Below are 72089 nucleotides of genomic sequence, written 5' to 3'. Positions count from 1 at the left end.
ACGCATTGATGATCTTGAGGTGCACCTGTCAGCCTTGATATGACCGTCAGCTTTACAGAGTCATCAGCTCTATCAGCTTTACTTAGACCACAAGGATTATCCTTCTCACTGGAGATCTCATCTTTTGTCCCTTCTCCTTGAGAGGATTTGGGTAGTTTTGATATTTTCATACCTAATTGAGAATAATTTAGACTTTATACAATACAATATTTTAAAGAATTAAAAGATTTAGTTAATTGTACCTGTGGAAGGGGATAGTGGACAGTGGGACAATGATTGAGAATAATTTAGATTTTATACCATACAATATTTTAAAGAATTAAAAGATTGAGTTAACTGTACTTGTGGAAGGGGATAGTGGACAGTGGGACAATGTAGGCACGTATGATTTCAGTTTTTAAATGTATGAGCCACGTGATTAATTGCCTGTGCAGCACTGCAAAAAGTGTGATTGGTACCTTGGAGTTCTTTTTGAGCAAGCACGAGCTATGGAATAAGTCTACGGCCACACATTGTGACACAACAAACGCAACAATTTATCCATGTGGCGAGTTGTAGTTAAAGAAGGGGTGATGGTAGGTTCATGTAGAGACACCCTTCCATCAACCACAACTTACCATATGATTAAGTTGTGATATTTATTATGCCACAATGTATGGTACTAGACTTATTCAGTACCTAGTGCTTGCTTAATGAGAATTCCAAAATACCAATAGCACAGGTAATTAATCACGTGGCTCAATGTGAATGGATACATTTTTTTTTTTTTAATATCCTTTCCCCGATAAATTGTCATCAAATCTTCTATTACCTCAATGTGACGTACGTTAATGTGACGTGAGTCAAAAATGGTATCCTTTTCCCCTACGAGTTAACAGGATCTTGTTATAATATTTCATGAAAAAAAAAAAAAAAAAAAATCTTATTATAATATCATAGGGCCAGAGGCGGCATCCTTTGTCTTGTTCGGCAATCAATTGCCTTTCATCTAGCCAATCTTCTATGGGCTTAACAATGAAAGCACCCTTCCTCCAACTAATTTCAAGCATCTTTATATTTGGGATAATGTATTGTATCAAGTAGTTTTATCACTTGTACTCAGTGTTATATATCAAAGTGATATCCTCGTATCAATATATTGAAAAGTAGACATGGTAAAAAAATTGGTAACCTTTTCCCCTACGACATAACAGGAATCTTGTTATAATATTTTCATGAAAAAAAAAAAAAAAAAAAAAAATCTTATTATAATATCATAGGGCCAGAGGCGGCATCCTTTGTCTTGTTCGGCAATCAATTGCCTTTCATCTAGCCAATCTTCTATGGGCTTAACAATGAAAGCATCCTTCCTCCAACTAATTTCAAGCATCTTTATATTTGGGATAATATATTGTATCAAGTAGTTTATATCACTTGTACTCAGTGTTATATATCAAAGTGATATCCTCGTATCAATATATTGAAAAGTAGACATGGTAAAACAAGTTAGAATTTTCTGACTTGAAGCAAAATAGGTTGACTTGTGACTCGACCCAATTTTTTTGCAGGTCAACCTGGCCCGACTCGCGACCCGATTCGTGACTAGAACCATATTTTAAAACTATTTTTTTTGGTAAAAAAAAAAAAAAATTAGACAATATTGGTTTAATTGTTTGTTGTGAGCTTTTTGGAAACAATTGAGACTTTTACATAACTGTATGCAAATGAATTGAAAGATGAATAGTTGAGGCATTTGGTAATGAGTAAAGATTTTTAGATATCAAATAACAAAGTACATGCCAAGATAATCCGGTTACAATAAAGTTAAAAACATATATTTAAAATTATAGACATATATAAGAAACATTCATAAGTGTGAAAATACTGAAACCAAAGTGTCAATGAAATTAGCATAATTTATGAATGCTTAAGCTTATTTTTAAACATTTCATGTCTAAAATAAATGGTTTTTCAAAATAAATTATGATATTTCTTAGAGTGTGTGTTGCTTAACAATGACATGATATTAATAAAAGAGACCATGTATACATAAGTAAACAATCAAATTTTAATGTATATTCTCAAATTGAAAGAGAGTGCCAACCACAATTGATAATAGATTATCAAATTAGTTTTCAAGATTATAAATTTCTTATATGCTTTTATTCTTTGTCAAGTTAGTTATTCAATAAGGCTTTTGTAATTTTGTTTTATGTTTTGGGATGTTGATATTATGTAGAAATGAAATTTATGTATTTGTTTTACTTATCATTTGTACTATTTTGTTTTAGTTAGTAATGTTGGAATTTGTATAATATTAAAATTGTTGAACAAGTATTAATTTGTTTAGTTGAGCTCATTCTTGATATAAATGGAGAATTCAAAATAATGCATTTTATATCAAGTAATTTGTTGCATGACTTTCCAAATGGCAAATACATATTGTTTTCTTTATTAAAAAAAAAAAAAAAATCATGTGAGCAATACGGGTCAACCTGACCCGACTTGTTTTCTAATCCGCTTAAAATGACTTGTTTTGACTCACAACCCATTTGACACCCGACCCTACCCAAACCCGACTTGACCCACCCGTATGCCATGTCTATTAAAAAGTGTGGATGATCACTCAGAAATTTATATACTTTTTGTTCTTAAGTCGAGAAGTTCATATTCATGTCATCATATTTCCTTGTCTCACTAACTATTTATTCTAATTCACAACACGATATTAAGACAAAACTCTGTCCAAATTCAAGCTCTGTCCAATTTATATAAGGTAGTTGTTCTCATTGTTTCTTTCAAAGCCAAAGGTTATTTGTGTGACATATAACACACTATAAGCTTTCTCTAAGAATTAGCAATTGTACTATCCAGCTTATCTATTATCACTTTGATTCTTTCTAAAATTATAGAATTTATTTAATAGATTAAAAATCCTATGGTTTCATGCTAAACATATTATATTTGGTAATATTTCTAAATATAGTCAATATTATTATATTTATATGCGGCATATGTCTATTAACGTTATATACACCACCACGTACTTTTGACATGATAGTTACTCTACAAGTATAAGTTTTTGTGAGATGGAGGAACAAGGGTTGGAGTTTAAGTCTTCATGAGTGAACTTTATACACATATACACCTAGATTATGTTAGAATAAAATTTCTATCTCAGATTAAAAAAAAAAAAAAAACATTATATACATATAATTTAATAAAAGAAAATATATTCATGTTTCTAATGTCATGCTTTATATTAATTGTTTTATTCTTAGCCCTCGTTTGGGAGGAGGGAATGAAAAGGATTGAAAAGAATAATTTTAGAATATTCTTCCATTCCCTTGTTTGGGAGTTTTAATAAAGGGAATGAAAAGTCCATTCCCTTATTTGAGAGTTTAGGTGGGAGGAAATAAAATGGGTAGGAGAGAACACTTATTCCTCTTTATTCTCTTAAAACCTCAAATTTTCATTCCCCCCAAAATTGGGAGGGAATGAAATTAGATTTAATAAATATTTTACTAAAATTTCGAAACTACCCCTATATATATTCAACTATTTATTTTAAAATAAGAGTCTAATAGTAATTTTTTCATAAAATGATTCCATTCCATTCCCTCAATGTTACTCCCAAATAAGATTACTTATATTCCATTTTTTTTCCATTCCATCTCCTCAATATTACTCCTAAACATCCAATCAAGGTTACTTAATTCCATTCCATTTCTTTCTTTTCCATTTCTTTTCCTTGCTTAAATACATTCCATTACTTTCCATTCCTTTATGATCATTCAATTTCCTTAACTCCCAAATGAAGCCTTATAGTAAGTTCATATTTCAATAGCTTATATTGAATATCACAATACTTAATTAAATTTTGCATTATATAAATGTTTATTTATTTATTTTTATTATATATTTGGAATAAATCTGGATCCTTGGTGAGTTTCATGACCTAATGGATTCTTGGTGAGTTTCATGACCTAATGGAGCCTTGATGAGTTCCACAATTGGATTATGGATGGTAACCAAGCAACTCATTAGGATTGCAAAAAAGCAATATTTTTTATTCACTATCATTTCCATTAAGATTTTATAACTATATGCCATACAATAAAATATTTCCATAATTTAATGAATATATATGAGTTCCAGGAGAACTTAATCCTATATGCTCATGCACCTGAAGCTGCAAGAGTTTAAAGTTCTAGAAGAACTTAATCACCCCAAAAGCTCAGTATGATTATGTACATGAAGTTGCAAGATTTTGATAGTGCACTTGAAGTTACATGATTTTAATAGTGCACCTAAAATTGCAAGAATTTAATAGTGAGACTTAAATTGCAATAATTTTAAATTATAAGTGTGAGTACAGTTCTACATTTTTAAAAATCAACCCACAAATTATAATTATGTGGAGAAGACCTGTTAAAACATACTCCCCCCGTCCCACTTTGTTTGTCCTGTTTGAAAAGTCAAATTTTTTAAGGGAACATCATTTATTATCTTGTCTACCTTTTAAAAATGTATAAGTTTCCAAAACTACCCTTAAATAAATTTATCAAAATATTGAGTTAGTAAATTAATAGGGATATAATAGGAATATTAGTAAATTAATGAATTTTATTTTTAAAAACAGGACAAAATTTTGGGACATCCTAAAATAGAATAGAGGACAAACAAAGTGGGACGGAGGGAGTATATGATGCCTCCTAGAGTAGCAATATTGAAAGCTTAAGTTCAACAAGTATTCAGAACTAATTTATTGTCTTCTAGTTGCTAAACAAAATAATATGCGTTTAATAAAATCCCAACAATATTCTCACCCGGCCCGACCAATTTACACCACTCCCTTAAGCGAATGGATCATCATTTGATAATTATGAAGGAAATTGTAGTCGTGGACATGGACGTGATTGGAACAATTGATAGCAAGGGATGTTTTCATAATTCTTCAAAAAGGAATTGAAATGAATTTTATTGATCACAACGATCATAAAGTTCATTAACCAAAGCCAATGTCAGTACCATGTCTAGTGTGAGGTGCTCTCACATGCTACTTGTTATGCCTCAATTTGATTGATTGTGTGTGTTTTGTGGGTGTGTGATGAGTCATACATTAGGTATTTATTAGATAGATTTGAGCTTTATTAAAAACTACAAGGAGTTTCAATTATAACTAGTTTTTTTGAGATATAGAACAAATGTGATTAACACTTTTCCTTAAGTCGTTACACTGCCCCACTTCATTGATTAATGGTCTGACTAGGGGCAAGGGGCTAAACATGCACCTCTTGTGAAGATTTTAGGCCATAACTTGATGAGAAGAGTTTTTTTTTTTTTTTGCCCCAATAAAGGGAAGAGGTTATTATATTATATGTGTTAAACTTTAATATTAAACTAGAACTTACCCAAAATGCATGTCAGTCTTATTAAAATAAAGATTAAGTGTTGCTACAACACTTATTAAAAAAAATTAACTTAGACTATATATTTTGAAAATCTAAGTGTTGAATTGCATATTTTTTATGTTCTTAGCACATATGTAAAATTTTATATCAATCGGATGTTAATTACTATTTGATTCATAAATTTATTTTTTATGCATAATTTTATACTACGAAAACTTAAAACTTAAATATTTGATTGATGATATAACTATTAATCTTTGAATTTCTTGAAATTTTGCAAGCACAAAGGATATTGGAAGAAAATGTAATCCAATAGTGGATTTGTCAAAAATTAAATAAAAAGATATTGAGTGACGTTATAGCCAAACTTTTTTTTTTTATTTAAATAAATCAATCTAACATTGAAGATTCCCAATTCTCATGCAATTAACCATTTCCCATGTCTGTTATGGGTTTTTATTTAATTATTTTTTTATTGTATAATTCGATAGTTGGGAGAGGAAGAATGTGAATCTTGGATGTCTTGTTGAAAACAATATAAGCTATTAACTAATTAAACTACAAGATTTTTGGCGTTACTGATATAGTATTATTATTTAAAAGAGAAACAACTTTGAAGTTTTAATGTGCATTTGAACGCATAGAAAATGTGTGTTCCTATATTTTGTTGAAAAATAGTGAGTCTCGTGCACTACTCATGGGACCTGCAAGTAATTTTTTCAGCAAAAAAAAAAAAAAAAACTTTAAAACTGGGTCCCACGGCACTATTTACACATTTAAAAATTATTTTGCTACAATTTTTTCAGTTTTTAGTTTTCAGTAATAAACGGTATCTAAACAAACCCTTAGTCAATATTGAGGTAGGTACAATGTTAAACCAGTGGCAATTATGGTGCCCATTTTTATCCCTTTTTTTTTTTAATTTCTTAATTTTGTAATGATACTCTCCATGTAAAACTACTGACACATGGCTTGTATAATACCTCTTTTTTTTGGGATAATTCAACAGGAAAATGATTTGAACTTTGAATGACTAAAAAACACTAAGAAATACCAATTAAGTTATGAAGTTTCTTAGCTATAACACCACATCTGATTACGTAATTTAATACCAATTTCTCTCTCTCTCTCTCTCACTTTAATACACTCATGACTCAAGTTAGCATTCTCAGTTCTCACTTTGTCTCTCATTAGATCATTTTTTTCATTTTAATTTTTTTAGTTAAAGGAAATTATAAAATTTCATGTATTTTTGTTTGTGTGTTTTTTGGATGTCAATATATTACAGTTCTCTTTTGATTACATTTTGTATAATTTAAGTGTTTTAATGACTACCCTATAGAAATTTCCTATAGCCCCCACTATCCAATAGCTTAGCTAAAGCCAAAATTATCTCTATTTTAAAAAGTAAACCATTAGAGCATTCACATCAATCTTCTTAAAATTTTATCTAAACCGATCCAAAAAACTTTACTTTTTTTATTTTAACTATCTATTTTTTTCAAACACATACATTAACCTCAATACTATATAGGAATTAAATATTATTTCCTCCCTTTCACAATTTTTAATCCCAAATTCTACAACCACTGAGCACAATCATAACATAGCATAGGCAGCCCACCCACAAAAGCCAAAAGCCACTCAATTTCCACAAAGAACCCAAATCACAAAACCACTAAAATCAAAATAAAAATATCTAGCTGCCACTAGAACAACCAGATTATACCACTATAACAATACCAGAGCAACCAAATCACACCACCACTAGAAACTCCAAAGCACCAGATCTCAGAGAGAGAGAGAAGGTCACACCACCATTGCACCACCATCGACCCACCACCGCACCACCACCAAACTAGATCACACCACCTTTGATCCACTGTCTTGCCCACCATATATATATATATATATATATAGAGAGAGAGAGAGAGAGAGAGAGAGAGAGAGAGAGAGAGAGAGAGAGAGAGAGAGAGAGAGTCTAAAATTGAATAAAAAATATTTATTTTTAACATTGTGATCGATGGTTATTGCCTCATTACAAATAGCGAGAATATTGTGCATCGTTAAACTTTTGTTAACTTAGCAAGATTGATGCACACTTGTTTTGGTTGTGTTTAGACAAATTATTGCTGTAATCTTAAATTTGTAAGGCTGATGTAAATGCTCTTAAAATACAACTCTAACCATCTCTCTAAAATGCAAAATTTTTTGTTCATGTATAGTCACTCTCTTAGTTTGTAGGGTTATTGTTCTTTAACAAAAGGAATTTTCAAGATAACAAATTGCTGAAGTGGAAAAAAAAAGTTTTTATTTCCTCTCTTCTTACGAGAATGGAGAAAGATTATAAAAAAGAATTAAGGAAGATTAAAGTAGGATAAAAGTAAGAATAAAGAAATAATGAAAAAATAATATTTAAATGCGATAGAGAGAATAGGGATTCAATTGAAAAGTATTTTTGAGAGGAGCGGTTCGAGTGATAGTCCAGCAAGACCTGTGTGGTACACGTGGTATTATCCATTACTGTCAAATGGCATGGGGTTGATGATCCCACATCGAAGATCCCTTTTTTTTTTTAACCAAAAAAAGAAAAAAGAAAAAATAAGAAAGCAAATTGAAGATGTAACTTTTGCCCTGAAAATTGAATACATGCCCTTGACGCAAGTTGCTATATGTATCATTTATATCAATCCCACCCTCCACAACACAATTACAAATAATATCTTTTTCAGAATTCAAAACATTTGATTTAACACAGCGCTCTTTTGGGAGTAAAAACAAACAGAGTTAATTCGGCTCGTTGGTAACATTGTTATAGTAATATTGTTTAAGTGTTGTGGAAATACGTGTGGGTGAACAAGTATTGTAGAAATACGTATTGTATTGTTCAAACAACAAAAAATGTTACTCAAACAATGTTACCAAACAAGTTCATCTCAAAAAAAAAAAAAAAAAAAAAAAGACCACAAACAAACAGTGTTGCAGGTCATCACCTTTTTTTTTTTTTTTTTTTTTTTTTTTTTTTTTAAATTATTATTATTATAACTAATTGGACTCACTTTGCAAAAAGGTGTTAGGTGGGTCTGTTTAATATTTTTTACCTATGCTCATGGTCTTTAGTGGGCTTTGAGTGCTTGATTTAGGTGTGGTCCTTCTGACCAACTCCTATTTCATAGACTATATCTTTAAAAATAGCTTAAAGGATTTAAAAAAAAAAAAATGAACTCCCATTTTTTTTTTTTGGCAAAATTAGTATAATTTTTATAAGTTAGGTTCAAGTTAGACCTGCTGTAACTTTAAGTAATATTATATAACTCAATATTTTTTTAATTGAATGTGAATTTTGACAAATCCATCATTAAATTTCATTATCTTCGTATATACTCCATGCTTGCAAAATTTCAAGGTGATAAAAAATTAATAATTATCTTATTAATCAATTGTTTAAATTCAAGTTTTTGTAGTTTAAAATAATGCATAAAAGATGAGTTTATGGATCAAATGGTAAATAACATCCAGTTGACATGAACGTTAAGAACATACAGAATATGTAATTCAACGGTGAGATTTTTAAAATATGAATTTTGTAACAAGTTCTTGGATAGTGTAACATTATTTAGAGTCACACTAGTTGTAACTTGACCCAAGATTTTAGTGGAGGCTAAAATTTCAAGATTTAACTGATTTTGGTGGAGTAGTTGCACATAATAAATTACATTTCAACATTTTACATTGAAATTATGTTTCTAAAACATGATTTTAAATGAAATTGTATACGATTTTACCATGAGACTATTCTTCTAAATAATTCACCCAAATAAATTGTGATGGTCGAGAGAAGTAGGGGAAATCAGACATGCTAATTAGATTTATTGCTCATGCATAGCCATTGTAGATTCATTGTTATGATTAACTGTATGAGTGAATTAATTGACTTATATCTCTGTTATTAGAGACTCTGCCTAAGGTAGTTAAGCCAGATGAAAACAGTAACAACGAAGATAAACAAGAGGCTTATGATCTTTATATGTGTTAGAAATTCTGAAATCTGTAGTATTGTATTTCATGAATGAAAGAATATAAATGAGTGCTTTTATATAAGAAGCATATGAGTGCAGTACAAGTAAGAGTGTAATACAAGAATGTGTCCTATACAAGTAATCTAGTTGGGTCTAAAGCCCACAACACTATACATGTTAACAGCCCCCCTCAAACTTAAGATGGATGTGGGACTAACTTGAGGTTGTCAACCAAAGTACGAAGGCATCCTTTAGGATGTGACTTAGTGAAGATATCTGCAAGTTGATCTTTAGAGGAGACTAAGATCAGCTTGAGAGCACAATGGACAAGATGATAACGGATAAAGTGACAATTGATCCCGATGTGTTTAGTCCGTTCATGGAAGACATCATTGTGAGCAATATAAATGGCACTTTGGTTGTCATAATAAAGAGGAGTAGCAGAGGATGTAGACACACCTAAGTCTTTGAGAAGCCATCGTAGCTAAAGGAGCTCAGATGTGGTATCAACAAGGGCACGATATTCTACTTTAGTACTGGAGCGGGCCACATGAGTTTGTTTCTTACTTCGCCAAGAAATCAAAGAAGAATCAAGAAGAAAGTAATAATCAGTGGTGGACCTGCGATCAGTGGGATCTCTTGTCCAATTAGCATCAGAAAATGCATAGAGAATAAGAAGAAACTGAGCAGAGTAGAAAAGACCATGGAAGAGAATGCCCTTTAGGTATCGAAGAATGCGCAAAATAGCAGCATAGTGAATCGATCATGGAGAAGACAAATACTGGCTCACCTGGTGAACAGCATAGGAAATGTTTGGATGAGTGACAATGAGTTAAACTAGGTTGCCAACTAAGCATTTGTAAAGAGAGGGATTAGATAATGGTTTCCCCCCTGAGGGAGTCAGATGCGCATTAAGCTCAACTGGAGTGTCAACAATCTTGCTATCAGTGAGTCCAGCTCGAGACAAAAGTTTAGAGGCATACTTGGCTTGAGTAATATAAAGTCCATTTGTAGAATGAGTGATTTCAAGACCCAAGAAGTAGTTGAGATGTCCAAGATCTTTTATCTCAAATTGCTGACTGAGAAAATCCTTGAGTTCTTGAATGTCATTGAGGTCATCACCAGTTATGATCATATCATCCACATACAGAAGAAGTAAAATAGTGCCTTTGTTAGTGCGACGAATAAATAAGGCAGAATCATAATGACTGACCATGTAACCCAAGCGAGAGATGCTAGAGTTGAATTTGGAAAACCAAGCTCGTGGGGCTTGTTTAAGGCCATAAAGTGCACGTCGAAGGTGACAAACCTTGTTGGAGTCAACAGAGAGACCAGGAAGAGGTTGCATATAAACTTCTTCACTTAAATCCCCATTAAGGAATGCATTTTTGACATCCATCTGAAAAAGGTCCCATTTACTGGTAGTAGTAACAACTAAGAGGGCACGAACAAATAAGATATGAGCAACCGGAGCAAAGGTCTCTTCATAATCAATCCCATACTCCTGTGTAAAACCTTTTGCAACGAGACAAGCTTTATAGTGCTCAATGGACCCATCAAAGCGAGTCTTAATCTTGTAGTATTGTATTTCATGAATGAAAGAATATAGCACACATTCTTTTACTACATTCTTACTTGTTCTACACTCATATGCCTTCTATATAAAGACACTCATTTATATTCTTTCATTCATGAAATACAATACTACAGATTTCAGTATTTCTAACATGGTATCAGAGTCATTTTCTTGTGGCCATGGTTTTCTGTTCTTGCGGTATATTTAAGAGTAATCTTTGTCTTCCTTGGTGTTTTTTTGCTGCGTTCATCTTCTTTGGCTTCCTACTGCTGCTGTCAAAACTCTTCGGTATAGTCAAGCCACCGTTAGAAGTCGCATCAACACTGCAAGACCATTGTCTTCCTCAAATTACCGCTACAAAGCCAAACTTCATTTAAGGGATCTTCTCGACCTTATCAAATCTCAAGATTTCATCAAACTTCTATCTTGAGTTTGAGAGGGGTTGTTAGAGATATATTAGCTCATTAGCATAGGCCTAAGTCTAATTTTACTTTGTGTGTAAGTCAAGTCTCCTACTTGTACTAGAAGTCTATTGGTCTAGGGTTTAGTCTACTATATATACACATGTTATGATTCATTATAATATAGAATTTGTACTACACTCTAATATATTATTGATGTAGTCCTTTAGAGTTTCTTCCGTGGATGTAGGCCGTTAGGCTGAACCACGTAAGTCTCGTGTGTTACAGTGTTCTATATTTTATGCTTTCGTTTCCGCATTCATACTAGTATATTTAGCATGGTGTATCAATGCTAATATTTAACAATATGAAGGCATTTTGAACAGTTTTGAAAGAAATTTCTTTCCCATTATGGAAGTTCCTGAATAATTTATAATTTATACAGCGGAATTCGGGCCTGGCCTTACGGACTCATTCCTGAAATTGAATGATGTGGGCGGACTTGAGACTTGCAAAGAGGTTTTGATAGAAGCTGCCATATGGCCTAAAAAGTATCCACAATTTTACTGTAAGTTCCTCCTCCATCAACCATCATTGTATTTAACTTTTGGGTTTTCTAATCTCTGCTTTTAGATAGTTTATCTGTATATTCTTAGTTAGTTTCAATGCTAATAAGAATGGCTGGACGGATGGTGACCGCTAACGTGGAAATTATATAGTTGTTTTGGAAAAAATAATCATTTGTTCTAGGGAATTGAAAACCATGGACGGCTGTATTACTATATGGTCCACCTGCAACAGGGAAGAACCTCGTAGCAAAGGCAATTGCGGCAGAAGCAGAGTAATCTTTCTTTAGGTAAAATATATGCAAATATTTTTACCAAAGCCTATACCAATACATAGCAAGCAATTGGATTACAATAATTGATGATGAAAGAATTATACATGGCAAGAGATTAGGGACACACCCATAATTTTAAGCTAGTGGATGCCGGAGTATAAAGAAAAAAAAAACTCTAAATAGGCATTCATATAGTATTAACAAATTATAAATACACAAAGTCGTTGTTTCTAAATATATTAAGATGCAATTATCTACCAATAAAAAACAGAACAAAATAATTTTTTTAAAAAAATACTAGGCTTGCTAGGATTTTATTATTATTATTATTATTATTTTTTGAAGTTAGAGCATTCATAGTAGTAGTGCTAAAAATTTTAGCTTTTAACACCTCAAAAAGTTATTTTATCTATTTTATCACATCACTTTATAATACACCCAATATTAAATGTTCTATTTTTGTATTACTTCATTTAAAATAATATAAACAATTCATTAAAATAATAAAAGAAGAGAGAGAATTTGAGTTTTTTAATTGAACGAAAAGATATAATTTTAATAAAATATTATATTTTATTTTTAACAACTTGCTACAATCAACTAGTGTTTATACTAGTTTACTGTAGTTGTAAAAAATTTAACTTTAACTTCTCTAATAACACATGATTTTTTAGTTCTTTATTGGTAAAATAGTTTTTTTGCTAAAATATACTATTATCATTGTGAATTTTTTATTGTTTTTCTTAAGTTTTTAAGTTGGATAGTTGCTATTTGGGTTAGATTAACTAGGCTGATTGAAGAGAAGGGGATCTAAAGTTTTGAAAGGGGCCCAACTACAAAAAAAAAAAAAAAATATATATATATATATATATAAAATAACAAAAATAAAAATAAAAATTTTGAACCTAGGAGGAGACCGGGCCCCTTGGGCCCCACCTGGTCCGCCCCTGCAAGTGATATAAAAGAATTATGCGCATTTATATATATTTATATATATATATATATATATATATATATTTGTATGTTGTAAACGTGAAGGGATTATAGAATGGTTAAACCTTTTCTTTAATTAATTGACTTTTCGTGGTTGCCTTACTTGAAATAATTTTAACACTGCAAATTCTATAGTTGGTAGTCGCATGATTTTGTAAACGGATGATGATGAAAATTGCTTTCAGCATATAAAAACAGAAAAAAAGAATGGGTTACGGTTTGTTTTGGTGGTCCTAGCCAGTTGTTTATGTTTTATTTCTGATTAATTATATACCATCATGGTATTTTCTCCCATCAGGAACTTGGGAATATAGCTTACAGGTAACATGAAAAAGATCCTGAGTGGAAAATTAAGAAGAAATACTATTTCTAGTTTTCTAAGGCCTGCATTTTAGGGATTCGTTACCTGTCATTTTGACACTGAATATATGGATATAGGTGGTATTGAGATATATGGAATCTGTTTTTTTCCTCTCTTTTTCTCAATGGTGTTGCCTTACGTTATATATTTTGAGTCATCAAAAAAGTTTCCATCCTAAATTCCTAAATACCTTTCATATTTGTTAGTTATTGTTTCTCTAACATTTTCTGGAACAGTCCCATGGCATCACATGACATGGAAGATTGATGTGCACGAAAAATATATAAAAAAGACTCTTATATTTGCATTTTGGCCTCACTTTTATGCTATTTTGTAACTGACTATAAGTTGTCTTTGTTTATAAATAATAAAGGATTTACATACAAAATGAAGCTAGGCCAATGTTCAAGCTAATTAAGTTGAGACCCTAGTGTGAAGCATGAAGATGAAGTAGAGATTCTGCCCAAAGTAAACATCCAGCCCAGGCGTGAATTCAAGAGAAGACCAAAAGCAAAAAAAAAGAATGAAAAATAAGAAGCAGCCCAAGATTCAATTCAACGAGGATGAAGTTTGCAAGGAAAGAAACTCCTAATAAAATCAAGCAATGGGACCTGTCAAAAAATAAATAAAAGTCAGCGTTTAAAGCAAGGAATCCCTTGCATGTGCGTGGCTTGGAATTAAATATGAATTCCTTGTTCTACTTGTATTAGGATTATTGCATAGTGTGTCAGACGGCTCTTTTCTTATATAAGTCCCTAAGTCAGTTTGTACATACGTGACCCAGGAAAAAAGAAAAAAAAAGAAAAAAAGAGAAGGACTAGGGCTATATTGTGACTATTTCCTTCTCTAATTTATTTGTCTAGTTTAATTTTTAATATTTAATTTTTGTGTTTTATTTAAATGAACATGAGTAGTTAAATTTTCAATGAGAGTTAGTATTATTTATGTAATTTAATTTTTTCCACAATAGTTGTTCTTTAATGATTTAAATTGTTCCTATTTCATACCAATTGGCTAGGATAAGATTCTTAATATAAGTTCAATATATTAACCAAAAGAAGGGAGGGAAGATGGGTAATATGGCTGTGAAATTGGATATGAGCAAGGCCTATGATAGGGTGGAATGGCTTTGGTTGGATAAAATTATGAATAGGTTGGGGTTTCATGAGAACTGGAGGAAGTTGGTCATTCAGTGTGTCACAACAGTTACTTATTCAGTGAGGATAAATGGGAAACCAAAAGGGCATATTATCCCAACTAGGGGTATACGGCAGGGTGATCCTTTATCACCATACCTGTTTCATTTATGTGTTGAAGGTCTTTCTTCTCTTATTAAGAAGGTGGTGGATGATGGTGTGATGGAGGGGTTAGTATTATGCCAAGGGGGCCCTAAACTTTCTCATTTGTTTTTTGCTGATGATAGTCTCGTTTTTTGTAAAGCTTCAATTGCATAGTGTAACTCCTTGCAGAGAATTCTCACTGTATATGAAGAAGCTTCTGGATAGCAACTGAACCGTACAAAAACCTCTTTATTTTTTAGTAGCAATACACCATATGATATTCAACAAGAGATAAAGAGCAAATTTGGAGCACAAGTGATCAGACAGCATGAGAAGTATTTAGGCCTTCCATCTTTAGTTGGCAAAAATAAGAGGAATTCTTTTAATGCCATAAAGGAGAAGCTTAGCAAGAAACTAGTAGGGTGGAAAGAGAAAATGTTATCTAAAGCTGGAAAGGAAGTGCTAATAAAAGTTGTTGCTCAAGCCATTCCCACGTACACAATGGGGTGTTTTAAAATCCTAGATTCTCTTTGTGATGACATGACTAGTATGATTCGGAATTTCTGGTGGGGTCAGAAAAGGGATGAAAGGAAGATGGCATGGATTAGTTGGGATAAGCTATGTGACTCAAAGGAAAAGGGTGGTTTGGGTTTCCGTCAACTAAAGCAGTTTAATTTGGCTCTTCTTGCCAAACAGGGGTGGAGACTTCAAACTCAACATGAGTCACTAGTATATCGTGTGTATAAGGCGAAGTATTTCCCAAACACTGGCTTTATTCATGCCTCACTTGGTACTCATCCATCATACACATGGAGAAGCTTAATGGCTGCTCAACATTTGGTGAAAAAAGGGGTTAGGTGGAATGTGGGTAATGGTGACTCAATTTGGGTGTGGAGTGATAAGTGGCTCCCATCTCCATCAACGTTCAAAATCACCTCTCCGAGGTAATTTCTACATGCTGAAACAAGGGTAAGTGAGCTTATATCCCATGATGCGGCTGCTTGGAAGACTCAGATCATTGATGCCATTTTCCTTCCCCATGAAGTAGAGTTGATCAAAAGTATTCCCCTGAGTTCACGCTTACCAGAAGATACAACTGTGTGGGCTGCCACCCCGAATGGTTTATTTACTATTCGGAGTGCGTACAGGTTGGCAATGGAGGACGTTCGATCAAGCAATAGAGGTTCTAGCTCGGACCCTAGCAAAACCCGTAGATTCTGGAAGAGGTTATGGAGATTGCAGGTTCCCCATAAGGTGTGTCACTTCGCGTGGAGAGCCTGTAGAGACATATTACCAATAAAGGAGAATCTTTTCCTGAGGGGAATCCAGTTGGACGTTTGCTGTGAGGAGTGCAAGGAGGACGTTCAGTCCATGGGGCACTTACTTTGGTCTTGTAGCCAAGCGAAGGATGTGTGGCAATGCACAAAACTGAAGTTTTAGTTTGATCTGAACCGTGTTACCTCATTCCATGACTTGTTATGGTAGATGTTGATGATGGACTCACATGAGGAAAAGGACGCTAAACTGGTGGTGACTATAGCATGGATGTTGTGGTTTAACCGTAACGAGGTACGGCACGGAGGAAGAAAGAAGAGCGCTGTGGATCTGTTTCAGTGGTCTCGTCAATACTTGCAAGAGTTTCAGGAAGTAAATCAGGTGGTTCCCAGCACAGGAATGCCTTGGGTTGTTGGGTGGTCTCCTCCTCCACTTACGAGATATAAAGTTAACGTTGACGACACGGTATTCACAGCCCAAAAATGTGCTGGTGTGGGAGTGCTGATCAGAGACTCATATGGGCAAGTTATCGCTGCTCTAAGCAGGAAGTTGAACGCTCCTTTGGGTGCTCTAGAAGTGGAGGCTAAGGCGTTTGAAGTGGGGCTGGAGTTTGCACGTGATGTGGGTGTTCATGACTTTGTTCTTGAAGGGGATTCACTGGTGGTTTACAACGCTCTCTGCGGTTCCTCTATACCACCATCTATGATAGCTCCTGTGATTCGGGGTATTTTGATGTCTTGTGGGCCTTTAGATAGAATTGATTTTTCCCATGTGAAAAGGCAAGGTAATAAACCTGCACACTTTTTAGCAAAGCATGCTTTAGGCAGTGCGGACTTTTTGACTTGGATGGAAGAGACCCCTTGCTTCTTAGAGAAAGCTCTTCTCCATGATGTACAATTTATTTGATTTTATTAATGAAAGTTGCAGTATTCCCATCAAAAAAAAAAAAAAAAAGTTTTTCTCATGATTTTGGATTTATCCTAATTAATTGAATGCTTGGTTTATAATCGTTTGATTTTAAAATTGGATATCTTTAACTTATATAATTGATGATTTGATTTTATATTTGGGAAATGAAGAAGAACATGTTTTAGATTTTTTAAAATAGGGGTTTTAATGATAATATTTTCCATGATGGTAAGATTGACTTCTAGATTATCATGCAGTGGGCTCGAAAAAATTAATGATCATGAATATATACTGATATGAATTAACAAAGCAGATTTCAAAACCTTAATTCCTTTATCTTGTTTGTTTACATCTTTTACTACTTTAATAACATATTTGTTAGGTTCTAAAAGTTTAAAACAATTGGCAAACCGTGAGTACAAACTTGTCTAGGTATAAATCTTAGAGTCTATAGAGTTTATTAGACAATGCTTAAGGTATTATAAGTCAAAATACAAGAACATTCAAGCTGCAAAAAAAGAGAGTTCAAATTTTGTGAAACTCGGCCGATTGAAAATCGTAGAAAATCAGATTCTATAGAATTTTAATTAAGCCCAACAGCCCATTGGCCCATTAAGTGATTAGAGTTTCAAATCTATTTCACATAGTTTTTAAAGGAAACCCTAAGGCACGTTTTGAAGAGACTTTGGAGGTGCTCTTGTGAGATGTAAAAGGTATTTTGCCTTTCTCTTTCAAAGTCATTACTGGAAATCATTCTCATATCATTAGATCTGGTAGATGTTGTTGCAACAAGATCATTATTGATGGTGATTTGAAACCTTTGAGTGGGATCTCAAAGTCACAAGTAAGGGTGCTTGTGTTGTTGTAAATCCAAGGAGAGAAGGAGTCTGTAGATTCGGAGCTTGCACGTGGTCGTGTTAGTAAGTTACTATATGAGATAGCAATAGATTTAGAGTTAAATCTGATTGTAAAAACTTCAATTCTCTTATAGTAGATTTATTTTACCTTGGGAATAGTTAGGTCAAATCTTCCCCAAGTTTTTACCTTGAAATGGTTCGTTTCATCGGTTTTCCTAGGTCGTCATATTGTGGTGTTATTTATTTTCCGTTACTTTACATAACATGATTTATTATTGTTTAACCTAGATCTGAATAATTAATATAAGTAATTGCCTGGTTAATATATTATGTTAAACAATCTGGTTTAAGGGATCTAAGCGAACAAACAATATTTGATTGGATTAATTATTTTTTCAGTTTATTTGATTTCAAAACAACCAATTTTTATTAAACTAGATTATGATTTATTTGATTAAAGTTTAATTAATTTTCCTACGCTCATACAAGTTCCTCTAAATTCGATTTCGTTATTGCCAAACTATTCTTTGGTATGGTTCATGTTCTTACGAGTACTTATAAATTTCACAACACAGATCATATATATTCACAAAACTCAACTATGGCTTTTCATAGTTTCTTATTTGTCAAAAGTGAGTCAAAATTAAAAAAAGATAAAAAGTTTACATTTTTTTTGTTGTTGGAAAAAACCTAGTTTTATTGCTTTTTTATTAAAATAAAAAGTTAGGCAAAAAGCAAAAGGGCTGGAGAGCTTCTAACCAAACTAACACATGTCTAACCAGATACATTGATAACACTGTTAGCATATGGATAACAAATACTTTTAACCAAAAAAAAAAAAAAAAAAAAACTATAATTAGAAACACAATAGGGAGAAATTAACTAAAGAAATAATAATACGCGCCTCTACATTTTTAGACCTTAACCGTAAAGCCCATACTCATTGGTGAATTTCTCATACGCTTTTAGGTAGCTGGATCTGCAAGTCATCAAATCAATGCCCAGAGACATGAACATGAAAATTCAAAGTAAGACAAAGGGGTCTAAAAAATACTACTACAAACGAACTTGAAAAAAAGAAAAAAAAGAATCCGCCAATGTTAAGGGAAGAGAAAATCAACACCAAACATGAATCAATGCAATTGAATGAGACACGCCTCTTTTTTTTTTTTTTTAGGTACACTAACCCTCCCGTCTTTTGCGTATTTCTTCAATCCTATTTTCCATAAATTAACTAACGCTAAACTCTATTTGTTTCAATGGAAAACATTGTGTAAAAATAATTTTTCATGTTTTTCAGTGTTTGGTAGTATCAGAAAAAATGAGTTAAAGGAAAATTATCTTTGACTAACCCTCCCCCTCTTTTGTGTTTTTCTTCAATCCTATTTTCTATAAATTAACTAATGCTACGCTCTGTTTAATTGTTTTGATAGAAAACCTTATGTAAAGATAATTTTTCGTGTTATTCAGTGTTTGGTAATATCAGAAAAAATAAGTTAAAGGAAAACTATCTTTTGTTAACAAAAAAAAAGTACGGCTTATTTTTAGAAATTTTTTTCCATTAAATTAGGTGATTTTTTTTTTTTTAAACTTATTTAAGTTTGCTACCTAACATAGGAAAATTAAATAGTTTTATAAAAAACTAGTATTTAACCCACGCAATGCACAAGAAAATCTATATATCTATATAATAACTAATAGCCGAAACATTTGACCTTTTGTTGACCGCTTCTCATTCTGCCACATGGTTCCGCTCCTCATTCCGCCACGTGGTTATATAAATTAATGCCACATCTACCATTGAAAACATAGAACAATGTATTGTTTTGGTTGTTTGCTTATTTGCTTTCAGTGGGTAACTACCTTTTGTTTGCTTTTTGTTTTCTTCTCTACATTTTTCTGTTTTCCGTTTTTTTTTTCCCGCTGTGAGAACAAACCTAGCGAAGTTTCTTCACAAACATTAGATTAGTTGCTCTTGCTTATTCTTGCATTAGTTGGTCTAACTCTTTCAAACCCACACTGTTGACTTTTCGTTTTCTGTTTTCTTTTTTCCCTCTATGAGAAGAAACCCAGCAAAGGTTGTGGAGAAAAAAACAGAGTAACCTAGCAAAATCATTACGGTAACCTTCCATTAATTTGATAGAAATATTGTTATTGTGCGATTTATATTCATATTTGCGTTAATATTACTTTCGGTGGTCATATTGATTTTGATGTTGGATTACATAGTAACGTAACTGGTTTATTCTTTTCTAATATTATTCTTTTTTCAAACAACAACTTTAGACAACCTTACAATGCAACAGTAAAACGAATACATTAAATAGAATATGTTTGCTTTGGCGATATAAAAACAAATGTTAGACATGTTGATGAGAAATATAAAAGCCATGGAAGAGTTGGGTTTCTAGCATTACAGGAATTGTTCAATTTGTCAACAGGTTGTGTATTTCTGTTTTAATTTTTAATTTTTTTTAATAATAACAAATGTTAATAACTAAGACATTGAAATTTTGTGCATACCATGTGTCTGACAAAATGCCTTACTTACTCTTGCATTACTTTGTAGCCACTTTATAGTTATTGAACTTACAATTTATGTCCTACTATTTCTACAAGGTACCTGAAGAGTTTGACCTGCCTATGCAAATAGCAAACCTTATTGGGAAAACATTTGTCTTCCAATTGGAACTCAGTGATTATAATCTCAAACAAGGATGGGAGATCTACACAGTAAAGAAAGATTTTGATCCTGTTATGCAGACTGACAATTCAGTTAAACTTGATCAAATAACTAATGTGAGTACTTTTATATTAAATTTAAATAAAAAAATTAGATATTTTTAATGTTACTTATTCATATCATAATACAATTTACACCATATTCTTTTAATAGTATTATATGAGCAATGCTACAAATGATTTTGACAACAACTTACCAAGTGAAAAAGATGCTAATCCTACAAATGATGTAAGTGATGTACAATGCACACCTATTGCAGATCGACAAAAGAGGAAGAGGAAACAAAGACTCCTTTAATCTGTTGAAGCTTATGTTACAAATTATTTCAACTTTTCTTACAAGAATTCAATCACCATTGGAAGGTGTTCTGTTATCTGTTGGGAATAGATAAATGACCTTACAAAATAGGTAACGAAGGAATAGGTGGTGTTAAATATTCTGAGAATTTGATGTTAATGGTTTTGTCTACGTGTGTATTGGTTTTATTTGATGGATGCATGTTGTCCACCTGTTGTATTGGTTTTATTTGATGGATGTGTGATAGTCCACTTGTTGTTTTCTCATGTTTTTGACAGTTTATTGGTTTTGCATGATTGTCCACCTGTTGTATTGGTTTTATTTGATGGATGCATGATAGTCCACCTGTTGATTTCTCATGATAGTCTACGTGTTGTATTGATTTTACTTGTGGAAGCTTTCATGGTCTGCTTTACTGAAACATTCAACCTTTCTCACAAAAAAGAAAAGAAAAAAAAAAAAAAAACCTTTTACTATGGGCTTGTATTGCTTTAGCCATTGGTCTGTTAACCTTGCCCAAAATTTATCTTTGGGATTGAATTTGTATTCATGAATATATAGGATCAAATGGCCCATATTTAATATAGGATTCATTTATGACAGTGCCTATCTGTAATGATGATATAGGATTCAATAGAATTAAAAAAAAAAAAAAAAATCAAAACTTAATGCATACGAATTCTTGATGCATATAAAAGCATGACACGGCACTTGATGCAAAGAAACATAATCATGGCCTACTACAATTAACGTGAATCAATATATATCTCATATATTAAACGTAGCATAGCATATAGGTTCAAAAATCAAAAGAGATTTACAAAAACAATCACGGCAGAAAACTAGAACACCAAGAAATCAGTTTTTCTTTAATTCTAAAACTCAATCACATGTTATATATTTTCTAAATTTTCTTCATTTATAATGAGCAATGATATATTCATCATGTTTGTATGTGTTGAGACAATGTTGTCACCTTTAGATGGTTCTTGGACTTAAAAATTCATTATTTTTCATTTCACCTATTGGTTTTTCTTTGTGGGTGTTAATAAATGTCTGAAACTTATAGCTGTTAGCAAATATTTTAGCTACATGATTTTATTTTACAAATTCAATTTTGGTGTTGTAGTAAAATAAACCTAGATTAAATTTTATATTATACTCAATAACTTTCCCGTGCATCGCACAGGGTAGCGACTAGTTTTACATATATTAAATCCAATTAACTTCACATAACAATACATTAAAATTCATCCCGTAATCTTACACATCCATTCATTCGTTTGCTTTTATTGTAATCAATTTTTTATGCTTTTTATTATTAATGCATTTTTCCAATAAAATAGTGACGCATAATTAGTGCCTTTGGTGTCATTGCAATATAATTTATATATAAATTCGCATTATTTTGAGCATCAAATAAATTATAAATTATTTAAAATTGCATGTACAAATATTTATGCAAGATATTACGAAGAAGTTGATAGATCATAGATCAATGTAACAACTCTTGAAATTTTTACATTAAAAATTGTATAAAAATTCACTACAATAGAAACATTGTAAAAAATCATTTACAATTTATTGAGGCAATAGTTGAGAAGTTAATGGAGCAATGCCTTTCAATTCTGTTTTTCAACAACATTTAACATTAACCTATTTTCAAAATATAAAACAAAAAAAACACATTAACCATCAATTTATTAAAACAAATAAAACCTTACATGTAGAAATAAATCCTAAATCCAAATTTAAATGTCCAAATCATGTCATTTAAGCACATCATAAGAGTATTGATTTAAAAAATAATTTTAAAAAAAGTGATAATAAAAACTTTTTAAAAATAATTTATTAATAATTTTTCTAAAAGGACACATTAACCGTGCTTATAATAAGATATAATAGTATTATAATATATTATAATATACAAAGGTACGTAAAAGTTAATGGATGCCATATCAGTCTAGGAACTATTCTTAGAAATTTTTTATTGGAAAAAAAGTAACTAATTTTCTTGATAATTTTTTTTTTTTTTCATTAAAATAGTATTAAAACTTCCTTAAATTCACACATTAACAAATATCTTAAGCACTAGTTAACAAGAACCATAAACAAATACATAAAATATATCCCTTCGCTTGACCCATGTTTTTTATTACCTGTGCTGCCCTACAAAAAGTGATTGCTATCTAGGAATTCTCGTTCAGCAAGAACTACTGTTATCTTCAATTCAGCCAAAATACTAGCTGTGCCATCCAGATAGCTGTGCATGAGGAAGTGGATGGTGGGACATTGTAGGTGTTTTATAATTTGGGGACGATGGAAAGAGGCTTATAATGAAACATTAATACAGATTTCCTGTCTCTGCTTCAGGAGAATTCTTATTTTATTTATATTTTAGTTGCTTTTTGGGAAAAGTTATATTTAAAATGATTTTTAAAAATTATTTTAAAAACTAATATACCAGATTTAAAAAATTAGTTTTAAAATTTTTTATGCAAAATAAAAATAATTATTTTTTTTAATTATCTTTTAAAGATAATATATGGAAGTTTTAAGGACATTCATTTAGAATATATTTTTATAAACTTTTTATGAAAAAAAATAAAAGTAATATTTTTTTAATAACTATTTATATTTCTTAAAAAATAGTATTAAAACTTTTTAAAAATATTTATCATTCATGCGTTAACATGATTTATAATTTATTAATAAGGATTCAGTTAATGTGTGTCTTTAAGGCTGAAATTAATTATTTATTTTTAAAAAATTTTATGAAAAATTGAAAAAATATCAAAAAAGTTAATCTTTTTTTTTTTTTTTTCCATAAAATTTTTTCTTAAAATGGTTAAGTAACATATATCCTATATAAAATATGAAACTCTATTAACAATTGGAAAATGTTTTAGTGTTAGTTAAGAATGATTTATTGTGATGTCCATCAAATAAAAAACTTGTATAAATTGATGAGGTGATTAAAAATAGTACTAAAATGATAAATAAAACTCAAAAATTTAACTTTATTCACTCTATATTCCCTAAAATTTGCTTAAGTGGCACCTTACAGTTAACATATCCTTAACGATTATCTTAAAAGTACTACTTTTTCTTTTCTTTTTTTTCCATTTTCTTTATTCAATGTCTTTCCTCAATATATAATTGCATAGATCTGATAGGACAAGAATGTATTGACCTTTTATGATAAATTAACCAATTAATTAGCCAAGTGAATTAATTAAGTTAATTAACATGCAATACGCGTGGTAGCACAAAAAAATCACCAACTAAGTTAAATGCAGCGGAAAATAAAGTTGACACGGTAATTTGTTTACGAATGAAGAAAACCTCCAAGGCAAAAACCTCATCGGGTGATTTTAAGGTCATCACACCCGAGAATCCACTATTATCACAACAAGCGGTTACAAGTAAAGGAATCCTAGCACCTTATACCAACCTACAGTTAAACCTTTACCCCAATACACAATTGGACTTGTTCTATAGTAACAATCTCTTCTTTTCAATGCACGACTCCCGATACGTGACTAACCAATCGATGCACAGATTTAAGTACGTGACTAACACACCAACTTGAGAAGGATGTTGGTTGCAAAGTTTTTTAGTTCATCCACATGATGAAGATCAAGAAGCTCCTTGGTTACAAAACCCTACGGCGTACAAACGCAGCAGCTTCTTTAAGAGAAAGATAAATTAGGGCATATATCTCTGGTCACAATATGCTTGCAACAACAAGTGCAACCACCTTCTGACGGCCCTTAAAATAATCCTTATATATGTTTAGGGTTGTGAGAAAAAGGAAGCCTAAACACATACAGATGGATATGCATGAAATCAGATCTGAAAAACTGATTTTCGTAAATCTCGATAGATAGGGTATCTGTCGAGCAGCTGTTGAGCATCGGGCTAGATTTGCATTTTAAATCTCGATAGATACAATTTGTTGAGCTAGCTGTTGAGTTTTAAAATACAATACTTCTTCACCTGTTTCTTGGACAGATTTGCATGGTTATAACTCTCGACTTGAACAACATGTTTCTTGACGACTTAAACCATCCTAGATTTACCCAATTACAAGTAAAGTGCATTTTGTCAAAGGATTAACCAACTCTAAATAATATATGTTCTTAACATGATTCACATATGTCCTAACAAGATCAAATCACAGTTTTTATTACCCAATGTGACGTATGATTGAGAGAAGAGAGAGACGCAACCGTCGTAGGCCAATATATAATTGGTAACCTTTTTTAATAATGTTTTCATGCAAAAAGTAAAAAGAAAGCAGAAAAAATCTTATTACAATATCATGGGTGCCATCATTTGTCTTGTTCGGCAATCAATTGCCTCTCATCTAGCCAATCTTCTATTGGCTTAACAATGAAAGCACCCTTCTTCCAATCAACTTCAAGCACCTTTATATTTGGGATAACATATTGTATCAAGCAGTTTATATCAATTGTACTTGATTCTCAAAAAAATATGTCACTTGAACTCGTGTTATATATTAAACATATATCCTCGCATCAATTGAAAAGTGTGGATGCCCACTTTTTTTTTTTTTTATTAAAAAAAAATGTTGATGACCATTTGAGATAAATTTATATACTTTTTTGTTCTTTAGTTGAGAAGTTCATATTCATCTTCATATTTCCGTGTCTTACTAATGATTTCTTTTATTTCATACTATCGTTATCAACATAAAACTTTGTCCAAATTCAAGCTCTGTCCAATTTATAAAAGGCAGTTATTTTCATTGTGTCTTTCAAAGCCAAAGGTTATTTGTGTGACATATAACACAATGTAAGTTTTCTCTAAGAATTAGTAATTGTACTATCTAATTTATCTATTATCGCATTGATTCTATCTAAAATTATAGAATTTATTTAATGGATTAAAAATCTTATGGTTTCATGCTAAATATTATATAGGGCGATATTGCTAAACATAGTCAATATTATTATATTTATATGTGGCACATGTCTATTAACATGATATACATCACCGCGTACCCTTAGCAAGATAGTCTTTCTACAAGTGTAAGTTCTTGTAAGGGAAGGGACGAGAGTCGAAGTTCAAGTTTTCACAAGAGAATTTCATATACATATACATTTAGATTAAACTAGAATGAGATTTCTATCTCAGATTAAAAAAAAAAAATTATATACAATTTAATAAAAGAAAATATATACATGTGCCTCATGTCATGCTTTATATTGATTGTCTGACGATGAGAGAGGGTAAGAGAGACAAGCCAAATCCCACCACCATCAATCCTTCGCCGCACCCACCAAAGTGTGATCATTAGGAATAATCAAAGTATGGTCATAACATCTCTATCTTAATAGGTTCCTCAAGCTTTTCAAGCTATGGAAATTGAGGCTTTGGCACCTGCTCTGGCTCTTGAGTTTGCTTAAGAAGTTGGGATTTCTTAGTCCATTTTGGAAGGGGATTTGAAAGTGATAATGAAGGCTTTAGTTGAGGAGGGTAGATCTTTGGCTCCCTATGATCTTTTGGTTCAAGATGCAAGGATTTTTCTAGGTTTTTTACTCAATTGCTTTACTTTCATACTAAGGAAGAATGTAATAAGGTTGCTCATAGTCTAACTAGGTATGTTATAACTAGTTTGAAATGTGTTGTGTGGACGGAAGATGTTCCTTCACAACTTTCTTCTGTAATTTAGGTTGATATAGCTGGTTTTTCTTAGTAAAATTTTAGTTTTGTTCCTAAAATATAATATCAATCTCACCCCCACATCACAATTACAAACGAACAAAATTTAGGCACAATACCTTAAACACTATTTCTTAGGAATCCTTATTAAAATTCAGCTATGAGGCTTTTTTGTTTTTGGGATGAAAGTATATTTTAAGTTAAGTAACCACATAGCTGAATTTTAAGAGATGAATTTATGAAACAGCATCTAAGTACTGTACATAAATTTTGCCTTTACAAACAATATCTTTGTCAAAAACCTTTGATTTAGCAAGACCCTTTTTTGGAAGTAAAAAAAAATATTGTTATGGAGGTCATCACCTTTTTAAAAAAAAATTAATTCTTATTATTATAACTAATTTGGACTCACTTTGCAAAAAGCTGGTAGGTGGGTCTATTTAATATTTTTGAGCTATGTTCATGGTCTTTAGTGGGCTTTGAGTGCTTGATTTAGGTTTGATCCTGATCATAATTTTTTTATTATCTAATTTATCTCCTCTTAGACCATTAGTTCCATAATTTTATTCTAAGACCATAAACACACCAAATATGATCATTACCAATGTCACAGGGCGTAACTAAGGAATTTTTTATTTTCATAGACTATATCTTTAAAAATAATATAAAGGATTAAAAAAAAAAAAAATCCCCGAACCTTTTTTTGCAAAAAAATGGTATTATTTTTACTATTTATTATTAAAAATAGCGCTTTGGCCTTCGGGAGAACAATTTAAGAGTAATAGTTTCATTGCAAACTGCCTAAGTCAGTTATGGCAGATTAAAACAGTAACGACGAAGAGAAACAAGAGTCTTATGAACTTTATTTGAAGGCATTTTGAGCAGTTTTGAGAAGAAATTTCTTTCCCATTATAAAAGTTCCTGAATCCTCTATAACTCGTACAGCAGAATTCGGGCTTCGCCTTACGGACTCGTTCCTGAAGTTGAATGATGTGGGCGGACTTGAGACTTTCAAAGAGGTTTTGATAGAAGCTACCACATAGCCTAAAAAGTGTCCTCAATTTTTTACTAGTAAGTTCCTCCTCCATCAACCATCATTGTATTTAACTTTTGAGTTTTCTAATCTCTGCTTTTAGATAGTTTATCTGTATATTCTTAGTTTCAATGCTAATAAGAATGGCTGGACTTATGCTGACCACTAATGTGGATATTATATAGTTGTTTTGGAAAAAAATAATCATTTGTTCGCTTGTTTAGGGAATCGAAAACCATGGAGGGCAGTATTACTATATGGTCCACCTGCAACAAGGAAGAACCTTCTAGCAAAGGCAATTGCAGCAGATGCAAAATCAACTTTCTCTAGGTAATATATATGTATATATTTTTACCAAAACCAATTCCAACACATAAACACATAGCAAGCAATTGGATTACAATAATTGATGATGAAAGAATTATACATGGCAAGAGATATAAGAATTATATATATATATATATATATATATATTTGTATGTTGTAAACGTTAAGGGATTAGAATGGCTAAACCTTTTCTTATATTGACTTTTCGTTGTTGCCTTATCTGAAATAATTTTACCAGTGGCGCAAATTCTATAGTTGGTAGTCACATGATTTTGTAAACGGATGATGATAAAAATTTCTTTCAGCATATAAAATAGAAAAAAAGAAAAGAAAAAAATGAGTTACGGTTAGTTTTGGTGGTCCTATCCAGTTGTTTATGTTTTATTTCTGATTAATTATATTCCATCATGGTGTTTTCTCCCGTCATGAACTTGGAAATATAGCTTACAAGTAACATGAAAAAGATCGTCAGTGGAAAATTAGGAACAACTACTATTTCTAGTATTTTAAGGCCTGCATTTTAGGGATTCGTTACCTGTCATTTTGACACTGAATACATGGATATAGGTGGTATTGAGATATATGGAATCTGTTTTTTTCCTCTCTTTTTCGCAATGGTGTTGCCTTACGTTATTCATTTTGAGTCACCAAAAATGTTTCCATCCTAAATTCTTAAGTACCTTTTCATATCTGTACGTATTTATAGACTTCCTATAATCCAACGATTCATATATGTTAGTTATTGTTTCTCTTAACATTTTCTGGAACTCCCATGGCATCACATGACATGGCAGATTGCTGTGCACAAAAAAAGACAAATAAAAAAACAAAAAAATACTCTCATATTTGCATTCTAACATGTTATTTTGTGACCGATTATAGGTTGCCTTTGTTTATAGGTAATGGAGGATTTACATACAAAGTGAGGCTAGGTCAATTTTGAAGCTAAGTTAAGACCCAGGTGTGAAGCATGAAGTAAAGATTCAGCCCAAAGTAAACATCCAGCCCAGGCGTAAATTCAAGAGAAGACCAAAAGCAAAATAAGAAGAAGCCCAGGATTCAATTCAACGAGGATGAAGTTTGCAAGGAAAGAAACTCCTAAAATCAAGCAATGGGACCTATAAAAAAATTGATAAAAGTCAGCATTTAAAACAAGGAATCCCTTGAATGTGCGTGGTTGGAAATATGAATTCCTTGTTCTACTTGTATTAGGATTATAATATAGCAAGCGGCTCTTTTCTTATATAAGTCCCTAGATCAGTTTGTGTACCAGGAAAAAAAAAAAAAAAAAGAAAAAAAAGAAAGAAGAACAAGGGCTAGGGCTGTATTGTGATTATTTCTTTTTTTATTTTATTTGTCTAGTTTAATGCTTAATATTTTATTTTTGTGTTTTATTTCAATAAACATGAGTAGCTAAATTTTCAATTAGGGTTAAAAATGAAACCTTGTCAAGGATTATCAGTAGTATTTATGTGATTTAATTTTTTTCCACAATATTTGTTCTTTAATGATTTAGATTGTTCTTGCTTTATATCAATTGGCTAGGATAAGATTCTTAATATGAGTTCAATATAATCATGTTTTTCCCATGATTTTATATTTATCTTAATTAATTGAATGCTTGGTTTATAATTGTTTGATTTTAAAATTGAATATCTCTTGTGATTTGTTTGTCAACTTATAGAATTGAGATTTGATTTTATATTTAGGAAGTGAAGAAGAACATGCTTTGATTTTTAAAAATAGGGGTTTTAATAATAATATTTTCCATGATAGCAAAATTGACTTCTAGATTATTATACAGTGGGTTGGGAAAAATTAATGATCATGAATATATATTGATATGAATTAACAAGATGGATTTTGAAAACTTAATTCCTTTCTCTTGTTTGTTTACATCTTTTACTGCTTTAATAATATCTATGATAGAATTAATTATTTGCTTAGTTTATTTGATTAAAGTTTAATTAATTTTCCTACTTTCATACAAGTCTTTTTGGGTTTGACCTCATTTTTGCTAAACTATACTTCAATACGGTTCATGCAATTGCGAGTACTTATAAATTTCACAACACAAATCATATCCACAAAACTCAACTATGGCTTTCCAGAGTTTCTTGTTTGTCAAAAGTGAGTCAATTAAAAAAGGATAAAAAGTTTACTCTTTTTTTTTTTTTTGGAAAAAAAAGTTAATTTTATTGCTTTTTTTATTAAAATAAAAAGTTAGACAAAAAGCAAAACGGCTGGAGAGCTTCTAACCAAACTGACACATGTCTAACCCAGATACATTGATAACACTAGCACATTCATGGATAACAAATACTTTTAACCCCTCAAAAAAAAAAAAAAAAAACCATAATTAGAAACACAATAGGGAGAAACTATAGAAATAATAATATGTGCCTCAGTGTCTCTACATTTTTAGCCCTTAACCGTAAAGCCCATACTCCCTAGTGAATTTCTCACACACTTTTAGGTCAGCTTCACTTACAGTAGGCTTTTGTGTAGCAAGCACATTATCAAAATCTGCTTTTGTGTTGGATGGTAGCTGGATCTAGGATATATGAAAATTCAAAGTAAGACATAGGGGTCTAAAAAATACTACTACAAACGAACTTGAAAAAAATAAAAAATCCGCCAATGTTAATGGAAGAGAAAATCAACACCAAACATGAATCAATGCAATTGAAAGAGAAATGCTGTTTTTATTTTTATTTTTCAGTACACTAAGCCCTACCCTCTTTTGCGTTTTTCTTCAATCCTATTTTCCATAAATTAACTAACTACTAAAGCAAAGACAATATCTGAACCAGAGAAACCACTTGTGTCGCGAGCTAATTCCTTAAAATCGCTTGTACTAGGGTTATGAGGAGTGTTCCCAATATGCACCTGCTCAAATAAAAAAAACTAGAGGATATTAAACAAGACATAGATAAACAACAAAAGCATTAATCACAATGGGTTTATAACTACATTGCTTTGATTTTCCATATGCATTGCATTACGAAACTGAAGTACCTTAATATTTGTTCCCTTGTCTTCGAATTTGGGAGAGGGATATAGATTCGCTTATCAAAACGCCTCCTCATGGCCTACGTTAATTAACTTTGCATTAGCCTCAAACGTAAAGCAATGTAGATCATAAAATCTTTCCAATACAACGCCGTAGGTTATTAGATGGATGGTATTTTTTTTCTCACCATATCCGCAGCAAAAGGAGTATTTGTGGCTGCAAGAACCAGAACATTTTTTTGCATCGTTGGATACAACCTGAAATGTATTAAAGAAAATTTCCGTTTCAAGATTACAAGTAGATAAGTGGAAGGAAACAATGTAAGATGATGCTATGTATTAACTATCTAATAAAACATAAAAGTTATTATGAACTGCATTGCCAACTAGCCAGCCATCTTAATTTTTAAGGCCAACAAGGAAATGGTCAGTCATTTTCTCCTCTATTAATTGTATGTTCATGACTCCTCTTTTTTAAAATTTTTATTTAAATTAATTTATAAATTTAATTAAAATCACAAATAATAGAACATAGTGCATGGGATGTATACAAGAGTTAAAATAGTGAAAAATAAATTTTTTTGGGGTTGACTCACTACAAGAAATTTAACTATTTCAACGGTTGAAACCGTCGAAAAAAGTACTAAAAACCATTGAAAAAAGTATTTTCGATAGTTGAGAGACCATAGAGAACCGTTATTAAAAAACGTGTCGAGAACAGTTTACTACAACCTACACAACTGTTGAAAAAAGTGTTACACATTTATCAATGGTTAATAAACGTCGAAATAAGTATTTTCTTTTACAAAAAATTTGGATGCACTCTTTCACTTTAATCAAAATTTAATAATATGATTCAAAATATAAATGTAAACACAATTGTGCAATTCCAAATTGAATTTTAACAACCTATCAACTACATTTATAACACAATGAAACAAATTGTACAAATTACTCCCAATAGATCCTAGGCCTAAAGCCAAAATTACTCCCCAACCAAACTAGCAGAACAAGAGCTAAGACACCACACAACAGCCACATGTACATTCATTTAATTACCTTATCCATTATATTTGATAAGGAATTCTCTCCTCTCCATTACCGCACAATGTACATGCAGAAGCCATGGCCTTTTTTCGTACTTTTTTATAGCTTTTCCCTAGCACGTGTCATTACTTCTCTGGTTGCAATCTTGAGCCTCTCATCTTCCTTCTTTAGTGCTTCATTTAAAGCTGTATGAAAACAGTCACAAAGTGCATTGCCACTTAGTAACTTCTCTTGCTATTTTATATAGAACAGGTAACACTGAATAATAGATGGCTAGAAGACAAGGACATGCCCATTAATTATTATTTTATTTTTTATTTTTTATTTTTTAAGTTCTAATAAGAAAAATTTGGAAGCAAAATTGTTTTGAAAGTTAGTACCTTTTGTTTAATTTGATGGCCATAAAATTAATATTGGAAAAATTATTTTCCACTTTTCTTTGTGTCCGATCTTAGCTATCTTAGAGCATAACATAAGTTATGACTTCTGATTCCATGAAAGAGAGAAATAGTTCACTATTGTATTTCCATTCTTATAGTTTTGCATCAAGGATTGGGTTCACTTGGTCACAGAAACATGGATGGTTTAAAGAGTCTGAACCCCCTCCCCCTTCCCAATGTGATCTATTTAAAGAGAACACTAATAGATAGAAGCTAGCATCCAAAGAATAATGTTTGATCACCACAAGGTCCCACCCAAGCAAGCCAAAATCATAGATTGTACATAACTCCATCAGTGGAATAATCTTTCCCTATTTGGCACTCTCTTCCAATAAACATATCTTTGATCTGCCCTAGGACAGAGTCCACCAAATGAGATTGAACTCTATATGTGAAATTCAGGTACTTAGTCTAATGTGTAATTGGTTTCAAATTATGAAGTTAAGAAACAAAATAAAACAATTCACGTCATTGGGAATGAAATTAGGATAGACACCGTTCCATAAGGGAGAGCACTCTAACGTCATTACTAGTCCTTTGAAAGGTGAATTAGAACTAGAACCCCTTCCATTTTGCACATTGTATGAGTTAGAGTGGAACTGAAGGCATCCCTCATTCTCCTTGGAACCATTGCCAAGTGAAAGTGGAGACATCCCCTAATTCAGATCGAGGTTGTGGTTGCCACCTGCACGTACCAAGTCACATTCACAAACATTTCAACAACTACAAATTTCTTGTAAGTTTCACAGACATCAAAGAAAATTAATATACACAAAAAAATTATAGGAATACCCACTGGACATGCTTGCACTTCCAATGCTACCTCTCCCAACCACAATTCCATTAGGGAATCCTCTTCTAAAGGACCTTCCAACAATACAAACATGGATTGAATAAACTCATTTCTTAAAATTAAAACTGACCAACACTTCCGGTGAAGCCAGAAACAAAATACTGTGCATGCTAAATTGTGTGCTAAAAAAAATAATGCCAAATTCAATAGGAAAGTTAAGAGGAAAAAATAACAACCTCTCTTAAAGATAGATTTAAAATTAAAAGAAATAACATAAACGATGTAAGATTCAAATTCTGAACTGCAAAATGGATTGGCATCATGATTTTTATATATATATTTTTTATATTCCATCAAATTCTAAATTTCCAAATTACATTAACAGCAAAAACAATAAACGAATAACTTCTATATGTTTGTTCAAGTCTTGTTCCCAAATCAAGGTACTGACAAAGCAAAATCAAGCATTACTTGAAGATCAAGACTCAATTTCAATTTTAACTAGCATTTTCATTGGTCAAGAAAGTAAACTTCAATGGGGGTAAAAAGCAATTCAGCCATTTTTGTGATAATTAAGAGTAATTAAAAATAATTCTAGACTTGCGGTTTATTATAAAGCTGTATAAAACGAATTTAAGAATTGAAAAAAAAAATACAAAGATTGAAGCTTAGGTTTTTATGGGGACTAAGCAATTGGATTCATCAATGAACATATAGAAGATACCTAATCAGAGGGATTGGATTGGGGCAAGTGTGAATATATAGAAGATCTAGACATAATAGTACCAGCATGGTGAATCTAAAGTAAAGAGAAATCAACTGAAGCCAAGAACTTCGTTTGGTTGCTGAGAAAATAATAGAGAAATAGAAAGTTTCTCAGCAGCAACTAAATAAGGAATGCAGAGAGAGAGAGAGAGAGAGAGAGAGAGAGAGAGAGAACCCGTGAGAAAATGCGACCACCAAGTCGATTGGGTTTCTGATGTGAGGTACAAGAGAGCGAGAGCAAGAAAGAGAGCATGTAACATATTTTGGCTTGTGAGATACTGTAGCTTATATATAATATGGTGTTACTTATTTTCAATGGTGGTAAACGACTGTTGATAAAAACTTTTTATCTATATAATTTTTTTGATCCCCTTTTTTACATGGTGCTGAAACCTGAAGAAAAATCGGTTTTTTTTTCAACAGTTATGTCAACCGTGAAAATAAATATGCTAATGGTCTTGATTTTACTCCACAATTGCATATAACTGTAGAAAATTAAGGTTTCTATCAACAGTTTTTAGTGACCGTAGATGAAAACATGTTGAAAAGCCTCATGTTGTTTGTGGTGACTATGGATCCTCAACTGATAAGTTAGATTCAGATACATGTATTCTCTTCCTCCATTATATTTTATTCGAAGTAATATTCTCTGGCACTTCTTTAATTGATGTCATTTTTAACTACTTCTACTAATGTTATTTATTGTCTTCCTCTACTATTTTCCTTTTCTTCAACTTGAATCAACTCACTTTTTCTTACTGGTGAATTAGTCACTTTCCTCTGAACATAACCAAACCATATTAAGTGATACTCTCTCATATTTTCATCAATAGAAGTAACCTCTATCTTTAAGTGGATTTTTTTTCATTTCAAATCCTATCCTTATGTCTATTTCCACTTATCTTTCTTAACTATCGCATTTTAGTTACACTTATTTTATGAATATGTTGTTTCTTAACAACCAAACATTCAGTGGCTTTTGTTGTTTGCACTTTCTTATATTTCAATTTATTTGGATTTCTCTTTCCACAAAGCACCATAGCCTTTATTTTGCTATACGTTGTAAATTTTAGGTTTGACTCTCCACTAACAAACAAATCTAGCAAACCAAAGGAGAGTTTTGGGCTTATTTTACAATTTCAGCCTTTGTCCCAAAACTTTCCCCAACAAGAGGTTCTTCATGTTTAAGGGTTTTAAGTTAGAAAATAATGGATCTTTAATGGTTGTTTAGGGCTAAAATCCTAAAACATTGTTTAAAACTAAAAAAAAAAAATTTAAAAAAAGGGAGAAAAAAAAAAAGGATGACTCCATACAAATCATCTCATTATTTTTGCTTTGTCGGACTGGTTGAAGTGGTTGTCCAAACACCACCATTGCAACTAAGCATGACTTGTCAAGGACTCATTGTATATCTAATGGTGTATAGATAAGTGGATTGTTGAATTAGTCCTACGTATGTAGTGCTTACCTTGGTATATATCCACCCGTTATTTTTACTATGTGTCCAAAATTCCAAATATATTACTTCCGATATTTATTCTTAATTTTTTCCCTTTTTTCATTAATTTTGTTTGTTTATTTGTATCATTGGTTATTAATTTGTCAATAATAATTGAAAATGTCTTTCTAATTGTGCAGGATTCTAACTCAAATGGTTTTAGACAATTAAATCTCGAACAAAAACGGTTTGATATTGGAAGATTTTTGAAAAGTATTCAACATAGAAGATTACTCAGGCTTGGATTGATTATTGTTGTGAAAGTTACAAGGAATATTATTGTATTTGAAGGAAATGAAATGGAAAATTAGTCATGTTTGAATTGATGATTGGAGGAGTTGAAAGGTTTTTTGTATTTTGAAGAAAATGAAATAGGACAATTCAGAATTTTGTGGAAGAAATTGTTAGAATACAAACATTTTTCCACCCTTTATTTTGTTATGTTTTCTCAACCTCAGATAAGATATTGTATTCTTTGACATTGTTAGAGATATATTAGCCCAATCTTACTTTATATGCAAACTAAGTCTCCTACTTGTAGTAAAAAATTATTAACCATAGTTAGTGTATGGTTAGTGTAAGGTTTAGCCTACTATATATACCCATGCTAGGTTCATTGTAATAGATGATTTGTATTACACTCTCATATAATAAAGATATAACACTTATGAGTTTCCTCTATGAACATGTACTATCAGGCTAAACCATGTAATCCTTATGCTCTTATGTCCTTATTTTATACTTTCTTCTTCCGCATCTATTCAAACATATTTAACATGGTTTATATCAAAGCTAATACTAACAAACATTATTGCTCATCTAATTGTATAGAACAAGTACTAATGAAAAAAATTTCTCTTCAAATAATGCTTGTAAGCAATTTTTTTTGTGAGCTTGTTTTGTGGTGGTTAATTAGGGAGGGTAAATTAATTTCCTTCACAAGTATTTTTGAATCATACCCATTGTATAATCAGCTGTGAAGCGAATGTAATATTTGTAGTGCCAAATCATTCACTAGCCTTATTCTTTATGTATGACTTTATTGCTATGGTGTTTTCATTACTACGGCAGTGTTATTATTAAAATTATTTTTAAAATTTTAAGATGAATGAGCACTTTATTCCATTGAATCCATCAAAATAGGGTAAATTGCAAGACCTTATTCATTTACAACACAAGCTAACTTTAATTCCCAGAGCCCATGTCAATTCTATGTGTCAATTCGGGTTAGTGTGTTAGATTCGTGTCATGTTAAGGTAGGGATATTCAATTAAATGTCTTAATCCGAATTTGGCCCATTAACAAATCGTGTCATGGCCCTTCAACTCTAACCTTACTTGGTAATGAAGTGGGTTGATGCAACCAAACCTAGTTGACACACTTAATAAACAGGTCGTGTTGGGTTGACACAAATGTAACACAACCCATTTCGACCTACTTATATATTAAGTATAACATTCATGTTAGGGTCATATTTTTCTATGTAATTAGACTAATCTATTGACAAAACGCATTTTATTTGTACTTGGGTAGATCTAAGTTGGGTTTAATATATCAAGAAGTATGTTGTTCAAACATATCAAGTGATAGTATTAAAGACATGAAGATTGATCTAAGAAACAAGTGAAGAAAAGTTGTTTCATTAAAGCTCGACAGATAGTTGTTATCGAGGACTAATGAAAAAACTTGACACAATCTCAACATAAGCTCAATCTATCGAGAATTAAGATTTCAGAATTTCCAAATCCGAAATTCGGCCCATGATGAATTGTTTGATTATGGTTTCTTTTCTCACAACCCTAGTTATATATAAGGCTTATTTTGAAAGCTGTCATACACAAAAACAAAGACCAAGAGCATATATTCTCTATAAGAAGCTATTGCGTTTGTGCGCCTTAGGACTTTGTAACCAAGTGCTTCCTGATCTTCATTGTTAATGAAGTGAAGAACTTTGTAGCCAACAACAATCAATCAAGTTGTTGGAGTTAGTCACGTACAATAGTCTTAGTAAATACAATAGGGTGTTCTTTATTTCTCGTGTGAGAGAGTTGAGGGTGTATTTGGAGTTTAGGTCCTGTGAGAGTGTTTGCATGCTACTATTGTAATCTCTTTATTTTATAATGGAACTTTCTCTGTTACTTCTTGTGGATGTAGGCAAATTCCCAAACCACGTAAATTCCATATGTCTATTTTTCTTCTCCCTTCTTTAATCTTATGTGAGTTTATTTTCACACAAAAATTGATATCAGAGACTAGGTTGGTTGATTTAGTAAAGGTTAATGCTTCTATTGCCAAGGTAGATGTAGATAAGTTTGATGTGTCTATTTTTCTTCTCTCTTATCTAATCTTACGTAAATGGGTTTATTTTCACAAAAATTGGTATCAAAGCTCTAGGTTGGTTAATCTAATGGAGGTTGATGCTTCTATTTCCAAGGTAGATGTAATTGAGATTGGTAACTTCGGGTTATGGCAAAGAATGGTGAAAGAAATGTTGGTACAACAAAGCTTGGTGAAGGCTTTGTATGGAAAAAAAAGAAACTAGAGAAGATGACCAATGATGAGTGGGAAGAACTCGAGATGAAGATGGTGAGTACAATGCGACTATGTCCGGCAAATGAGCTTATGTACGATGTCATGGATGAGGTGTCAACTGCTACTATATCATTCAAGTTAAAGAGCCGATATATGTCCAAGTCCCTCACAAATAAATTGAATCTTAAGCAGAAACTTTATGGGCTTAAGATGGTAGAGTGTGCGGATTTGGCCCAGCACATCAATACGTTCAACCAACTTATCAGTGACATGTTGAGGATCAATATAAAATTCAATGATGAAGATAATGCGATAATGCTTTTGACCTCAGTCCTGGCTTCCTACGAACATTTGGTTACAATTCTATGTTAAGGGAAGGAGACTTTGAAATTTAAAGAGATCTCAGAACTCTTGAAGGATTGTTGACACCTCATTTTGCAACCCGCATTTAACCTCACCTGCAGGGTAAAAGGGTAATTTTGCCTTAGAAATATGCATCTTGATTCTGGCCATTAGATCCTTAATCTCATTTCACCAAAATGATCTTGATGTTGTAACGATTAAATCGGCTGGTCATAAGCCCTAATCGGACTAACAAATTGAAAGTTATCATCAAATCAAATTTTAATGCCTGAGAAGCACTATCACAAATTGAGTCCGACTATATGTGATTATGAACAATTGATTTCAATTGGTTATAAGTGTAATAAATTTGAGATCAATGATATGTCATAATTTGATTGGTTAAGACTACATTTTATGGTGATGTTGCATACACCTAATTAATTAGATAGTTAAATATTAATTATTCAATGAATAATTTGTGAAATTATCTTTTAATCTATATATATATATATATATATATAAAACCGAAGCTTTTGAAGCTTCCACATTTTTCCACGTCAGTACAACATTAAAATAATAATAATAATAATAATAATAATAATAATAATAATAATAATAATAATAAAACACTACCCGACTGCCATTACCTTCCTCCCACACGAAAATAAAACACTACCTGACTGCCTTCTCTTTTGACGCTCTGCCATTACGTTCTTCCCACACGAATACTCTGCCATTACCTTCCTTCCAGCTCCTCCTCTATGAGATCCATGCGATGACAATTCCCTTTCCACGGCAAGACCCAACATGCCTATTCTCTGCCTTTTCCTTTCCACAGCAAGACCCAACAGACCGATCCGACCCAATAGATCGATCCTCTGCCTCTCCCTTTCCACGGCAAGACCCAACAGTTCAATTCTCTGCCTCTTCCTTTCAACGGCAACACCCAATAGGCCGATTCTCTGCCATTTCCTTTCCATGGCAAGACCCAACAGACCGATCCTCTGCCTCTTCCCCGATCTGACCCAACAGACCGATCCTCTGCCTCTTCCTTTTCATGGCAAGACCCAACGACACCTTCTTCAGAGCACCGATCCATCGATTTGCCACAAACGATCCTCTACCTCTCCCTTTCCACGGCAAGACCCAACAACCCGATACCGATCCGACCCAACAGACCGATCCTCTGCTTCTTCCTTTCCACGGCAAGCCCATGGCCACAGATCCCACCATACCCATATCCACTTTGCTCAGTTTCCACTCTTCCCCAGCCCATGGCCTAACAACTATGTCGATTAGCAATGCAACCGACCCAGCCCGTCGAGACCGGCCCACAGGTATTATCTTATAAACCTATAATATATATAATTTTTTTTTATTTTTTGAATTTGAACTCTATATAGATTAGGACTCTATAACTATATATATAAACCTTTCACAATGCTTTTTTTTTTTCTACGGCTATTCAATTTCTAGGTTTATTGCTATTGCCTTTCTCTTCATTCTTTTCCTTCATTCGAATCAGAGTTAAAGGTATGCTATTTGTTTTTTGTGGAAACTGAGCTACTATTTTAGTGTGGATTTCTTAACTTTTTTTTTTGAATTTTAGTTATATGTTTATGTTTTTGTATGGAAATTGAGCTATTTGTTTTTGTGTTTTTTGAATTTTAGTTATATGTTTTTGTGTGTGGAATTGAGCTATTGGTCAATTTTGAATTGTTTTTGTGTGGAAATTGAGCTATGATTTATTTTTTACCCCAGCCTATTTTGTATTCTAGAGTTGATTGAATTGTAGTTTTTGTGCACACACTTACACGTTTATTATCTCTAGCATTCATTAATGCAATATTTCAATTAAGAGAGTGATTGAGGAAATTGTTTCAATGAGTTATTTGCTGAATCAGCAATAAACAAAAAAAATTATTTCCCTGTGCACTTTTGTTTCAGCTTGAGCATAGTATATCTGCTACATTTTTTTTTTCAATCTGTCAAACCAATGCCCAACAACCTTTTTTACACGTTTTTATTCTAAACTTGCCTTGAGAGAAACTTTATTGAAATATGCACAAAACTTAAACATTTATATATCTCTAGCATTCATTAATGCAATATTTCAATTAAGAGGGTGATTGAGGAAATTGTTTCAATAAGTTATCTGCTGAATCAGCAATAAACAAAAAAAATTATTTCCCTATGCACTTTTGTTTCAGCTTGAGCATAGTATATCTGCTGCATTTTTTTTTTTTCAATTTGTCAAACCAGTGCCTAACAACCTTTTTTACACGTTTTTATTCTGAATATTATACTTACTCTAACCTCCATGTATCCAAGAATTTTGATCAAGCTCAAATATGCGGTTTAAATTGTGTCCATGATCCAATGTTATATTTTCATATTACTTTTAAATTGTATTTGTGATGAAGAAGAACCAGACATTCATGGTGCAATGGATTTTTTCTTCTTTTCATTTTGTGTTTGTGATGAAGATGTTGCTATATATGTCTACAGTGTAATGGGGTGGTAGAATATTGCTTATTGTATTAATTTGTGTATGTGTGTGGTGAGAGTTTTTTTTTTTTTTTTTTTGTGATGAAGAAGAACCAAACATTCATGATCCAATGTTCTATTTTCATTTTACTTTTAAATCTATAATAGTCTCAAGTCAAAGTTTCTTTATTGTCTATTTTTAACCAATTTGAATATATGTGATTATATGTTTTTGTATGGAAACTAAGCTATTGGTCAATTTGAATTGTTTTTGTGTTTTTTGAATTTTAGTTATATGTTTTTGTGTGTGGAAATTGAGCTATTGGTCAATTTTGAATTGTTTTTGTGTTTTTTGAATTTTAGTTATATGTTTTTGTGTGTGGAAACTGAGCTATTGGTCAATTTTGAATTGTTTTTGTGTGGAAACTGAGCTATGATTTATTTTTTACCCCAGCCTATTTTGTATTCTAGAGTTGATTGAATTGTAGTTTTTGTGCACACACTTAGATAATCAATTTGAATATATGTTTTTGTGTGGAAACTGAGCTATTGATCAATTTGAATTGTTTTTGTGTGGAAACTAAGCTACGGGTTTGAATTTGTTTAGTGGAAACTGAGCGAGGTGGAGTTATCAGTTTGCTTCCTGATAATCTTAGTGAAATTGGTGTGGAGTACGTTAGGGTTAGTTATTCATTACATTGTTCATACTAAATTATACGTCTTTTTTCTTTTCTTTTTTCTTTACATTGTGTTTAAATCTGCTTTTATGCTTGGAGTTTTAATATCATAGTATATTGTAGTGTTCTGTTCACAAATTTGGATTTTTTTTTTTCTATTTGTAAGTAATTTGCATTTGTGATGAAGAAGAACCAGACATTCATCATCCAATGTTCTATTTTCATTTTACTTTTGAATCTATAATAGTCTCAAGTCAAAGTTTCTTTATTGTCTATTTTTAATCTCTTAGACTTTGTCCTTTGTTATTTTTTTAAGCATAAAAATACACCGGTATAGCAATTGATCTTTTTTTGTGCAACAAAAAAAAAAAAAAAAAAAAAAAAAAAAAAAAAAAACCCCAAGTAGTACCAAATACCAATCCTTATTTTTTTAATTAAAAAAAATCAAATAGTATCATTGTGTGTGTCAAGAGTTTTTTTTTTTTTGTTGGCTGTATATATGTGTACATAATAATGATATTTGTTGGCTGTACATATGTTTTGGTTATTGGCTTCTCACAAGAGTTTGATAGAATTCCTAAAAAGTGTTCATATGGTTGCTGTTTTAAATCTGCTTTTATCATTGTCTTCTATTGGTTTTGCAGGTAGGGATTTAGCATTTTGATATCTGGCTTATTTGGTAATACAACTACAAGACTGGGAAAGTCAGGTATTTACCATTCTTTCTTTTATTTTGTACTGTTTATTGTATATTTATTGGTAATATGTTTGTAGAGAGAATTTGAAAATTTTATCAAATAATCATATCTTTATGTTTTTTTAATTCTGAAGTTAGTATGTGAATGCTATATTTTTCTTCAATTTTTCACCTTTCTATAACATCCAACTGTTAATTTGTAATATATGTTTTTGCTATATAGTTATATTTATGAATTAAAATTTTGTGAATGTTTTGCTTTTAGTTTATTCCCCAAGCATGGACTCTGCTTTCGATGCAAGATTGAGACGAAGATTAATTTTATCTGAAAAGAGAAATAGAAGGGGTACGATATTGACATATTAAAAAAATATTTTTCTTTAAAAAACTCATAATTAGTATGTAACCTAGGCCAAACAAGAACAAGAGATAACGAGCCATTTGAAAGGAGTATTCGACGTAAACAATATAGCATTAATGATGAAAGCAGAAAACAACGTAAGTGTTACATTTTTTAGTTCTCCCAAAAAAGTTATAAAATTAGGAAGAAAAAGTGAATTTTTGTTTTTGTTGTCATAGGAAAATTTACGGAACCATTGGATTTAGGACCTCCAACAATAGTATGTGAACATTGTGGAGCTCAACTTTGGTATGAAGAGAGAACTGTAAAGTCAAAAACGCCTACAAAACCGAAGTTTAGTTTGTGCTGTTCTGAAGGAAGAGTTGAACTCCCTCTATTGAAAGAACCTCCACCCTTTCTTGGAAACTTACTCAATATTAATAGTGATAAGAGATCAATAAACTTTCAACTAGGGATAAGAATCTACAACTCTCTCTTTGCTTTCACTTCTTTGGGGGGTAATGTTGATAGATTAGTGAATAATGGTTCTGGTCCATATGTGTTTCGTGTAAATGGTCAAACTCATCATAGAATTGGATCACTTCTTCCTGTCCATGGCCAAAAACCTAAGTATGCACAGCTTTATATTTATGAAACTGATAATGAAGTTAAAAATAGAATTGATGCAGTTATATGTGAAGATGATAGAAATTATGTGGATCCAGATATTGTTACCGGGTTGATGGAAATGTTAGACCAGTGCAACCAATTGGTTAAATGTTTTAGAATGGTTAGGGACAGATTTGATGAATCAAATATACATAATGTCAGAATTCGTTTAATACGAAGTCGCAATTCTGGTGAAAGGCAATATGACTTACTTGTAACGTCTGAGATAGCTGCTCTTATTGTTGGAGATTTTAATATTGAAAGTTCTGATAGAGCTATTATTGTTGAGAATCGAAGTTTAGGATAGCAACGTATAAATGGAACTCATCCAAGCTTTATGGCATTGCAATATCCATTACTTTTTCCGTATGGTGAGGATGGGTATATGCTTGGTATACCTTATAGGAATTTGAATGGGAGCAATTCTAGAAAAAGGGAATCAATAACAATGAGAGAATACTATGCTTATAGGCTTCAACAACGCTTTCATGAGGGCAAGACATTGTTGCTTGGTAGGAGGCTTTTTCAACAATTTATAGTGGATGCATACAATTTCATCGAAGAAGAAAGACTACAATGGGTTAGATTCAATCAAAAAAAATTGAGGTCAGAGCTGTACTATGGTTTGAAAGATGCCGTTCTTCGTGGTGATACAGATCCCATTACTGTAGGCAAACGAATAGTCCTACCATCCTCATTTACTGGAAGTCCAAGGTACATGGTTCAAAATTATCAAGATGCAATGGCGATATGTAGATGGGCAGGTTACCCAGATTTATTTCTTACATTTACTTGCAATCCAAAATGGCCAGAAATTAATCATTCCTTAGAATTTATAGAAGGCCTGAAACATGAGGATCGGCCAAATATTGTAGCAAGGGTTTTTAAGATAAAATTAGATGAACTATTACATGATTTGAGGCATAAATCTCATTTTGGAAGAGTTATTGTTATTGTGTATACAATTGAATTCCAAAAAAGAGGACTCCCTCATGCACATATTCTTCTATTCTTGGATCCAAAGGATAAGTGTCCAAGTCCAACAGACATTGATGGTATCATTATGGCTGAGATACCAGATCCAGATAAGGATCCTGTTGCTAATGAAGCTGTAAAAAAATTTATGATGCATGGGCCATGTGGATCTGCAAATCCGAAATCACCGTTCATGATGAATGGTAAATGTACAAAACATTTTCTGAAAAGATTTTATGAAGAAACAACAATTGATGAAGAAGGCTTTCCAATATATAGAAGGAGAAATGATGGAAAAACAATAGAGAAGAACAGAATTCTTTTGGATAACCGATATGTTGTACCTTATAATGTAGATCTTTTGGTGAAGTACCAATCCCATTTGAATGTAGAATGGTGTAATAGATCTCGATTGATCAAATATTTGTTTAAATATATAAACAAGGGATCAGATAGAGCAACAGTTGTTATAGAAGAGAATTTGCCAAATATTGGGAGTGATGGACAAGAGACCGAAATTGTTGTTGATGAGACAAAAGCATACTTGGATTGTAGATATATTTCAGCTTTTGAATCATGTTGGAGAATATTTGAATTTCCAATTCAATTTCGATATCCACCTGTTGAAAGATTAAATTTTCATTTGGAAGACGAACATCCCATCATTTATCCGGAAAATACAAGCTTGGATAATGTTTTAAATATACCTGGTATGGAAGAAACAAAGTTTACAGAATGGATGAAAACAAATGAGGCTTTTGAAGATGCTCGAGAGTTGACTTATGCTGAATTTCCTACAAAATGGGTATGGCATAGTAATGATAAGCAATGGCAAAGAAGGAAATCTAAATATTGTATTGGAAGAGTGTATTACGCACATCCTTCAAGTGGTGAAAGGTTTTATTTGAGAATGTTGCTTAACATTGTCAAAGGTCCAAGAAACTTTAAAGAATTAAGGACTATAAACGATGTTACTTATCCAACTTATAAGGAATCCTGTTATGCACTTGGACTTCTTGATGATGACAAAGAATGGCATGATTCCCTAATTGAAGCTTCGAGTTGGGCCAGTGGGCAACAATTGCGTCAACTATTTGTTACAATGCTATTGTTCTGTGAGGTAGCTAATCCATTAAGTCTTTGGGAATCCAACTGGAAACTGATTACAGAAGATATACTAAATAGGCAAAGGCGTATCCTCCAATTCCAAGAACTAATTTTATCAGATGACCAATTGAGAAATTATGGATTGTATGAAATCAAACAAATCCTCCAACAATATGGAAGATCACTTAGAGATTATCCACAAATGCCCCAACCAAATATGGATCTTATTCAGAATGGGAATAGACTTATTCAAGAAGAAATGTCGTATGATGTATCAAGTTTGAAAAGAGAACATGAGATTCTAATTTCTGGCCTAAACAATGAACAGAGAATAATCTACAATTCTATAATGGAAGTTGTTGCTACTGAAAGAGGGGGAATGTTTTTTGTCTATGGACATGGTGGAACGGGTAAAACGTATCTTTATAGAACCATCTTGTCTGATATAAGATCAAAAGCCAAAATTGCTTTTGCTGTTGCATCTTCAAGAATTGCTGCATTGTTGCTTCCTGGTGGAAGGACTGCTCACTCAAGATTTCATATCCCAATTAATGTAAATGATGACTCTACCTGTGACATAAAGCAAAGAACACAAGCAGCGAAACTTCTCTTAAAAACAAGTATTATACTTTGGGATGAAGCACCGATGGCACATAGGAATTGTTTTGAAGCTGTTAACTGCACGTTACGAGATATACTACAAATTGAAGATCCTCAAAATGCTGAAAAACCTTTTGGTGGTAAAGTTGTAGTTCTAGGGGGTGATTTTCAACAAATACTTCCAGTTGTGAGAAAGGGAAGATGAGAAGATATAGTCCAATCCTCAATTAGCAAGTCATATCTATGGAATGATTGTAATGTCTTTAAACTCCAAACAAATATGAGGCTTCTACAGAACAGTATGAGCGGAATAGAAACATCATCTATAAAGGACTTTAGTGAGTGGATTCTTAAAATAGGTAATGGTGAATTGGGAGAAGGAGATGGGGATTACAACATTTCAATTCCAAGTGATTTGATTATCCAACCTTCAGAGAATCCAATGCAAGATATTATTGACAACACATCCAGGTTTGGAAAATAAATACACAGATCCAAGTTACCTATAGGATAGAGCAATTCTTGCCCCTACAAATGAAGTTGTAGAAGAACTAAATGACTATATTGTGTCATCCTTAAATGGAGAAGTTCATGAATATCTAAGTTCAGATTCTATATGCAAGGCTTCTTCAAATGTTCCTGACCAAGATCTCCTGTATACTGTTTAATTTTTGAACATGTTGAGATTTCCAGGATTGCCAAACCATAAACTGACATTAAAAATAGGTTTGCCTGTAATGTTGCTTAGAAACTTGAATCAGAATGAAGGTCTTTGTAATGGAACAAGACTCATTATAACAAGATTGGCTACATGGGTGATAGAAGCAGAAATCATAACTGGCACTAATATAGGCAAACGTGTGTTCATTCCAAGAATAACATTATCTCCAAGTGATTCAAAATGGCCATTCATTTTAAAGAGACGACAATTTTCAATTTCAGTGTGCTTTGCAATGACTATAAATAAAAGCCAAGGACAATCATTGAAACATGTTGGAGTGTATTTGCCAAAACCTGTTTTTAGTCATGGGCAATTGTACGTTGCAGTGTCTAGAGTTACAAGCAGAAATGGCCTAAAATTCCTCATCATTAATGATGAGACTGAAAAAAAGTCTGTAACAAAAAATATTGTGTATAAAGAAGTTTTTACCAATCTTTGACTCAAGAAACCAACTAATAAAGGTAACATCAATTTATATATATATATATATATATATTTTTTTTTTTTTCCTGTTTATCTCCTCTAAATTGATTTAGGCACTTTGTATATGCTTATTGTTTTGTTAAATTTCATGTCTATAACATAATTGAATACAAGCTAATTACTATTTTCTATCTTTAACAAGCTAATTACTTTTTGGTGTCTTTATTATATTACTTTGTTTTGTTTTATTCTATGAAGTATCTAAATGAAAGATAGAATTTAACTTTCAAATTTATTAATCTATACAGGTAGGGATCCAAGATGATGCAATATTCTCTCCTTAATCAGCTTTGTATAGACAAACACAAAGAAAATTGGAAAGTCAAGATCAAAATATCAAGGATGTGGAATGCAATCAACTCAAAAAATAATGATATTATTAGTTTAGATATGATTTTAATCGATGAGCAGGTTTGTTTTTCTTCTATAGCTTTTAATATTGTTTGATCATTATATATACTATGAACTCTATCTATATAAAACTGATGCACTTTACTTGCAGAATAATTCAATACATGCAATCATTCGAAATAATATTGCTAAAAAGTTCAAGCCTCTTCTGCAAGAAGGAAAATTTTATGAACTCTCTTATTTTCAAGTGGTTGATGGCAATGCATTGTATAGACTAGTAGACAATGACATCAAGATCATGTTCACATTGAAAACTAGCATTAAGGAAATAAAGGAGGTTGATGTTGATATACCGCGTCATAAATTCGAATTTGTTGACTACAATAAAATACATGAACGCGTTAATAAACATGTCCAATTTATTAATAATTATGCATTATATTATTGTTATATATGAAAATAATTACATCCACATCTTTCTAATGCCTAGATATCATTGCAAATGTGATTGGTCTTGCACCGATTGAGCAACCTTGCATCAAAGGATCAAATGTCTCGATGAGAAACATAAATGTCATGACTATAGAGTATGTCTTTTTTTTTTTTTAAAAAAAAGAAATTATTTTCAATACATGCACTTTTTATTTATTTATTTATTTTTGATAAACCAATACATGCACTTATATTATATGAACTTACACTATAACATTGGAAATTTTTGACAGAGGAAATGAAATAAAGCTTACACTTTGGGGATCAGTTGCAAATGAAGTTGAGGAGAGCTTCTTTACTGAAAATCCAGGCCCTTTTATCATAATTGCTACATGTTTGACTGTCAAGACTTTTAAAGGCAAGTTCATTTCTCTTTTCTAATTCTCTTTATAACCATCTTCTGAACTACATAAGAAATCATCCAATTATTTGAAATACAAAGTATTTTGGCTAAATTATTATGTAAGCATCCAACGAATCAAGATAATTATGTCTCTAAATTATTGAGCAGAGAAAAATCATTTCAATGTATAAGAATTAAAAAGATATTCATCACTTACTGTTGGGGGATTCATTCCCTCCCTTTACATTTTTCATTGTTGAAAAATACTTTTCTTTTCTTTTTTTTTAATCCGTTTCAAGAGCATGGTTTTTAGGGTCCTTTGGTTTTCAAAATGTGACAAACATTTTCTCAAGTGTCATTATCTTTAGCATCTATATCTACCATAGCAAAGTTGGATTATTTACCTCTGTATTGTACATGTCTACAAGATACTATGCCCTCTAATCTAGACCTCTCACTGATTACAGTAATCATTTCATTGAAACTTCAATGTACTTTTTTTCCTAATGAATCCTATGCATTCCAGGAGAGTATAACTTATCGTCAACAAGTGGAACAAGAGTTTATATTGATTTGGACATTCCTGAGACTGCTGAATTCAAAGATCAGTAAGTGCTTTGTTTTGGATTCACATTTTTAATATATTTATAGTCTCTAAAATACTATGTCTAATATCTTTATGTAATATAATAGGCTGGTGGAAAATAACCAACCAATAGTACAAATGCCCAAGAAATTCAAACCACAAGTATCAATTGAAGAAGAGATGAACATCAACAGAAGAACCATAAGTGAAATCAAAAAAGTTATGTGGGACTCTGATAATGAGGTAAGAAAAAAATATACCTTCAACAATAACATTGTGTCCTTAACATTGCTTTATGTACTTTAGACTTGCTTTTACAAAATTTAACTATAAAATTATAAATTGATTGATATTAAATTCAATTTCTAGGAAACGATCTTTACCTGTCAAGGAAAGATTATAAACATTGACATAGATCGTTCTGGTTGGTACTTTATCTCTTGCAAAGTATGTCGTAAAAAGGTAAAGTCAAAAGATGAATTTTTATGGTGCGACAATTGCAACAAAAAGGCATGCTTCCCAATCCCAAGGTACACAAAATGAAAATGTTTACTTTTTATATTAAAATGCACAACAAATAATATGATATTAACATTATATATGTCATTTCTTTTATCAGGTATAGAATTCAATTAAAGGTTAAAGATAGCTCAGGAATGGCCACATTCATTTTATTTGATTCAGAAGCAGAAAAATTACTCAACATATCAGCCAAAGACCTTTTGAATAAATCTTTAGAGGTGAGAAAGTCAAAGATAAAATTAGTATTTAATATTTACTAAACTTTACTTCAGCGTACAATTTGAAAAATGTTACTTTTGTTAGGAGCACGATGAAGTCATCCTTCCTATGCAAATAGAAAATTTGAAAGGAAAATAATTTGTTTTCCAAATACAACTAAATAACTATAATCTCAACTATGGATGGGAATTCTACACTGTCAAGAAACTTTTTGACTCTTTTGAAGAAACTAACAAAGCAATTCAGCTTGATAAAATGACAGAAGTAAATATTATTTAATTTAGCAAAATTACAAATATGATATTTAAGATGTATATGTTGTAATACATTCCTCAACCTGTTCTATTGCCAGGTTTACATCAGTGATACTTCAAATGAATGTAGCAACAACTTATCAATTGAAGAAGATGGTGATTGTACAAAATTTCAAAAACTTGATGTTCAAGCCAATGTGCAACTCACACCAACATCTGTACTCAAGGAAAACAAAAGAGCATATTTAGGGACTACTACAAAGCAACAAAGGAAGAAGATACAAAAAACACTTTAAAGTTGTCTTTCAATCTCTAAGATTTTCTATACACAATTTGGTTTTAATGAATTTGTGATTTTGATACTAAAGACGTATTGGAACAAAGGAATTTTTTTTTGCTTTTATACACAATTTGGTTTTAAAGAATTTGTGATTTTGATACTAAAGACGTATTGGAACAAAGGAAATATTTTTGCTTTTATGCACAATTTGGTTTTAAATTGAAACATAGAGGAATTAAACTCTTATATTTAGTTATTTGAGGATTTCTTTTAGTATAGTGTTAACTGTTTGTCTATATACATTTAATTTCTAAATATTGTAGTATTCACTTTACATTTAAAAACTTCATGAGACTCAATTTGAATTGTAACTTATCATGTTTAAATAATTTATTTTGAATTTTAAGTAATTAATATTTGCATTGGTATGTTGTTGAGATTCAATAGTTGTGTCTTTAAAATCAAGAGGAATTGAAAAACAATATCTAAACTTCAACGTTTTTTAAATATAATGAATGCATTAAATATTTAGTGGAAGACTTCAAATAAATGAAATCGAAAAATAAGAATGTGCTACCAGAGAATCGATGTTGAATTCCAATAGCTAATGTCACATCATTTGGAAAAAATTGGTAGCTTTCCCGTGCATCGCACAGGTTAGCGACTAGTTAGAGTAAATTTGGAACCAATTAAGTCATAAACGGGAGTGATTGAAGCCATTTAATGTTAATTGGGAGCTAATTTGGGACCTATTAATGTTAATTGTGTTGAAACCATTTTCTAACAAATGACCTCTGCTCACCATTTCATCGATAGCTCTCAGAATACTTTGAATCTGTGAATGAGGTTAATGTTCCCAGAAACTAGACATCTGGGGCTTCAATTTGAGCACAAGAATGAGACAATTCCGATCAGAATTGAGTCAGATATAATTTTTTGAAGTTGACTCTACAGGTTATTACAGTAGTTACGGGAAAACCGAATTTTAGCTTGCTCCTCAATCCCACCAATCTCTCCATTTAATGCACCAGATTTTCCCCAAGGCTAAAATGAGGTCAACCCTCATTAAATAGCCTTCCATTCATATTTCCTTCACCACTACTATATAAACCCTCCCTCTCCTTCATTCCAAAGACACAAAAAAAAAATCTCCTCTCTTCTCTTCTCTTGAGTTCTAGGAAGTTAAGTAGTCTTGTCATATCTTGGTCTTCTTGAGACTCAAGGTATTGAGTGAGACTCACTCTTCCTCTCCTAACTCTTCTTTTCCTCCGCCCTTAGGACCTCCCTCAAGAGTCTTCTCTTCCACCATATGGATCTTGCATGAAGATATAATCATTTTCCCTAATTGTTTTTTGTGTTGCCATGATGAGAGTTTAAGATTAAAGCATGATAATAATCATTTAAATTCCTTTGAATATGTTTGAATGTTCTTAATTGTTCTTATATGTTCTTCACATGTTCTTAGTTATTCATCACATGTTCATACATCACACTAATTTCGATCTTAAATCCACATAAAAAACATGAAAAATATGTTTGTTTAAGAATTCTTTTAAATTCTTGAATCTAGGATATCACTATCCACACATATACTCTAGATTTTATTTTTCAATCCAAATGAAATGCTTAATAAATTGAATTAGGGTTTATCACATGCACACGTTTTAAATTCAACATGCAAATTGATTGATAACATATTAGATGATGTGATATGAATGTTGGCCACCATAATCTAAAAGATCGGTTTCACCGGGCAAGGTGGGTGCCTAACACCTTCCCACCTTGTAACATAGTCTCCGAACTTAAATCAAGGGTTAGTAGATCAAATGCTTATCCATGTAATTTTCGATTTTTAGATTGTAGCTAGGAAACAAAGCCATGTACTTTATCTTAGATTGTATCTAGGACCAAAGCCATGTAATTTCCTATGATCAATGTAAATTCAATTTCAAATAAATAAAATGAGGAATTTTTCAGTTTGGTTTTCTTGTTTATTCCAATAATTAAATAAGTGGTGACTTCATTGTAAAACCCTTAATTTAAAGGGAAAAATATAACTAGTCGAACCTCCATTTTGAGAGACAATAACACGACTCCACCCATTCACATGGGTTTGGCCCAACACTCTATAAAACAGTCTGGGGGGCGCGGTCTTCCACAAGGATCACTACCATTGTAAACAAAATTCGGGTAAGAGTTCTAGTGAAAGGCTCATGGTAAAGGGTAATCAAGATTATGGAAGGGAGAAAGACAAGAATAATGGTTCTACCAAGGGACATAGTATATTCTAATCCAAGAGTAAGATAGTGAAGTGATATAAATGCAAAAAGAAAGGACTATACGACGAAATTGTTTAGAGTGGAAAAGAGAAAATGATAAAGACAAGGAAGGGTCCTTAAGATCTACTAATGTAGTGGTACTAGATGCAAATTCAGATGGAGACTTGTGTTCTGTTTCATCAAATCTAACTGTTTGATCAATTCTTGGGTTTTGGATTAAGCATATTCGTTACATGTGACTCCTCATAGGGACTAGTTTAACACTTACAGGTTAGTTAATTGTGGTTCTATTCTAATGGGAAACAATGTTATTTGCATAGTTGTTAGAATAAGAACAATTAAAATTAAGATGTTTGATAATGTCATGAGGACATTATAGGATGTAAGTATGTTCCAAATTTGAAAATGGCTTTATCTATAAGTCTAATGGCTTTATCTATAAATTTGAAAATGAGATATTGAAGATATCAAAGGGTGCTATGGTTATGAATTATGATGAAGAGAAAAAAAGTAGATGGTAATGTCTATAGATTTTTTGGCAGCACCATTGTAGGTCAAGCTACTGCAATTACTAAATCTGAGCAAGATGATACACTCTTGTGGTATAAGTGATTAGGGTATAGAGGTGAGCGTGGTATGAGGGAATTGTAGAAAAGAAATCTGTTGGCTGGAGTTAAGTCATGTAAATTAGATTTCTATAAATACTACCTTCTGGGAAAGTGGTGTAAAGTGCAATTCGAAACTTCCCCACACAATACAGTGGGAATTCTAGATTATTTTCATTATGATATTTTGGGACTGGCGAAGGTTGTCTCTAAAGATGGATCTCAGTATTATATGAGTTTCATTGATGACTATTCTAGGAAAGTTTGAGTTTACTTCTTGAAGAGCAAGTTTGATGCCTTAGCAAAGTTCAAGAAGTGTAACATTGAAGTGGAAAACCAAGAATAATGACATTGAAGTTCAAAAAGTGTAACATTGAAGTGGAAGGAAGGTTAGGTGCCTTAAAACTGATAATGACACTTAGGGTCCGTTTGGATTGAACTTATTGTTACTGAAACTGAAAACTAAAAACTGAAAACACTGTAGCAAAATAATTTTTAAATGTGTGAATAGTGCTGTGGGACCCATTTTTAATATTTTTTAATTCATGAACAGTGCTGCTATAGTACGTGAATAGTGATTTTTGTCTCTGCATAGTAACTTCATGTGATTTTACTGTTCATGCGCAAAAACAACTGAAACTGAAATGCGCAATCCAAACGGCCTCTTAGTACACAAATAATGAGTTTTTGAGGTTTTGTGAAAAGTATGGCATCAAGAAGCACTTTACAGTACCAAGAACGTCTCAACAAAATGGAAGAGCTGAAAGGCTTAATAGAACACTTGGTGGAATATCTATGTGCAGAAGACTGAATGCTAGGTTTTTAAGGTCCGTTGGGTTGAAGTTGTGAATATGGTGTTCTTTATTCTTAATGGAATATTCTTAATTTACATTTAGAGAAAGAAGTAGCCACAAAATAGACTTAGCAAATACAATAGGGTGTTCTTTATTCTTTGTGAGAGAGAGCCAAGTGTATATTTGGTGTTTCAGACTTGTGAGAATGTTTGTGTGCTACTTGGAGAACTTCTTAAGGCTGTCATGTTACTCTTAAGCCCACTTTGAATTTTCACATTCGTGTCTCTGGGATTTGATGACCTGCAGATCTAGGTACCAAAGATCACATTAGTAGATTTCGATCAAGTGCGGCGTAAACGTAAGCCAACTGTAAATAGAGGTGAAGACGCACCACCTCCTTGAATTAACTCTTTCGCAAGTTCTTGGTGTCTATGGATTGTTGGCTGGCTTACTTATTTAAGAGGAATAAATTCGATATGGGTTAAGAATCTTATGGACAATGGTGTTTTCTAGAGGGAAGGAATATTAGTGTCTAATTTATTTTTAATTAGAAATATATTTTATCATTAAAATAAATTCATTTGGAGTGAGATTAGTTAGATTAGTTTGGATTAAGATTAATTTTATTGATAGATTAGAGGAGTTAGTATTTATTTTTATATATTTAGAAGTCTATCTTGTATAAATTTAGATTTTTTTTTTAATCAAAGTATAAACTTAGATATTAACAATAAATAAATAATAATCATGATTTTTTTATTTGCAAATTATTAACTAGTCTTGTTAGGTTCTAAATATTTAGAAATAAATGTTTAGGTTCTAATTTTATGTAAATTGGCAAACCGAGAACAAAAACATGTTTAGCTTAAGATTTTCTAAGTCTTAGAATTGTGTTAGATATGCAGCGTAAGCGTGTAGAAGCAGAATCTATAACACATAATTACTACAATTCTTCCATAAAACCTAAGTTCTACAAGAACACTAGGCTAGTAGGCAAAATAATAGAGAAAACATCTCTAACAAACTTTTATTAATCAATGCATAACAATAACAATCAACCCCTCTATGAAGAGTATTTATAAGAATAGAATTTCTCCTACTCCTTTTAGGAAAAGATATTTTAGGAAAAGATATTAAACCTACTTCTACTTGAGAAAGGAAAAACAATTTAACTAAGAAAAGAAATACAATTAAAATCCTAATTCAACTAGGAAAAAAAAAACAACATAAAATATTAAAATATTTTATTCTCCCTTAACCAATCTGCATCTTTCTCTCGGGGTTGGGGAAAACTTGTTCTCGAGTTTTGTGGCAATCTTCCACGATCAATTGGAACCCCGAATAATCCTCTCCATCCTATTCTTCTGTGTAAGACAAGACGAATTAGTATGCTACTTATCAATATTTTCTCACTCATAATAAATCTTGATGTACAGATTTTTATTCTTGACTTCTTTTGCCGCGGTGGGATATATGAAGCAAGTACTAAAAAAGAATCCATGCACACATCCAAAAACTTCATATTTCCTCCTCGACAAAGATTACTTAAAATCACTTGTTCACACCTCTTGTTGACCTCTATCAATTCTTGTTCAATAAAATCCTCCCAGAAGGGATTAATAACATTTTGTTTTTGAATGTCGAAAGTCTCATCAACAATGTGAGTTATGAGCTTATCTCCTATGTATATGACTTTATTTTTATCAAGCTCAATCTTTTCTCCTTGACTAAAATCTTTAGGATAGTCATTATAAATTGGTGGAGAATCCCAATCTACTAGACAAACTCTTTCAATATATTCATCATCCTCTTTGATATCGCAGCCCTCCTGCTCGATATCAAGATCCTCCTCCTCCTCCACAAAACATGGATTTGGATGGTAGTTTTGAGGTTGACTTCCAATGGCTAAGGCGGTGAGCTGCTTTGAAAGCGCATCAAACCACTCCTCTATTCGTTGAAAGAATGCCTCTAATTGCGCATTGCGTGCAACCTCATCGCATTCATACACGTCATCTATGGCAACAGGTTTTCCCCCACGTACTCCTCTTTGCGCTATAGTAGGAACCTAGCCTGGCTCTGATACCAACTGATGCCGCGTAAGCGTGTAGAAGCAGAATCTGTAACACACAATTACTACAATTCTTCCACGAAACATAAGTTCCACAATAACACTAGGCTAGTAGGAAAAATAATAAAGAAAATATCTCTAACAAACTTTTATTAATCAATGCATAACAATAACAATCAACCCCTCTATGAAGAGTATTTATAGGAATAGAATTTCTCCTACTCCTTTTAGGAAAAGATATTAAACCTACTTCTACTTGAGAAAGGAAAAACAATTTAACTAGGAAAAGAAATACAATAAAATCCTAATTCAACTAGGAAAAAAGAAAACAACATAAAATATTAAAAAAATTTATTCTCCCTTAACCAATCTGCATCAGTGCTCATGTTGGTTCAAGCCAAGATTCAGGAACAATTAAGCTATAGAAAGAAGAATTCAAAATTTGCAAGGCTTGATCGATCGATCGAGAGAAACTCAACTGATCGAGAATCAATTTTTGCAGAATTTTATTCAGGACCAAAGTTCGCGAAAATGTTTAGGGTTTTTGTCCAACACTACCTAGTATAGAAGGAAAACCTTAAATACATTTCACTAGTTCTTAGAAGTCATGTGAGTTATTCTTGTGACATCTATGAGGTTCTGTAACCTTTTAATTCAACAAGCTTTAATCAGAAAGAAGATCTATATTCAAGAACTGGTGGAATAAGTTGTTGCATACACGATCAATAACTACTGATGATATAAACCTTTGAGTGAGATCTCAAAGTCAAAAATGTGGGTGTTTGTGTTCAAAAAATTCAAATAGAAGAGTCCGTGAATTCGAAATTGTGTGTAGTCACATGAGTAAGCACTACAAGAGGTAGTTTTAAATTTAGGGAAAATTTTATTGTAAAGTTTTCATTCTATTTTAGTGAATTTGTTGCTTTAGATCAAATCCATCCTAAGTTTTTTACCTTGAAATTGAACGGTTTCATTGGTTTTCCTAGGTCATGAAATGCTTGTCTTCTTTACTTTTCCACATTAAGTGATATGATTTTTTTTTATTTAACCTAGATCTGAATAATAAACCTAAGTAACAATTTGGTTAGTTAATTAGATTAAACAATCTGAGTGTAAAGGGGCCTAAAGAAACCAACAAGTGGTATTAGAGCGGGTTAGCTTTTGATTAGGTTGTTTTATGTAGAGTTGATCCTTAATCTTTGTTGTCATGGATAATTTTAAGTGTCTTATTGCCTTTGGTTGTGATAATTTGAATAAAAAGACATTAGTGTGTCTGTTTATTTTATTGATGCTTGTAAAACTCTGTGTAGGGAATTATTTAAATCTATGAAAATTGCTAAGAAATTCAAGGAAGAGTTAAAATTGGCTAATCTTGAAAAAGATGAATTGATTTTGAGGTTGGATGAATCCAATAAAAAGATTGAATTTTTGAGAAACCAATTTTCCTCTCAAGATGAAAAGGTGAAAAGTTTGGAACAATAGTTAGCTAAGTTTGAAGCTAAGCTTGAAAATTTGTCTTGTACCAAACCTGTTATTGATGACAGATCTGTTTCTATCTCTCTTAAGCCTAAAGATGGCAAAGTTTATGTTCCTCCTTTTAAGAGGAATCATAAACAAAAGGCTTATGTTGCTAGGTTAGACAAATGTAAAAGTTCTGATGTAGATGATGAAGTTTCTAAACCTATGTCTAAACTTTCTAGTAGATTGAGAAAGAAATCTGTTCTTGTGCCTACTTGTCACCTTTGTGGTGTTGTTGATCACATTAAACCAAATTGTTCTTTGTTGAGACAAGAACCAAAACTTGTGACCAAAAATCCCTCTAGGAATACTGATGTTCCTAAATTTGCTCCTGTTTGTCACTTTTGTGGTGTTCTTGGTAACATTCGACTTAACTGTCATAAATTGAAATTTAAACATTCTGTGTTTCAGTCTAGGATATGTGATGATATATCTCCTGCCACAAGTCTAGAAAAAATTGTTTTATATGCTTTTGAATAATTTAAGCTTGTTGACTTATGAAAGGAAATTGCAGGATTTTAGTCTTTCTTAGAAGAAGTGTGTAATCCCTCAAATACACTCTATTTCTCATGGTTCTTCACCTACAAAGCTAAAGACATGCTATATGGGTGAGAAAAGATTTTCTAAGGTGAGTGTTGTTTACTTATTCTTGATTTAATTCTTTCAATTATTTGTGGACATGTTTTCATTCAGTTTTTGGTTGTTTTATTTTCTTAGGTTGTTTTGTTTATTAAAACAAATCCAAAAACATTGAAAATTTTCAAAAAGACAAAAAATATTTCATTTTCTACCCTTTTTTTTTTCTTGAGAATTACATGAATTATAATATCTCTCTCTTGATTTAGAACATACTTGACATCGTGGAGAAATATAGAAAGTGTGTGTTGCATAATTGAGTGCATGAGCTATTTCTGATTTTGTATGAGTATATGTACTAGTTTGTACATGTACTCATGGGTTAATCAAGAAATTGATATTTCTTGCTTGTGTACCCTTTGTAACTTAGTTGAGCACTATCATGCATTGCATTTGCATTTTTATTCATTTAGCATAATGTGTGCTTTTCAAATTTTGGTCATAACATAAAAACATAAATATATATATATATATATATATTTTTGTATTACACACCACTAAGTGCGTAATTAAGGTTGGCCAATGAAACTTACATTTCATGACTGTGTATCTTTCTTAGCTTTGATGAGCTACTTTTTGCACTTTGCTAGTTTGTGCTATTTAGTGCTTAAGTGTGTGAGTTGTTTATAGTCTTTAAACAAACAATCTTGATTTTGATGTCACATATTTTGATAGTAAGGACTAAAAAATCCTAAGAGAAATGAATAAATAACTATCTCACCACTGTTACTCGCAAATCATAAACACATGTGTGCAAATCATAAAAGTCGTGTTCGGTAAAGTGTAGCACTTGCACAGTAAGATAAAATGGGGTGTTATCTTAAAAAAAAAAAGAGTATGTAACAAGGGCATTTCTTTTCTATCTCGTATATGCCTATGCATGATATCTTTGATTGTGCTCAAAAGAATAATTAAAAAAATATCAAGAGAAAAAGAAAAAGCAAAAAAATAAAAAATAAAAAATGCTTTCACATTATTGCAAGCATGTTTTCTAGGAGATTTGTGAGTTATATGATATAAATCTTTAGGTGATAGTCACTTTCAAACTAATGTGATTGATGATGTAGAATATTCGTTTGATAACTATCTACATATCACATTTTCTGTACTTTGTACACTTACTAGTTGCACACACTACACACAAATCTTTGCTAAATTTTGTACATATGATTGTGTTTTCACTAATTAGACTATCTTAAATTGCATATAATTTAATGTCTAAATGCAATTTTTTTTTTTTGGTTGGGAATTTTAAGAATTTATTATTATTATTTTTTAATTTCTAGATCATATGCATACGCCTTGAGTCTCAAAAATTGCACTTAAAGTTGTTTTTCCCCATAAAATTTCCAGGTTTTTAAAGTTTTAAAATTTACATTGTTCTACTGATCGAAAATCTCCCTCGATTGATCGAAACTATGAGCTTTTGTGTTCAAAACTCTCTGCCTCTCTCAATTGATGCTTGATCAATGCTCGACCGATTGAAAATTCCCAATTTTTTTTTTTTTTTTTTTCCGATTGATACTTGATTCCTTTTGATCGATCAAAGTGTGAAAATAATTTTTTTTTTTTCTCTCTTGCCTAATCAGTCTTCATGCATCATTTATGATAAGATTCACATGCATTGCATTATTTTCTTTATCTATCTTGCATTTTTGCAGTCATATCTCTCATGGTTTCATACACAACACGCATACACTTTGCTAAATTGGGTACTCAACTTGATTTAAAAATTGATTAATTAATTTTTGAGTTCTGTATATTTTAGTATATGCTATTTTTCTTAATGTGTGAACTGCTAAAAATCGGGAATATTCTTTTTAGAGATATGGTGGATAATAAATATGCAAATATTTTCTCTACTCTTGAGGTTGATTTGAGTTCAGAATATCTTGACACATAAAAACATATTGCATGCTGATTTTTATATGATTGAGATCTATTTTTTATAGTCTTAACTGATTGTGCCTGGAAGAGTTTGCATGCATCTGTTAATGGGTCACATAGTGTTAAGTTTGCATATATTGAAAGGGAGAATATTTGTATTCATATGTATCCTCAACTTATTGTTTTAAAGTTTGGTTTGTGTTACTTTTTAATTTTCCTCACCTCCTAAATTTTCCCTAAAACTGCTTTTCCCAAACTTGTTTTATTTTTCCTATTTTTATAGGGGAAGAAAGCTATTTTTAAAATCTATGTTGTTCATAGGGGGAGTTGCCTCTATTTTCTATAGAGCTTATTTTTTTTCGTGGTTCCTTGATTCTCTATTTTCTCTTTACCTCTATTATGTCTGTTTTTTTTCTACACTCTGTTTGGGTTGTTTTTATCCATACGTGACAAAAAGGGGGAGAAATAGATGAAATTTTGGAAAAAAAAAAAAAAAAAAAAAGAAAAAAAAAAGAAAAGGTTTCTAACTGTTTTTATTTAGGGGGAGATGAAATTGCTTTTGAAAAAGGGATAAATTTTTTTGTATTTAAGGGTAGAGTTACTTTTATTTTGGTGATGTATATGTTTTTGGTTATATTTAATTTTTACTTGTTTCACAGTCTTGATGCTTGATAATACTATGATTATTCTCTTGGATATCTTGTTTTAGTTTGCCTTGTGAAATCAAGTTCAAAGTTATGTTGTATACTGTATTTTCCATACATGCGTTTATGATTTATTTCAGTGTTTCAGGAATTTATTAATTCTCTCATGATGTTGCTGTTTATTGTTGCAACTTGTAGATAGTAGATTTTGCTTGAATTGTAGTAGGGCAACACCTTCTATCAGTTTAGTTCTTGAATTGAGCAATTCATCTTTAAGTGTTTTGTCACAGAGTGCCAAAGGGGGAGACTATTAGGTTCTAAATATTTAGGAATAAATGTTTAGGTTCTAATTTTATGTAAGTTGGCAAATTGAGAACAAAAACAAGCTTAGTTTAAGAATTTCTAAGTCTTAGAATTGTGTTAGACATTGTTCAAGTTGGTTCAAGTTAAGATTCAAGAATAGTCAAACTGTAGAAAGAAGAATTTGAAATCTACAATGCTTGACCAATCGAGAGGCAGACTCGAGTGATCAAGAATCGATTTTTGCAACATTTTATTCAGGCCTAAAGCTTGCGAAAATGTTTAGGGTTTGTGTCCAATACCTTTTAGTGTAAAAGAAAAACCCTAAATACATTTCAGTAGTTCTTGGAAGTCTTGTGAGTTACTCCTGTGAGATCTGTGAGGTTCTATAACCTTCTAACTCAAAAAGCGTCTACTGGAAAGAAGATCTATATTCAAGAACTGGTGGAATAAGTTGCTGCATACAAGATTAACAACTAATAATATAAACCATTAAGTGAGATCTCTAATTCACAAACGTGAGTGTTTGTGTTCAGTAAATTTAGATAGAAGAGTCTGTGGATTTGGAGTTATGTGTGGTTAAGTAAGTAAGTACTACAAGAGGTAGCTTTAACTTTCATTCTATTTTAGTGAATTTGTTGCTTTGAGGATAGTTTAGGTTAAATCATTGTCCTTGTCTTTACATTCTTGATTTAAATCAGTTTTTATTATTATTCTTGTTAACAATCACCAAGCAAAAGTATTTTTCTTCTTCACCCAAATTGTTATTTAATTATATTGTCTTTGAATTTACCCTGCTCCTTGTGGTTCGACCTCGGTACTCCGAGAATTATATTGCTACAATCTCCTGCACTTGGGAGTAAGCAAGCACTAAACAAACCTACAAGTCTAACTTGGAGGTTTAGAAACTCTCAAAGTATCCCATGAAGCAACCAATACAAAATTGGGTCTATTACATAATCATTTTGTTAAATTCTGTTAGACGAGGACCGTTAACCCCCCATTTTAAGCAAATTTTCATTTAAAAATTTACAAAAAAAAAACCCTGGCTTTCAAGAAAGTCCCAAATCAAATGATAGACCCAAAAATAATTAGGGCTTAGTTGTGTTTGGTATGTGGTGGGTACCATTGGAAGGCAATCTTGGGCATCAACAGTGGCAGAGCTAGGAATTTTGAGTTAGGGGAGCCAAACTATTGTGTCAAGATAAACTCAAATCACAAATAGACATTACCTTAAAAAATCCACATAATATATGTGTGTGTATGAAAATATAAATTTTAATTTTCTTATTCTAAATAAGTTATGTTGGTTTTTAGACCCCTTAAAACAATTGATTTAACCTAGGTAATTAGCCAAGTTGTTACTTAGTCCAATTAAACAAGTCTAGGTTATCACAATAACAAAGATCAAATCATGCAAAGCAGCGAAAAATAAATAACACAAGATATGATCACCTAGGAAACCAAACTGGTAAAAACTTGGGGAGGATTTGACCTAGCTATCCTCAAGGTAAACTTGAATTCACTATCTTGAAATAATCGAAGTTCATACAATAAGACTTACAAGCCCCCACACTCGACTTTTTATTGCTACCCACCAGTAGAACTTACTGACACGACCACGTGCAAGCTCCGAATCCACGGACTCCTTCTTTCTTGGATTCACCACCAGATACAAGCACACCCGCTTGTGTTTTCTTTAAGCTTCAATGGCAGCAACTGAGTTGATCATCAAGGTGTAGATAAATCTTCTCCTTGAAAACCCTAAGTTTGTATAAATGAAAGCTCCTCTAAATCTCACAAGAGATTTACACAAACCGCAATATGAGCAACACTAAAACGTGGCTAGGGTTTGCCTTTTATACTTAGGACAAATAAGAAACCCTAAAAACGTTTTAAAACAACTAGGGCTGAGTTGGAAAATTCTGCAGAAAAAAATTCTACCCGAGCTTCGATTGATCGAGCCTAAGTTTCGATCAATCGAGCCAAACCGAAATGCATTAATCTTTTCTGCATTAAGCTCGATTCCAACTTTACATAAATGCACAACTTTGAGCAAGACTAAAACACTTCTAAACACATTGTTTTGATCATGGTTTGCCAACAATACAAATTAGAGTTCTAAATACATAAAATCCTAAGTCTTTAGAACCTAACAAGTTATATACATATACACAAATTATCAACTTTAATATGTATATATATACACCTAGACACAAGATCCTCTTTATAAAAGAAACTTATAATATTCTGAAACTCTAATTAAGTATACAAACATTGTATAGTTGGGTATACAACATACAAATATAAAGAACAAAAAAAAAAAAAAAAAAAAAACAACGAATATAGTATCTTCCATCAAAGTCATGCTTGACAATAATACTTCACATAATAAACTTCATCAATTATTATTTTTATAACAAAATTATGCATAATTTCCTTTTTAATATATAAATTGTTCGCAAAATTACATCCATGTTTGACAAATCAAAATCATACTGTTATAATTGAAGTCTCATTTGAGCTTTTTTTCCTTGATAAAATCTTTAGAATAGAAAATTCAACCTAATAGCATATATTATCAATGTTGAATGATTTAAATGCATTAATAGGATTTGAAATTGAGCTAAAAATTAGGGGTCCCACTATTTACTCACAAAACTTACTATCTAATTATTTCATTCTATTGCAATTGTATATCAACGTTAAACTCTCTTTTTCTGGAAATGATTGCTAGATTAGTTAATCAATGCTTTCTTTGGGAGGGGGGTGGGGGCAACTTCTATTTTTTTTTTTTTCTTCATATAACCTTTAAATATTTATAAAAGAAATACCTATATTGTAAAAAAAATTAAAAATTTTGGAGGGGCCAAGGCACCCCCCCCCCCCCCAAAGGAGGCATGTGGCTTCGCCACTAGGCGTTAGGCTTAGAAAGAAAGGCAACTTCAAAATAAAGTTGTCCATGTCACTATTTTGTTTTAATATAATTTCTAATAGTTTATAAAAATGAAAAGAAAATTATTAGTTTACATTATACTATCAATGTAAAACAATAATTGTTTAAAAGGAAAAAGCCAACATTCTATCAAGAAAGAGATAAAAAAAAAAAAAATGTAGTAGTTATGTTTTTATGTTAGTGGAAGAATATGAAGTTAGTGGCAGAACAATGGTAGTAGTTATATTTTATGTTATTAAGTGTAGTTATATTTTTATGTTATTATGACCTAAGTGCTTTTAGGGATTTATATATGGCATGCACTTTTTTATGTGTGTGTATATATATATATATTGCGGACCAATTGATGTTATGTTATAGCTAATACTACTTATGTTGTCTTTGATATTACACATTCTATTTCTAGCCTTATTCAGGATTTATCATTGTTGCGTTGATCATAGGTGTGATTCAATCATGGCCAATTATGGTTCAGACCATGATGAAAGTGATGTAGAGTTTGAAATAGCAACAAGTTATGTGTTCCAGTGTATCCAGTATGTGCAAAAATATTATATCAAAAGTTCTAGATGCACTAGTATTTTGACTGGGAGGTCTTTCACGGATTAAATAATTGAAGGAAAACCCCAAGTATGTTATGAAATCTTTCACATGGACATTCACATCTTTCAGCATTTATGCAACGAGTTGAAAATGCTACACTTGTTAGAGAAAGATACTGGAATTGTCTTAGTTGAGGATACGGTTGGGATGCTTTTATATATTGTTGGGCATAATACAAACATGAGGTTGGCTGCAAACTGCTTCTAACATTCACTTGGAACCATTCAAAGGAGATTTCGCCGTGCATTAAGGAGAATTCATTCATTGAGATCCATGATAATTAGGCCAGATAATGATGCAAATGAGCTCCCTGGTTATTTTTTTGAAAACGGGAAGTATTATCCAGGGTTTAAGGTATGATACTTTTTCCTATTTACAATAAATATTTCATGCTTATCAAAAATAAATAATAAATATTTCATAATATGCTAGTGTATACTCAAGTTATACTTGTGTGAGTTTGTTTTTGGTAAATTTTCAATGAAACTTAAATTACTTATTGAAAATAAAAAAAAATCTTATTATATAAGTCACGTTAACTTGTGTTAAAATTCATGGTTCGCTAATAAAAATGTATAGGAGCTATTGATGCATGGAACCCATATCAGTGCATCAACTCCACCCAGTAAGAGTACTGCATTCAGAGATAGGAAAAGTGAGATATCCCCGAATGTTATGTATGCATGCAACTTTGGTATGAGGTTTACATACGTTCATGTTGGATGGGAGGGTAGTGCAAACAATTCCAGGTGATGCAAGAGGCTCTTGGAAATGCCAAGTACCAACTCCCTTGGCCTGCTAGAGGTTACAAAAATAATTATAATTTATGAACCATGGCCTTACATATTAATTTAATGTTTTTATACTTGTCTTACTTTATTCATGTTAAGACTTTTTCGATTTATTGTAGGATCCTATTATCTTGTTGATTAGAGGTATGCAATATGTACTGCATTCCTCCCACTGGAGAAGTTAGTAAGATATCATACTCAAGAATACCAAGGTGCTAACAGAAAAGTTATAAATCCCCAAAAATTGTTTAATTATAGGTATTCCTCATTGCGAATGGTTATTGAACTATGTTTTGGTGTTCTGAAGGCAAGATTTCTTATTCTAAATGACATGCACTCTTAATCACTGGCCAAACAATGACTCATTGTCACAGCATGTTGTGTATTGTATAACTTCATGGGCGTGTATAACCGGTCAGATTATCAGTTTCATGCATGGGAAGAATAAGATATTGAAGTATGTGATACAAATAACTTAGGTGATGCAAGAGTTGGAAGTTGCAGGAATGAAGAAGCCTTTAATTAACAGGCTCAATGAGCCAGGACTCGGTATCGTGATGAGATCACTGAAGCAATGTGGGCAGATTATAGAACCCAACATGGTTGAACATAGGAAGCAGGTATTTGTGGATAACTATGGTCATGTATTTTGTAAACTTTTAAGTACTTGTGTTTTGTGAACTATGTTCATTTTTTTGACACTTACATGAGAGTGTTGTTTTGCTGTAGTTTATTTGCAATCAACTATATATTCATAGCCATATATTCATGAATTATTAATCATAAATTATCAGTATTATATGCTTTATTACTATTCACGAACTACTATTGAAGTTAGTGTATTGTGCATATTTCAATGCTAATTTGAGTAAAATATTAAATGTCATAGCATGTAAAAAAAACAGATTTTTCTTATATTTGACTATTCTATGGTAGAGCAATTAAATAAAGCTCATGCCTATATTCAAAATAACACACTAAACACAAAGACATAAAGTGGAGACAACACATACTACACAACCACGATAATAAAATAGTTTTATATGTCCATGTCATTTGACAACAAGTCTTACAGAATAGTGTACTACGCATAGATAGGGGAAAAAATGGTCTATAACACATTTTTACATCAATGTCATGATTAGTATGCACCATCCAACAAACATAATCTTCACCATTATATTAGTCTCTACAATGGGTTGGACTTTATCATGCATGGCCTTCAATTCCTCTTTTAATACACACAACTCAATTTGTAGTTGTTGGATTTCCTCCACGTACAACAATAGCACCTTCAAGGCCATACACCATTCAAAATAACAACATACATCCATTAGGCAACAATAATAAAGCTTGTATTTGTTTTCATTTTTAGATTCTGATATCGTCACGTTTACTCTCTTCTCACATGAACAATTGATGCTAACATCTGCAAATGAAACTATAGACAAATGAATTGCAAATAAGCCAAGTAGAAAGACAAAACTAAAAACCATATATCCAAGTAGAAGGAAAAAACTAACAGAGTTGGGTAACCTATAGCTTGGAGATACACTGCAGTCTCCTCTGGGCTGAATCTTACTACCAAAGGTGACCAAGAACTCTTCCCTTACTGTAATGAGTAATTTGCCCTCACCTATTAATAAATATATATAAATTATAGATTTTTTTTTTTTTTCAATCATCTAGATCTGCACTATTGTTGTGCTAAATGCCTCTAGATAATTATTTTTATAGTGAATCTTGTTTAATGAATTATGCTAAATGTTAGTACAAGAAACTCTGTTGACAGCTACTAAAAATTTCTGTAGCAACCAGTTTCACAAGTAAATAATGGATTCCTAACTCCCTAGCTAAAATGAGACCATATTTAACTGCCCAAACTTCAGCCAACAAACTCGAAGCTTGCTGATGCAGGGCATTTAATTGAGCCAAGAAAAAACGACATCCTTGATATGAACTTACCAATGTCCTGAGAATATATGTAAACTCCAAATCAAGTTCTTGATACACTATGAACTTCCCAAAATAAATTAAAAACAGAAAAATCAAACCAAAGAAAACCCAATTGCCAAACCAGAAAATAACCAAGATATCATAGTCTGCTTCTCCATTTTGCAGTAAATGGAACCACCAATTACTGCAAATAACAAAAAAAAAATGTTATGATAAAATTAATTGGGTCTCAAACCCCGAAAACCCACTAAGTCTAGTCTTCTTTACTTCTAGAACCCCAAAACCCCACTGGTTCATATTTCCACTAGGTATCAGTCTTTTTTCCCAATGGAAGAACATGTAGCACTGGGTTATCCACACAATCACACTAAAATATCTAAATCCAACCATTTTTCTCATCTGGGTTTGTCGGCGTGTTTGCATTTTTCAGATTTATAGAATCCTTCACAAGTTTCTCAAAACCCATCTCATAATATTTATCAATGAAATGTTATGTGCAGAAGGAAAAGAAGATTATGGAGACATTAAAACCCATTAACGCACAACTGATAAGATTTCTTCATACTTGGATTTGCAGTCAGATCTGTGGAATTTCATAGTTCAAGCCGGAAAGTTTGATGCGTAGGTTTTGTGGTGGTTCTTGATAGCGACAAAAGCGACTTGCTTCACCTTGGAATGCTCTGATAAAGATGAGAACCACTGAGAGAAAAGAAGGAGCAGTGGGTTTGAGGACACAAAGAAAAAGAAAAGAGAGAAGGAGCAGGGTAGAAACGAAAAGAGAGAAGGAGGAGAGTAGGGTTTGTGAACTGTGAAGTCTGAAGAGAGGCAACAGTAAAATGAGGGAACTTTCTCTCTCTTCAAATAAAATAAAAATACTTAATTTGTTATCTTAAAAAAAATAAAAAAAACCACATGCACATACAAAATACACAGTTTTTTTATTTTTATTTATTTTTATTTTTTATTTTTTTTACATTTCAAAATATATTATTTGAAACATAGTTCCAAATACATTTTTTGCATTATGAATACTTTAAACACGTATTTTCACAACACTTTTTAAATCACAGTTTTCACATTATTTTAAATAACAATACTTTAAATCTGCTACCACATAGATCTTAAGCTTTTTTGGGTCAAGTGGTATCCCTATATGTTTTATTAATCACTCTTGAATGCTTCCCAATGTGTTATCTCTCCAATAAGTGGTATTATAGTCCATGATGGTGTGCAATGAATGTGGCGAGGTGTTCAAGGTCCATTTCTTAGTAGACCTAAAAGGCCCACATAAATGATCTTGGAGAAAGACCAAACAAAAGAGTATTGCCAATGGTGCTAGATCACAGTGAAGCATGCGGTTTCAATGAACAAGAATATGCAACCAAGTTCCCATGGATGAGCATCTAGGATTGACATATGGTTCCTATGGATAGCGTATGAAGGGTCCATGGATGACGTGCTAGAGATGGTAAAAGCCCATAAGTAATGAGGAGTTAGTAGGACTTGGTTAAAACCCACAAAAAGGCAGACTCACACGTGAGACATGGGTGGCACCACTTGGAGCCTAGGGGTTCAAAATTCAAATGAACCCTTCGATTTAGCCAAAAAAGAATTTTATATTTTTTTTAACCCCCTTAAAATAAAAATTTGAACGTCCTAACTTTAAATTTTTTTGAAGCCTAACTGAAATAAACTTGAATATGATGCCTCTTAAAAATAATTGGCCTTTAAAACATAAAAAAGGCCGAATAAAAAACCAATTTGATCTAGAATATGAAAAAAAAGAAGAGAGAGCGTAACAGCAAAAGTATAAATTTATTATTCTTAAACCTTAGAAAACTCCTATTTAGATCTTAACATATTTGAAATAACTCAATCAAATGGAAGATCAATGAATGAATGATTGCTTGGCTTATATCGAAAGAGATATAGCTTGTACAATTGTTAATGAAAATATCATGCAATGATTTGAAAATATGAAATGAAATAGAAAGCAATTGTAAAACTTCATGTATTTAGGTTTTTTATTTTTGTTTTTGTTATGTTAATATATTCAAGTTCTCTTTTTATTTTAGATTTTGAAAAATTTATGTTTCTTATTGACTCCCCTAGAAAATAATTCTAGAGTTATTACTGATGTGTTCAAAGGGAGATTGTTGGAGATATACGTCTCAGTAAAGTCTCATATTGGATAAGATTGGTAAGAGGGCGTGGTTAATATAATATAGTTGGGCACAAATTCATAAACTTAAACCCTTTGGCTTAAGTGATGTCCTTATATATTATATTAACTATTCATTTGGAGGCTCCCAAATATGTTATCTCCCTAACAAGGAAGTCATCCTAATTCTTTGAACAATTCTACGATTTCTATCCTCATTTGGGCTATCCAAAACCCAAATTGCTTTACATTAAAAAGTTTATCAAAATAACTTTTCCATCTCACTTTATTTCTCTTCTTTTTCTAACACTCTCTGATCTTCATCTTTGATGCACCGAACACCGCTCAAATCTGTTGTTTTCAATTTCCAATAATTGAGACGACGGACAAAAAGTCTTGAACTTTAGATTTAATAGATTAAATATTCTTGCTGAAATCTAAAATATTGAGTTTCAGCAAATGTGGACTTGAGTTCTTATATTTTATATTGTTGATATGTAGTTTTCATACTTCATATGGTTGGGTCTTTGGCTGATTTCATAAGCTTTTTCATTGCAATTATCACATTACTGGAATGTGTTGAATTTATGAATTCATCATCTACGCCATTATGCTTCAATTGATTCATATCTCCAATTATTTTGTTCTCTACTTCTTCCAACCAGTTATTTTCAGGTGCATTTATTACAACTCATGTACAGATTTTCCATAGATGTAAATGTGCTTACTTTATAATGATTTTATATAGGTGGAATGTTGCCAACACATTTACATGTGTACTGTGTATACACAGTGTTTCTCCATCGGACATTGTGTCTAATGGATTGGAGAGAGTGAAAAGCAAGTCTCAGATCTTTTCCAAAAGGCTCATAAAAAAGCTCCGTCCATTATTTTTATTGACAAAATTGATTCCTTATGTGGCCGAAGAGGTGAAATCCATGAAAATGAACCATCTCGAGGAATCAAATCAGAATTTCTTGTACATATGCAGGTCTTTTGTTTTCCCTGGAAATAGATTTAGAGTGATTTGGTACAAGCTTCATTTTTATATATTATAATTGACATGCTTCGACTAACATCGGGGTCAAGTAGTTTGTCAATAACTTTATTTTAGTTTATTACTATCCTGTTTTGTTTGGTATGAATTTTTTACATTTTATGATGAGTTGCATGGCATCTCATTGAACATTTTTATACTTTTAAAATGGAATTTAGGGATTTGATGAAAATTTTGAACTGATATGTTTAATATGGGTGAGCTAACTTTAAGGTATTTAAGCTTAAGTAACTTGAAATCATGTATGTGGTCCAAAGAAGGCTATATTTTCTTTTGAATTTTTGGTTTTAATTTTTCTTTTTGCATTTTACTCTTGTATTTGCCTAATGAGTGAGGAAAGAGTTACTTTAATACCTATTTGCAAGAACAACGATATATAATATTTAAAACTGTTCAAATTGTTGTGGAATTAAACTTATGAGTCACACTCTAAAACTTTGGAAAAGAGTGATTGAACATAGGTCAAGACATAAAACAACAATATTAGAGATTTGGTTTTATGCTTGGACAGTCTACCATGAAAGTTATTTTCTTACTTAAATGTCTAATGAAAAAATATAGAGGTTGTAAAGATCTTCATATGGTCTTTATTGACCTAGAGAAAACATATAATTAATACTGTCCCTAGACAGGTTATGCAGTGGGTTTTGGAAAAGAAAGACTTTCTTCTAAAGTATATTAGGTTGATTAAGTGTTTGATAAAGCTATAACTAGTACGAGAACAAGTGGAAATATCACAAGTAAGATTCTATCGCTATATATTTGCATCAAGGATCAATATTTAGTCCATATCTATTTGCACTAATGAATGATGAGCTCACTAAATCAATAGCCAACCCTAACTAATTAATTTACTAAGGATTTATAGTCGACCACAAAAAGAATTAGGACTAAGGCCTTTTTATTGTCATTGTTGTTGTTATATTCCTGTTGTATGCATCCCATGTACTAGGGTTGTGCTATTATTTGTGATTTATTTATTAATTAAAAAAAAAAAAAAAAGGGAATCATTAACATACAATAGATGAGAAGATGACCAGCCATTTCCTTGTTGACCTCAAAAGGCAGGCTAGTTTCAATGCTGTTCATAATAACTTTATATTTTATTAAATAGTAAATACATGGCATTATCATTAATTGTTTCCTTCCACTTATCTACATGTAATCTTGAAATGGAAATTTTCTTCAATACATTTCAGAGTGTATGCGACGGTGTGGAAAATGTTCTGATTCTATAGCAGCAACAAATACTCCTTATGCTTTGAACCAGGTGAGAAACAAATTCCATCCTTCTAACCTATGGCCATGGATAGAAAAGAATCATGTTTATTGGACCAAAAAACATGATTAGAAACTTTTATTAAACACAAAAAATCATGATTTGAAAATTGGAATCGTGATTTTTGACCCTAAACACGCTAACTTTGAACTTAATTGCCACTTAACAATCTCATTAATGATGTGTAACCTTAAGGGTCACAATCTAAAAAATTTTAATTTTGAAAGATGGAAAATCAAAATTTCCAAAATTTTAAATGTAGTCTATTAATTTTTAGAATATTTCAGTTGCAAATTGTTACCATTGGTTGGCAATCTTGGGCGGCAT

The 72089-nt window shown here is 31.8% G+C and overlaps 2 protein-coding genes across 2 annotated transcripts; both read left to right on the top strand.

Moving 5' to 3' along the window:
* The first annotated feature begins 14663 nt into the window (after positions 1-14663).
* Positions 14664-26377, top strand: LOC115964598. Its single transcript, XM_031083877.1, has 7 exons — positions 14664-14950; positions 15125-15808; positions 16013-16118; positions 16350-17030; positions 20525-20704; positions 20802-20876; positions 26309-26377. The coding sequence occupies exons 1-7, from the start codon at positions 14664-14666 to the stop codon at positions 26375-26377; spliced, it is 2082 nt and encodes a 693-aa protein (XP_030939737.1).
* Positions 26378-43632: 17255 nt separating this feature from the next.
* Positions 43633-46182, top strand: LOC115964597. The gene has a single exon (XM_031083876.1). The coding sequence runs from the start codon at positions 43633-43635 to the stop codon at positions 46180-46182; it is 2550 nt and encodes an 849-aa protein (XP_030939736.1).
* Positions 46183-72089: the final 25907 nt, after the last annotated feature.

The sequence above is a fragment of the Quercus lobata genome, chromosome 10 (genome assembly GCF_001633185.2).
Source record: "Quercus lobata isolate SW786 chromosome 10, ValleyOak3.0 Primary Assembly, whole genome shotgun sequence".
Lineage (NCBI taxonomy): Eukaryota > Viridiplantae > Streptophyta > Magnoliopsida > Fagales > Fagaceae > Quercus > Quercus lobata.
This window is presented reverse-complemented; position numbering and strand designations above follow the sequence as displayed.

Excerpts from the sequence above, each read along its gene's own strand:
- LOC115964597 (XM_031083876.1), top strand. The coding sequence starts at position 43,633 with ATGGCATTGCAATATCCATTACTTTTTCCGTATGGTGAGGATGGGTAT.
- LOC115964598 (XM_031083877.1), top strand. The coding sequence starts at position 14,664 with ATGGCTGTGAAATTGGATATGAGCAAGGCCTATGATAGGGTGGAATGG. Across the intron at positions 15,809-16,012 it reads TTCAAAATCACCTCTCCGAG|GTTGGCAATGGAGGACGTTC; the intron begins GTAATTTCTACA and ends GAGTGCGTACAG. Across the intron at positions 17,031-20,524 it reads AGAAAGCTCTTCTCCATGAT|GTACCTGAAGAGTTTGACCT; the intron begins GTACAATTTATT and ends TATTTCTACAAG.